Genomic DNA, 72,089 nt, shown 5'->3' on the forward strand with positions numbered 1-72,089 from the left:
GTTCCGTAAGAGGAAAGTATCACGCCCCGAACCTGGGGGGCGAGACCGGCACCCGGTGCCTCACGTAACTTAGCGTACCAACTTGCTACTAAGGGATTCTGAACATATAATATTATAATTTGGCCATGGGGCTACATTGCAAGATACTTTGCAAAGCAAAATATAAAACTAAACGGAAACTAGCACTGACTAAACATCAATATAAAGATAGGCTAACAAGGCCGTCATAATTAGTAGAACTGGCAAACCAACAAAATATACATACCAGGCCTACAAGCCTAATATACTGCACTAGCTGACAGGATATGTCTATAAGCCTCTACTGATGGATGTATTGTGATCGGAACAGGGCCTCGACCTACCCATAACATATATACATACAGAAGATGTACACAAAACCCTAGACCCGGCAACTCCGAAGGACGTGGAGCTTACCGATCAGGCTGAACTCGGGAAACACCTAATGAGGAGGTCTACCTGTTTATCTATCTGAACTTGCACGAATTAAATAAAGCGTCCCAGAAAAGGGACGTCAGTACGAAATAATGTACCGAGTATGTAATGCAATAACATAACTGAAAGTTGAAACTGAACTGATAATATAATAACTAAAAGTAAATGGGAGTCAAAGATGATCTATAGATATACTTACCAGTTGATACTGACTCAACTCCTTCAATATAGTAAGTAAAATAAATGTTTGGCCCTATAAGGCTCGGTACGTGTAACTGCTCGGGCTGTAGTAGGCTCGCTCATAGGCGCTCGGCCATACTAGGCTCTATATCTCGGCCATCCTGGGCTCGCTCATAGGCTCTCGGCCATAGTAGGCTCGGTATATAACTTACCATCTTATCAAAGGTTGGCCAATATGGGCATTCCCATCAATTATAGCTCGATGGTGATATATATATATATAGACCCTCTTCTCTCTATATAGGAAGAAAATAATACTTAACTGAATATAAATTCCCGATAAGAGAGAATACTGTAACTTCTGAGACTAGGATAATGTGAATAAATTCATGAATATGAACTTCTTTTTATGTCTCGTTGTCAAACATATGTAGTTACGAGATCATGCCAAAATGAAGGAAAGGTTTAGCCTTAATATACCTTATCACAATATTTCCAATCACTAAGTGGAACTCGCCTTTTCGCACTTTAATCTACAACAACGGTAATAATACTATCATTAAGTTATGAAAGGTACAACTATCGCAGAACGAACGACAAGCTTATTTTGTATTAAAACGGGCAGTATCTCCCCTATAATCCTTACTTCCTCCAAATTCAAGATAACACAAACAACACAAGAATACAACAATAACAACATATATACAATATACCACAAAATACTACAAAATATCCCAACACACCCCAATTTCTTCATACACAAAACGACAATCGTAGTAGTGTCAAACTACCAGAAAATGTTACTACGAACGACTAGCCCACCACCCTACATTTATATGGTGTTTCTCCACACCCTTACTCCCACAAAACTCCACAAAACAGTAGTAAAACACGCAGCCCAAAAGCAACACAAAACAGTCCACAAAACAGTCCGCTACAAGTGAATAACTCGAACTCACGTCCTCTGATCACCGTCCCGTGAGTTCTTACAAATATAGAACGACTTACTATGAATCTACAGTCGAAAAAATGTACGAAATAGAGAATAAAACTTACCTTATTTGTTGGATAACTCAGCTCCTATCTTGGTTCTTCAAACTCTAGGCTTTTCCTCCAATTAGAACTTGAAAGGGAGAGAAAATCAATTAGGGTTTGTGGGCAATTTTTGGGAGGAATTTTGCAGAGCTTATATTTGGTTATTATGAACTAAACAGGACTTTAAAATGTCTCTTTGGATGACCCGAACTGACCCATTTTTGGACTCTCATTTAAGCAAGTAGGTGACAGTTTGCGCAGTCTCGCAAAAACGCCTCTATCTCTCTACTATGATATCGTATTGACAAACGGTTTAATGAGTTAGAAAACAGACTCATAGATCTTCAATTAGATGTGTGTAACACCCCATAAATCTAAGTATATTGGGAGAAAATCGCAGTTACATTTGACCCAAAGTTTTAGTAAAACTTATGAACATAACTTGCTTTCATCGACTTTTATTCCGCCACTCGCTTGACTTCAAAACATAACACACATCTATCATACGACTAACATAACTCATAACATAACCTCCTTATCACGTTAAGCACCCTAGTCTCACCCTAAAAGTACATGTTATAACATTCCCAACTTGTCGACTTTTGATGAAACATTAGTTTCTTCAATTCCTTTAGCTTCTGAACCTTCCAACCCTCTTTGTACTTGTTGTTCATGATCTTCAATATTTGTAACCTCCGAGGTAACATGATTAACTTACTTTATATATTTTCAAAGATGATCTCATTTTAGGTCCTACATTAGTTTGCCTACGACGCACTTTTTACGAAAATATAGGGTGTAACATCATCCCCCTAGGAAACTTTGTCCTCGAATGTTTACTCTTAGATACTTTGGAAAAAAATTGCTAGAGTCTCCTCCGTACACTAGACTAAAACCAACTTGTATGCAGCCAGAAAATATACTATGTATGCCACTTATGGGCAATGTCTATAAATAGCAACACTTTGCCTCACACAACCATAAATCATAAATACTGAAAGTCAAGAAATAAGAGCTTACGTGATGACCTACTAGCTTCAATAGAGTTGTGATGTAGCATCCAATCTCTAGCCATATCTTCAGTTTGATATAGGTGTGGTTATTTAAACTTCATTTCTTTCTCCGCTTCCCACGTCATCTCTTCCACATTCTTTCTTCTCCATAAAACCTTCACGGAGGTTACCTCCTTATTTCATAGCTTGCGGATTTGTTGGTCTAGGATGGAAACTGGAATTTCCTCATATGACAAGTCCTCTATAATCTGTACATCATCTGTGGGCACCACTTTGGTAGGATCGCCAATGCACTTGCGTAGCATGGATACGTGAAAAACCGGATGGACTGACTCCAATTCTGAGGGCAATTCTAACTCATAAGCTACTTGGCCCACTATCCGAATGATCCTATAAGGCCTAATATACCGTGAGCGAAGCTTGCCTTTATTGCCAAACCTGATCACGCCCTTCATATGTGATACCTTTAAGAATATCCAGTCATTAACCCCAAACTCTAAGTCTCGTCGCCGCACGTAAGAATATAACTTCTGACGATTCTGAGTTGTCAACAGTCGCTCCCGGATAAGCTTTACTTTCTATACGGCCTGCTGAACTAGGTCTGGCCCATGTAACCCAGATTATCCATCATCAAACCACCATATAGGAGATCTGCACTTATGCCCATACAAAGCCTCGTACGGAGCCATCTGGATAATGGAATGGTAACTGTTATTATATGCAAACTCGATAAGAGGTAGATATTCATCCCAACTTCTTTTAAAATCTAACACACATGCTCGTAACATATCCTCGAGCGCCTGAATTATGTGATCGGCTAGTCCATCAATCTGTGGATGAAAAGTTTTGATGAGATTCACCCGAGTCCCTAGATCTCTCTAAAATGACCTCCAAAAATATGCTGTAAACTGGGCCCGATAGTCAGATATAATAGATACTGGTACTCTGTGTAGCCGCACTATCTCCTTAATATATAACTTTGCATAATCTTCTGCTGTATATATAGATCTGACCGGTAGGAAATGAGCTAATTTCGTGAGCCTATCGACTATCACCCATATAGAATCGAACTTACGATGAGAACGAGGCAAACCAGTGACAAAGTCCATGTTTATCGCCTCCCATTTCCAAGTCGGGATCTCTATAGTCTACATTAGCCCTCCGAGCTTATAATGCTCTACCTAAACCTGCTGGCAACTAGGACACTGGGAGACAAACCCAGCAATGTTCTTCTTCATATCGTTCCACTAGTACACATCCTTAATGTCATGATACATCTTCGTCGACCCAGGATGAATGGAGTACCACGAATAATGTGCTTCTAACATAATCATGCCTCGTAGCCCTGCTATATCTGGAACACACAGATGACCCCTATATCTGAGAACCCTATCTCCCTTGAGCTCTAACAACGGCTTCTTATGCTGTGGAACTCGCCCTCTCAACTCGACCAACTCTGGCTCCGCGTACTGCCTTTCATTGACTTCAGCTATGAAAGATGATTTTGCAGTGTTTTGGAGTATAACTCCACCATCGTCAGAATCTACTAACCGAATCCCCAAACAAGTAAATAGATGAATCTCTCTAGTTAATTGTCTTTTATAGGCCTCTACATGTGCTAAGCTACCCATAGATCGGTGACTTAAGGCATCTGCTACAATATTAGCTTTCCATGGATGGTAGAGAATGTTAACATTGTAATGTTTCAATAACTCAAGCCATCGCCTCTGTCGTAAATTCAACTCTTTTTGATTGAAGATATATTGCAATTTGCAGGCTTTTATGATCTGTAAATACATCAACATGAACACCATATAAATAATATCACCATAACTTAAGTGCATGGACAACCGCAGCTAACTCGAGGTCGTGGGTTGGAAAATTCCTCTCGTGCTTCCTTAACTGCCTTGAAGCATACACAATTACCTTCCTATGTTGCAAGAATCCATCCACTGAAACTTAGTTGATTTCTGCGTTAACTTCGTCAATGGTGCTGAAAGGGAAGAAAAACCCTCTACGAACCTCCGATAGTATCCTGCTAAGCCTAGAAAGCTACGAACCTCTGTCGGAGTGGTAGGTCTAGGCCAAGATTTCACGGCCTCAATCTTCTGAGTGTCCACCTTTATCCCTTCATCTGATACAATATGCCCCAAGAATGCTATAGACTTCAACCAGAACTCACATTTAGAAAACTTAGCATACAACTTACGATCACGGAGGGTTTGGAGTACCGCTCGCAGGTGGTCCGCATGCTCATCCTCTGAACGGGAATAAACCAGAATATCATCAATAAATATTATCACGAACAGATCTAAAAATGGTCGGAATAGGCTATTCATCAAGTCCATAAATACGGCGGGCGCATTCGTCAACCCAAAGGACATGACAAGGAACTCAAAGTGGCCATATCGGGCCCTGAAGGCTGTGTTTGGAATATCTTTCTCCCGAACTCTGACCTGGTGGTATCCCCACCTTAAATCTATCTTTAAAAAGCATCTAGCCCCCTGCAACTGATCAAACAAGTCATCGATCCTTGGAAGTGGATACTTATTCTTAATAGTTACCTTGTTCAGTTGCCTATAATTGATACACATCCTCAGTGAGCCTCTTTCTTCCGCACAAACAGTACCGGTGCACTCCAAGGTGAGCTACTGGGCTTGATGAAACCTTTCTCTAGCAAATCTTTTAATTGCTCCTTCAACTCCTTCAATTCGGCAGGTGCCATTCTATATGGAGGGATGGATACTGGTTGAGTTCCTGGAAGCAAATCGATGCTAAAATCAATCTCTCGCTCTGGAGGAATACCTGGAAGCCATCTGGAAACACATTTGCATACTCTTTAACTACGGGAATAGACTGAAGTGTTGGTATCTCAAATGATAAATGCATCTCTAACTCGCACAATATGATAAATACACCCTTTTGCGATTATTTTCCTCACCTTCAGATAGGAAATAAACCTACCTCTGGGTATCGCTGTATTACCTACACATTCAAGGACTGGCTCATCCAGAAAATTAAATCTGGTTGTCTTTGCTCGGCAATCAATTGTGGCATAGCAAGATGCCAACCAGCCCATGCCCATGATAGCATCAAAATCCACCATCTCTAGCTCAACTAGGTCAGCTGAGGTGTGATGACTACAAACTATCACCGTATAACCTCGGTAAACCCATCTAGCAATAATTGGTTCTTCGACAGGTGTAGATACCGCAAAAAGGATCACTTAGTATTTCGGGCACTATACCAAACTTCCCCGCGACAAATGGGGTAATATAGGATAAAGTAGATCCTCGGTCAATCAAGTCATAAGCATCGTGAGAACAAATGGTCAATATACCTATCACAACGTCTGGTGAAGACTCTTGGTCATGTCGACCCGCTAAAGCATAGATACGGTTCTGATTACCACCTGAACTGGAACCTCTACCTCGACCTCGACCTCTACTAACCGAAGACTAAGACTCGTGCCCTGAAGGATGTGCAGACATAGATATCATGTTGCTGAACTCGTTGGTTGTGCCATACCCCCAGAATCTCTATTTGGGCAATATCACATCATATGCCCCGGACGCCCATATGTATAACAAGTATCAGAACCTTCTCGGTATTGGCCCAAGTGTCCTCTACCACAGATGTCACACCGCGATGAAAATGACCATGTCTGCCTTGAACCTTGTTGTCGCTGCAAACCCGATGCCCGTGAGCTCTCACCTGGTCCTAACTGAGTATTACATTCATACCTGTAACCCTGTAACTGAGGTGGCTGAGGCCTAGTGTCTGTCTGAAGTACTGGGACCTATAACTACCCTGAGACTACTCCTGAGACCTGGGAAATCTCATCCTCTTACTCTGTCCTTGCTCAGTCCTCTCTGTACCCTACTGCCGACGCCTACCCCTTTCTATATTCTAAGCGAATGCCTGAATCCGGGAGATGTACATACTATCCTGCAATGTAGCGATGGCATATTCCTCGGTCAACTCTGGGGCCAACCCTGCTATAAACCTGTGGATCATGTCCCGCGTAGTAGCAACTATGGATGGTGCATATCTGGCTAATGAGTCAAAACAAAGACTATACTCTCGAACACTCATATTGCCCTGCTTGAGGGCTAGAAACTGATCGACCCGAGCCTGTCGGATCTCCCGCGGTAAGTACTGGTCAAAGAAGGCATCCGAAAAATTCTCCCAACTAGCTGGAGGTGCATCACGTGCCTTGGACATCTACTATCCCTCATACCAAAGGATGGCTATATCTCGGAGTCCAAAAGCTGCTAGCTCAACTGCCTCTTTCTCTGTGGCATGCATAACCCGAAAGATCCTGTGAAGCTAATCTATGAAATCCTACTAGTCCCCCCTTTGATCTATCCCCGAGAACTCTTGGAGACTCAAAGCAATAAACTCTCGGACCCTTGAACTCCCAGACCCCTCAGAAGATCCTCCACTAGCTGATGCCCTAGCTTGTTGCTGGGTAGCTACCAATTGTGTCAACAAATGCACCGCACTCCTCAAGTCCTGATCTGGTGAAAGTGGAGGGGGAACTGGATGTGCGGTATCCCTAGGAATCTCCTCAGGTGGTGGAGGAGCCGGTAATGGCTGAGTAAGGGTCTCGCCTTTGGCCTCAGACTGGGACCCATCTACTGGGGGTACCCTGCTGGTCCCCTCACCTGCTGCTGTATCTCTCCTCTGGCTAGCCGTAGTCTTCCTAGTCACCGTCATCTGTGTATGCAAACACCAACACATAAGTTTAATTCAAATTTCCTATAACTCAGTTCTATAGCACGATTTAGATTTCAAAGAAGGGTAACCAACTCCTAAATGCCCTGTAGTTCCCTGCTTATATAATGTGGTGCACAACACATCTATAAACAAGACCCTACTAGACACGGCTTGTAGACTCCCTAGGACAGAACTGCTCTAATACCAAGTTTGTCATGCCCCAAACCTGGGGGCGAGACCGTCACCCGGTGCCTCACCTAACATAGCGTACCAACTTGCGACTAAGGGATTCTGAACATATAATGTCATAATTTGACCATGGATCCACATTGCAAGACACTTTGCGAAACAAAATATAAAACTGAATGGAAACTAGCGCTGACTAAACATCAATATAAAGCTCTATAAACGTGTGTTGCACGTTAATAGTGACACATGATGGTTTAAATATTTATTTATATGGAAGAAGGAAAGAAATTAATTAATGAGAAAAATATTATTACATTAACATAATATGTGAATTCAAAATGAAAAGATGTCATCAAAACTTACACAAATGATCAATTTAATCATATTGATTAGATAATAATTATAACTTAAATGTATCTAATGTGATGATATCTTACCAAATACTTCTTTGTAGACGATATTTTTTTGTGTATGTTTCCTTCTAATGCTTTGGTTGTTCTACTATAACCAGAACTCTTGTTGTCGATATTGATATCCCTCTTGAAAGTGCAACATATAGTTATTTGTGCAAGAAAATATATTATTATAAATATAGTCAAATATTTAGGATGTATGTCCTTGTGCTTTATTTATTATAATTATGAAACATAAACATACTGAAAAATATTTTTATACAAATTTAAAAGGATATTCTTTAGTTTCGAAAAATAAAAGTTAATTTTAGGGATAAACACATACTTAGAAGCACATTGATCAGTATCATAATTTCTACATGTATATGACATTATTGTCAAAATTTCTATATACTATATGTGTACTATAACATATGTTATTCGGCGGATTTAAGTTTTTCAGCAGCATGACGTGCATATTTTTCTTCAAAATTAACATATATGCAATGGAAGATCAATTTTACCTTAGTATATTATATATATGGTGACACTAACATACGTAAGAAATAATGAACTTGACAACAAACCTGGATGGTAGAAGGCCATTTGATATTAAAGTATTTGAGTATTCCTTTTGGTAGTAATTGTTGGTATCATCCTCTGCTGAATCAAAACTGAAAAATATTTTGTTTTTACCATAAAACTTAAAATTGCATTTAATCTAATTATGATAATATTTTTTCTTATTAAATGCACTAATATTACCATTGTGGTTGATAACCAAGTATTCTAGAAGAACCAAATCATCTTTTTCGTTTTCGTCCGGAAGCAAGAAGTCGCTGAATGTTAGATCTATTCTTACTTTTATATTTCTTGTCATTTGAAATTTTTTTATTTGAGGCTATAAGTATAATCTTGGCAAGCTAGCTTATATGGTCTTTGCTTTTGTCGATTTTGGAACTACTGATAGTACTTGACAGAAACCACCTCACAAACTATTACTTTTCTACCAAACGGTTCATTGATGTCCAATATATCTCTAGAACTCTAGGTAATTGTTTCGATTCTTTGACGCTTAGCCATACATGCTTCATCCCATAATATTAATTTGGCTTTCCTTATAAATTTAGCACTATTGCTCTGCTTTGATATGTTTGTGATGGCTATTTTAATCTTTTGAAGAGGTATATGAAATCTAAAGTGAGTTGTAAGACCTCATAATAAAATTATTGTGGGTACACCACTTATTATTATTACTAACAATATCATGCCTCTTGATCTGACATTTATAAGTAATGACATAGGAATATTATTTCGATTCCGTCAGAGACATCTACAAAGGATAATCCCGCTATACCATAGTCAACTCTTTATAATATAGTCTTGAAAGCTTGTTCTTGTTCAGAATTTAACTTTGATTGTGCTTCCTTAGACACTTGTATGGCCTTCTTAATACTATGGTATAGCGGGATTATCAAAATTTAACTTTGATTGTGCTTCCTTAGACACTTGTATGGCCTTCTTAATACTATATTAATCTTTTTTACTTTGTGATCTAATTTCTTTTAATCTCTACCGCTCCTTTAATAGAATACATTTATGTACCTTAAGATTTTCTTTTAACTTGAAAAATAAGTTTACTCACAATGAATTTAAAAAATAATTGAACTGGATTATATTGCTAATAATTAATTGAAAGATTTGATTATTTGGTCTTAATATAAAAAATAATTTATTTTCTGTTCATTCAAATTCTTAAGATTATTCCACCTCTTTTTTTGAATATTTAATCGTAATTATAATTTTATCCACCATAAATGTTATTTACAAAGAGTAAAAGACCGATCTGGCATTCCACTTTTAGATATTTATATTTGCAAAAGTATCAATGGTATTGACTCTTACCAACCTTTTTCTTTTTCTTTCTCATACATTTATATTCTTAAAAAATTCTTAGTTGTTCTTTAATAATTGGAAAATAATAATTACTTTATGAATTTTCTCATTAAATTTGTTATCTTCTAAAAATTGTATCACAAAAAGAATTCTTTTGCATCTTGTTCGTGAAACTAATATTTAGGAGGAAATTAAAAAAATACGATCAAGACAAAAGTAATGTTTATCTAGCACAATAAATTTTGAAGGATAAATTTAATTCGCATAAGATTATACAGTGATATCTTATTACTTTACTTTATATAAGTGGCTTACTTTGAAAAACGGAATGAATTCTTATAAATTTGTGATCTTTGGTTCTAGAGTTGCTGTAGAAATACACATGTAGTCTCCAGCTCTCCTACACGGCAACAAAGAAGGGTTTTGGCGTTAAATTAGTAAAGTATTCCCTTTTTTCTCAGTGATTTTATTGACTTCATAGTTAATTATAATTTTATCCTAAATAAGGTTATTAAAGTGCTCAATATTTTAAGATTATTTTGGTAAACCGATATTGTATTTATACTTTTATAATAATATAGATTAAGCCGAAGAAATACTGAACCGTACCGAATAAATTTACTTATGAAATATTTGTATATTAAGTTTAAAAATAATAAAAGCATTAAATTTATCCTTGTCCTTGGAATTATGAAAAAAGGATCCTCCTAAATTGGGGGGGCCTTTGGCCTTAGAATTATGAACACGGTTACAAGCCAACAAGTAATTAAACTCAAAATCCTAATTTTAAACCTATTATGTTACTCCTACTGAAACTTAATTATTTCCAACATATTTACTAGCAAGCTAAGACACAAAGTATTCTAGCGATTATGAGTAACAAACTACAATGTATTGAATATGTTTCCTTCTGTATGATTTAGATTTATCTTTTTTGAATATTTAATCTTCTATAGACCTTATTCTTGAGTTCCAACTTGGTTAATATCTTTCCACTTGTGTGATTTATATTTTCTTTATCATTGCTTAGTTTCTTTTATGCTGCTATAGAATAGTTGATGGTCTCGCTATCTTTTATGTTTTCTTAGTTCATCACACTTTAAATAGTAAAAATATCTAGAGAGTTTTGCTAAGTCCTATAAAAGTATGTATGTTATTGCATTCTACTTCTACTAATGACTTTTATATGACATTTAAAAAATACCGAAAATTAACCAAACCGTACCGATACCGAAGAGAAACTGACATGATTGAGACGGTTTTGAAAAGTCTAATTTTGGTTATACATAATAGAATAACCGAAAAATTAGTATGGTATAAATTTTATAAAATAACGGACCGAACCGAACCATTGACACCCCTTCAAGTACTCCAAGATGTTTTCTTCTTTTGTTTGGGTTTCGTTCCTCGATGAGAAATGAATGTAATGTATGTAATGACCCTGCCAGTCGTTTTGAATATTTTTGCCTCATTCCCCAATTTACTGTCTCCCCTATATTATATTGTGATTATGTGACTTGCTGGGGTAGTTAGTTTTGGTTTCGGGTGAGTTTTTGGAGTGAAATGGGACACTTAGTCACATAGTTAGAAGTTTAAGTTGAAAGAATTGATCGGAGTTTGACTTTTATGTAGACGAGTCTGGAATGGCGTTTTGACGGTTCCAATAGCTCCGTATGGTAATTTTGGACTTAGGAGCGTATCCGGATATTAATTTGGAGGTCCGTAGGTCGTTTCGACGTGAATTGGCAAAAGTTGAAAAGTTGAAGGTTTGGAAGATTGAGAAGTTTGACTGAGAGTTGACTTTATTGATATCGGGTCCGGATTTCGGTTCTAGAAGTTGGAATAGGTCTGTTGTGTCAATTATGTGTGCAAAATTTGAGGTCAATTGGAGTTGGTTTGGTATATTTCTGCATTAGTTTTAGAAGTTACAAGTTCATAAGTTTATTAGGCTTGAATCGATGTGTAATTCGTAGTTTTAGTGCTATTTGATGAGATTTGAGGTTTCGAGCGAGTTCGTATCATGTTTTAGGACTTGTTGGTATGTTCGGACGGGGTCATGGGGGCCCCGGGCATGTTTCGGACTGAGTTCGGACTTTTTGTTCTTGAAATAGAACTGCTAGTTTTTCCTATTTTGGTTTCCTTCTATACGTTCGAGAAGATACTCCCGTGGTTGCGTAGAGTCCTTAGGGACTGATGGAATTTCACTCTTCGCGTTCATGAAGTAAGGGGTGTGATCGCGAAGGTTGAGGAGCTTGTGCATCGCGAACGCGTGAGTTGAACCGCATTTGCGTACAAGGAAGGAGAGGCTGGGGTTGAGGCACGCGATGTACTTCGCAATCGCGTGGCCTAGGACGCGATCGCGTAAGTTGAGGAAGCTAGTCATAGCGTTCGCGACGGGCTTCACGCGATCGCGAAGTAGGTTTTATGAGTTGGGGAAGGTTTGTTCTCCGTGATTGTGAAAGAGATTTTGTGAGTTGGGGAAGGTTTGTTCTCCGCGATCGTGAAAGGCAATGACTAGGCAGCAGTACTTAATTTCAAAAACGTGTGTTTTATTTCATTCTTCATCTTTTGACTTGACTAAAAGAACTCGGTTTGTGGCGATTTTGAGAGGGATTCTCAAGGAATAGATCGGGTAAGTGATTCTAACTCGGATTTGGCTATTATACATCAACCCATCATTGTTTCTACCATTTAATTAGTATTTTGTGTTAGAAAAGTTGGGAAAAATTATGAAAACTTCATAGACCGTATTTTGAGGATTTGAAAGGCGATTTGAGGTCGAATTTGAATAATTTTAGTATGTTTGGACTCTTTATTGAATGTGTCACGCCCCCAAACTGGGGTGGGACGTGATTGGCACTCAACCCTTACCACTCGTTGAGTGAACCCTATACTATTTGTATCAAACTTTAAGTTCAATAGCAAAGAAACTAACATGCTTAAATATTAATTCTAATCAAATTACAGTTCTTAAGTTGACTGATAAAATATAATAAATAAAGGATAAATCTCAAAATATTTTAATATTGACCCACTAACAAGTCATGAGCCTCTAGAATCGGAAAAAAATAAAATTTAAGATACATAGCCAATGGGGGCATCCCCCGAAAATAAAATAAACGTAAAAAAAAAAGTTATAAATAATAGTCCGAAAAGGGTCCGCTACCGCTGGGATGAATCAACGGAGTCTGTAAACTGAATCTAGAATATCTCCTTTAGCCACATGCCTCGTTACCTGCATCCTCAATACCTGTCATACGACGTAGCAGGCCCAAACGTGCTAAGTACCACCAAAGGATACCTAGTAAGTCACATAGGCTACCTCCTAAAAAGGCGCAGCGAGACCTTCTGGAAATTATAAGAAAGAAAATGGATATATACGGAAAATCATATAAATCATATAAAATTTTATAACCACGCAATAAGCTGGAAACTGAAACTGTAAGCTAAACTGTAAGCTGAAACTGAAACTTAACGTAGAAATTGAGCTCATAACTGATATCTCAAATAGAAACTGAGTTATATATATACATATTTTAAGACGTAACTTTGCAAAGTTAATTGTTACGCATAATGGCCATGAGTACGTGAGCACCTGGGAAGACGTACGGGGGATGTCGGCCTATCTCTCCAACAAACAGTTGGCATGTGTGAGCGTGGGGTAGGTAACCCTGACATCATGGCACTCACGCTGGGGGAGGTTGGCCACTTCTCCCTCTTGAATGTGAATATCACAAATAAAGGCACATAACAACTGGTAATACACATAAGCATGTATTCATGTCACATATATGGTCGTACTGAATAAGAATAAAGTGAATTGAGTATTAGATCATGAGAAGACATGACTTAGCTTTATCTAGCATATGGAGCACAGGGGTTTTAATGGAATTCCCTACTAGGAAAGTAAACTTTAACTCACCTCAAATACAAGCTCAACTTTGCCTCCACGTATCTTCCAGGCAATGCCAAGTCACCAATTTCTCTAACTACATGACAATTGGGTTCAACTTAAATTAATTCATGTAAAAAAAATACAACTATATACACAGTTCTCTTATTCTAGGAAAATCCCACTTAGGTTCTAAAACATTAATTAGTCCGTAATAACTCAATAAATCAATTTGTAACGTTTAATCCCACAACTCATTAAAACAAGCTATAACTACAAAGTTGTCTATTTCTTTTTCTTCCAAACTTCATCACTGCCCAGCAATGGGTAATCATGATTCCAATAATAAATTCATAATAAATACATCCAAGGCTCTTACTATATTGTAATAACATTATTGAATAAAGCCTAAGCATTTAAAATCCTTTTATTTATTAATTCTTTTAAAAAAATTCAAATATCAAAATCCTACCCATATCTCAATTGATACTAGATAAATAATTTTTACCAGAGAAGAGTATATGGGTACCTCCGAATAAGAGTGAATCTGCCACTTTTGATTATAAAATTCTCGTGAAATCAAACTCTCAAGATAACCCAAGAAGTTGCAGACTTGCGGTGAGCAAGCTTGAGAAAACAGAAACTTTGTTTTCTTTCTTTCTTGAAAGTAGCCAACGAAAGAGGCATACAATTGCCACTGATTTAGTGGACTTATTTTTCTTAAAATTTTCACTAGTGGGCACGTGGGACATAACCAATATAAATATTTTATATTATTTAAGAAAAATAATATAAATCAGTGGCCACTAGTGATGTAAAATTATTTTGGCGGGTACATCATTATAAGCACAAATATCACATAACTTGACAATATAAATATTTTAAAGCTTAAAATGAATTATGTACCTGAAATCTCGAACAAATAAGGATATCTTTTCTTCATGGCTTCCTCGGGATCCCACGTAGCTTCCTCAACTGAGTGGTTTCTCCATATTACTTTCACTGAAGCAACGTCTTTGGTTCGAAGTCTACGAACCTGCCTGTCTATTATAGCTACAGGGACCTCCTCATATGTCAGAGTATCATTAATCTCTATATCATGTCTATCAAGTACATGACTCAGGTTGTCAAAATACTATTTCAGCATGGACACATGAAAAATCGGATGCACAGAAAATAACTCTGGAGATAAAGCTAGTTGATACGCCACAAGTCCAATCCTTTTAAGAATTGGATAAGGCCCTATATATCCTGAGCTAAGCTTCCCTTTTATACCAAACCTCATGATACCCTTCATTGGAGACACCTTTAAAAATACATAGTCACTCTCTTTGAACTCAAGATCGCGGTGTCTTATATCTAAGTATGACTTTTGTCGGGTTTGAGCTATTTTAAGTCGTTCCTGAATAAGTTTCACCTTTTTCAAGGCATCATGTACTATGTTTGGCCCAATAAGCTTCGTTTCACCTAACTCAAACCACTCTATAGGCGAACGACATCGCCTCCCATATAGGGCCACAAATGGGGCCATCTGAATGCTCGCTTGATAACTGTTATTATATGCGAACTCAATCAAAGGTAGATGATCATCCGAGTTTCCTTTAAAATCAAGAACACATGCTCGTAACATATCTTCCAAGGTTTGAATTGTCCTCTCGTCATGCCCGTCCGTTTGAGGGTGAAAAGTTGTACTTAGATTAACTCGGGTACTGAGACCTTCCTGAAAACTCTGCCAGAACTGGGCAGTAAACTGTGCACCCCTGTCAGAAATAATAGACATGGGAGAACCATGCAACCGAACAATCTCCTTTATGTATAATATTGCATACTGGGGTGCTGTGTAGGTTGTTTTGACTGGCAAAGAGTGAGCTGACTTAGTGAGTCAGTCTACTATGACCCAAATGGAGTCATGTTTCTTAAAATTTCGCGGAAAGCCCACCACAAAATCCATATTTATTCTTTCCCATTTCCATTCTAGTATTTCAATGACTTGAGCTAAGCCACCTGGCCTCTGGTGTTCAGCTTTTACTTGCTGACAGAAAAGGCACCGTGATACATAATCTGCAATATCTCGCTTCATATTATTCCACCAATAAACATCCCTCAAATAATGATACATTTTGGAAGAACCTGGATGTATTGAATATCTGGAGCTATGAGCTTCTACCATAATTGCCCTTCGAAGATCTTCTACATTAGGCACGCATAAACGGCTATTAAGTCTCATCATACCATTCTCATCAAGTGCAAAATTCTCAATCTTGCCACTAAGGACACCTTCCTTGAGCTTAAGCAATCTAGGGTCATCAAATTGTTTGGCTTTAACTTGCTCTACTAGAGTAGACTTAGTACTCATACTTGCTATCAACCTTCCATCATATTTCTCATCGAGACGAACCCCTTGGCTAGCTATTTGTTGGGCTTTCTTAACTATTGGACGTTTGACCACACACAACCTAGTCAAACTCCCCATGGATCTTCTGCTCAGAGCATTAGCAACCATATTCGCTTTGCCGGGATGGTAAAGGATATTGCAATCATAATCCTTAAGTAATTCCAACCATCTGCGTTGTCTCAGGTTCAACTCTGTCTGCTTGAATATATACTGTAAACTTTTATGATCTGTATAAATGTCATATTGCTCTCCATAAAGGTAGTAACACCATATTTTTAGAGAAAAAATAACTTCCGCTAGCTCAAGATCGTGGGTAGGATAATTTCTCTAATGATTCTTTAACCGCCTAGAAGCATAAGCAATTACCTTGTCATTCTGCATAAGAACACATCCTAGTCCTACTTTGGAAGCATCACAATAGATCATACATTTACCTATATGGGTAGGTAGACTCAGGATTGGGGCTATAGTCAACATGTTCTTAAGTTCTTGAAAACTCTTCTCACAAGCTTCAGACCATTAAAACTTCACATTTTTCTAAGTTAACTTTGTCAATGGGGAATCTCATGAAGAGAACCCTTCTACAACACCGCAGTAGTAACCTGCCAACCCTAGAAAACTATGAATCTCTGTAGGGGTTGTCGGCCAAGGCCAACTCTTAACTGCTTCTATTTTCTATTGGTCTACTCTAATGCCTTATTTCGAGACCACGTGTCCCAAAAATGTAACTGTATTAAGTCAAAATTCACATTTGGAAAATTTGGCATAATAAAGCTGACGGTCCTTGAGTATTTGAAGAAATGTTCTCAAGTAATTCTCATGCTCGGTCTCACAACGGGAATATACCAAAATATCATCGATAAATACTATGACAAAGGTATCTAAGAAAGTCTTGAAAACTTTGTTCATTAAGTCCATAAAAGTTGCTGGTACATTGGTCAACCCAAAGGACATCACTAAAAATTCATTATGACCGTACCGACTCCTGAAAGATGTTTTCGGGATGTCTGCTTCTCTGATTTTTAATTGATGGTATCCCAATCTCAAATCTATTTTTGAGCAATACTTGGCACCCTGCAACTGATCAAATAAGTCATCTATCCTGGGCAGTGGATATTTATTTTTGATAGTAACCTTATTCAACATGCGGTAATCTATACACATCCGTAGAGAACCATCTTTTTTTTTTCACGAACAACACTAGATCACCCCAGGGTGAAATAATAGGTAGAATAAAACCCTTATCTAAGAGGTCTTGTAACTGCTTCTTGAGTTCATTTAGCTCAGATTGAGCCATTCTGTAAGGAGGAATCGAGATTGGTTGAGTTCCTGGCAATGTGTCTATGCCAAACTCAATCTCCCTATCTGGTGGTATCCTTGGGAGATCATCCGGGAACACGTCCAAAAACTCTTTCACAATCTGTACTGATTCAAGCATTGGGGAGTCAGCTTTCATATCTCGCACATGTGCTAGATACGCCAAACACTCGATGCTCACTAGCTTTCTAGCTTTCTAGCCTTAAGGTAAGATATAAACTTACCTACAGGCGTACCCACTTCACCTCTAATTATAACTGGATCTTCCCCAATAAATGAGAATTTAACTGTCTTCGCGTGGCAATCAACTGTAGCATGACAAAAAGATAACCAGTCCATGCCAGCTATGATGTCAAAGTCTACCATATCTAACATGTTCAAATCGACTAATGTTTCTCGGCCCTGAACTGTGATGATGTAGTTTCTGAATATATACTCAACTTTAACAGATTCCCGTATAGGTGTGGAAATCTCAAACGGAACCCCTAATTTTTCTGGTGCTTTTCCAAACTCTACATAAAAATAAGGAGCCACATAGGAGAAAGTTGAACCATGATCAACTAATACATAAGCAAGGCGACCACAAACCGAGAGAATACATGTAATAACTCTGTTAGACACCTTAGCATTCTGCCTGTCTAGAACTGCATAGAATCTGGCTGGTCTGCCACCTCCCTAAGCTCCACCTCTATTGGCACCACGCCCGGTCTGAGTATTAGATGCCCGAACTGGAGGAGGTGCAACTATAGAATTACCTATGGATGTTGCTTATTTGGTTGGAGTTTTCCCCGGAGCTTGTCTAGGCAGTGGACAGTCTCTCTTAATATGACCCAGATCATGGCAGTGAAAACAACCTTTCTGACCCAGAAGGCATTTCCCTGGATGTCTTTTGCTGCACAAAGGACATATAGGATAGGAGAACCGAGGTTGGCCCTGACTAGTTAAACTTTTCCCCTGAGGGGCCTGGACTTTACTCTGTTGGCCATGTCTGAGTGGAGCTGGATAAGGAGATGAGTGGGTCGTTGATTGAATGTGAGCTGAATGATTCATGTTCTTACCCCCAACTGAAAATTCACTATAAATACCTATTGTTCTAGCCTTCTTGCTGTTATCTCTAGCTTCCCTGGCGATTTTATCAAAAGCCTCCTTACGCCTAGCAATATTGACAACCTGAAGATAAATATTGTCATCCTGATGTGAAGTCATATCTTTTGCCATATATGGATTCAAGCCTTCAATGAACCTTCTAACTTTTTCTCTCTCTGTCTGTATCAAATTAGGTGCATGCTCTGCCAATTTTGTAAATTTCGTATCATATTCAGTCATTGCATGGTACCCTATTTAAGATGTTTGAACTGACGTCAGAGCTCATCCATCCGACTGCTAGGCAAAAACTTGGCCCTGAAAGCTTCTTTGAAATGGGGCCAAGTAAATGGCGGTAATGTAGAATCCCTGGCCTTCTTGTAACCTCTCCACCATTGTCCCACTATGCCCTTCAATCGAAACCTAATTAACTCTGCGGCTTGTGTTTCAAGACAACCCAAAGAAACAAACATTTTCTCTATCTCTTCCGAAAATAACATTGGTTCATTTGGTTTATCGGTACCATTATAAGTAGGAAGGTTTAATCTCAGAAAGGCATGTGGATCAATTTTTTCTGTTGGTAACTGCACTATCTAGGCAATATTTGCAGGGACAACTGGTGGTGGTACCTCGATTGGAGCTTGAAAACCATCTCTTATAACCTCTTTATCTGAATCATGAGGGTCCTGAGAAGGAGCATGAACAGGTGTAGCCCGACCACCAGTCGGAGGGGCTAGGGACTCCAGAAAGTCCAAAATTCTATCAATCTGATTATCCTGCTGATGTGGTGGTACCCGATCATTAACAACCTACTGAGGTGGAGCTTGTGCTTGTCTTGTGGCCCTACCACCAACTTGATTACCTCTGGCATTTTCACCTCTACCCCTAGAATTTTGACATATACCTCTACCTCTGCCACATCCTCTAACTGCAACTGGTGCTATTAGTGCAGCTTGCACCTCTAGTGCTATTTCTTGATGATTAGCAGTTAGTATCTCAACATTGTTAGCAACAGAGGATAAAGTTGATCTTGTTCTAACCATCTTGTTTGTGCTGAAACGAGAGATAAATGGGTGTAAGAATTTTGAAACGTATAACTCTAACGCACGATATAAGAATCAAAGGAGAGAAAAACAAATTCCTAACATGTCCTGCAGCCTCCCAAATATGAGTATGGTGCACAACATACGCATATTTGAGACTCTGCTAGACACGGCTCATGATTCCCTAGAACTCCGTAAACCTAGTTGCTCTGATATCAACTTGTCACGTCCCCAAACTGGGGTGGGACGTGATTGGCACTCAAACCTTACCACTCATTGAGTGAACCCTGTACTATTTATATCAAACTTCAAATTCAATAGCAAAGAAACTAACATGCTTAAATATTAATTCTAATCAAATTGCAGTTCTTAAGCTGACTGATAAAATATAAGAAATAAAGGATAAATCCCAAAATATTTTAATATTGACCCACTAACAAGTCATGAGCCTATAGAATAAAAAAAACAAAATTTAAAATACATGGCCTATGGGGGCATCCCCCGAAAATAAAATAAACATTAAAAAAGTTATAAATAATAGTCTGAAAAGGGCCCACTACCGCTGGAGTGAATCAACGGAGTCTGTAAACTGAATCTAGAATATCTCTTCTAGCCACATGCCTCGTTACATGCGTCCTTAATACCTGCCACACGATGTAACAGGCCCAAACGTGCTAAGTACCACCAAAGGATACCTAGTAAGTCTCATAGGCTACCTCCTAAAAAGGCAAAGCGAGACCTTCTGGAAATTATAAGAAAGAAAAGGGATATACGGAAAATCATATAAATCATATAAAATTTTACAACCTGGCAATAAGCTGGAAACTGAAACTGTAAGTTAAACTGTAAGCTGAAACTGAAACTTAACGTAGAAATTGAGCCCATAACTGATATCTGAAATAGAAATTGAGTTATATATATTTTAAGACGTAGCTTTGCAAATTTAATTGTTACGCATAATAGCCATGGGGGAGTGTCGACGTATCTCCCCAACAAACAGTTGGCACCTGCGAGCGTGGGGTAGGTAACCCTGACATCATGGCACTCACGATGGAGTAGGTTGGCCACTTCTCCCTACTGAATATGAATATCACAAATAAAGGTACATAACAACTGGTAATACACATAAGCATGTATTCATTTCACATATAAGGTCGTACTAAATAAGAATAAAGTGAATTGAGTATTAGATCACGAGAAGACATGACTTAGCTTTATCTAGCATATGGAGCACAAGGGCTTTAATAGAATTCCCTACTAGGAAAGTAAACCTCAAGTCACCTCAATTACAAGCTCAACTTTGCCTCCACATATCTTTCAGGCAATCCCAAGTCACCAATTTCTCTAACTACATGACAATTGAGTTCAACTTAAATTAATTCATGTCCAAAGAATACAACTATATACACAGTTCTCTTGTTCTAGGAAAATCCCACTTAGGTTTTAAAACACTAACTAGTGTGTAATAACTCAATAAATCGATATGTAACGTTTAATCCCACAACTCATTAAAACAAGCTATAACTACGAAGTTTTCTATTTTTTTCCTTCCAAACTTCATCATTGCCCAACAATGGGTAATCATGATTCCAATAATAAATTCATAGTAAATACATCCAAGGCTCTTACTATATTGTAAGAACATTATTGAATAAATCCCAAGCATTTAAAAAAAAATATTTATTTTTATAAAAAAAAAAATTCAAATCTCAAAATCCTACCCATATCTCAATTGATAGTAGATAAACAGTTTTTACCAGAGAAGAGTTTATGGGTACCTCTGAATGAGAGTCAATCTGCCACTTTTGATTACAAAATTCTCGTGAAATCAAACTCTCAAGATAACCCAAGCAGTTGCAGACTTGCGGTGAGCAAGCTTGAGAAAACAGAAACTTTGTTTTCTTTCTTTCTTGAAAGTAGCCAACGAAAGAGGCATACAATTGCCACTAATTTAGTGGACTTATTTTTGCTAAAGTTTTCACTAGTGGGCACGTGGGACATAGCTAAATAATTGCTCAACTTTTTCTTTCTTTCTAGTTGTTTACTTGGCTTCTCTCACCATATTTTGAACTAATATATAGGCTACTTATCCTTTATTACACTAGCTAATAAGAAATTATTCAATACACTTGGATACTAGTAAATTTCATCAACTTTGTTTTCCAACTAAAAGTCAGGTAACTTAGTTTATTCTTAAGTATCCGTCCTACCATATTAGTTCATATCCTATACGCATATTATTCCAAATATTTCGCTTAAACCGTGCAAGTCCTTATACCCTTCGAGCACTTTAATTACGTTATGAACTTCAAGATTATTAAAATTTTAAGCTAGAAATTTATGGGGCTTTACAGAATGGGTGTTCGAATTTTGTAAGTTTGGTCATGTTCCGAGATGCGGGCCCAGAGTTGACTTTTTGTTTTCTTTAAATATTACAACTTTATTGTCTGAAATAGTTTCTTTTGGTTTGTATTTATGGTATAAACTTATTCTGGCTAGATTCAAGCCGTTTGAAGTTGGATATTTGCGAAAAGGGCTTACTAGCGGATTGAGTTAGCGTGTTTTGAGGTAAGTGTCTTGCTTAACTTTGTGTGGGAGAATTACTCCTTAGGATTGGTGTTGTTTTATGTTATTTGTGGTACGTGAAGGATGTATACGCAAGATAACGAGTGGGTACATGGGCTAAATATGGTAATCGATAGGTTAAAGTTATGTAGATTCTTTTAATGCCTTTAATTGAATTGTCATAACATGTTATTTTCATCATCGTTAATCTATCCTTACGTGATTTACTTGACATTGTTAATACATATCTCATCTCTTACTTGTTATTTACCTTACATGCTTAGTTGAAGTTATTATTCTCTCATTTCCTTATTAATTATTTAACTGTTGAGTTACCTTACTTAAAGTTGTTATTTCTTGGAATATATTATTGTTGTATTATGGTGTTTGAAGTTATAAGGGCCGTGATTCACATTGAGGCAAAGTTGTAAATGATTGAAATACCATTCTTGTTGAGATATTCACTTTCGGTTATTATTGTTGAGACTCTTATACATATTGTGGTTGAGCCATGGGCTATTTATTGTAGAAACATTATTGTTGTTGACTTCTTTGGCAAGTTGTGGTTTTGGGCACTTGAGGTGCGATTTGTGATATTGATACGCATGCAGTGATATAAGGATTGGGGTTGATACGCATACGGTGAGATAAGGTGGGCTTGATACGCGTGTTTCTAGTAGGGGAGCTACTTGAAGCCACGCGGTGTGATAAGGTGGGCTAAAACGCGGGTAGCTATTTCGGGAAAATAATTTTCAAAACTAAATGCAAGGCTCCCGCGGTAGTATAAGGACATATTGTGATTTGATTTGTGAAATAAGACTACGAGGCGGTATCTCAGTAGTGATTCTTGTTGTTACCTTTCATTAACATCACTTGTGTTTTGTTTGCATCGTTTCTTTGGTATTCTTTTTATGTGTTTCTCCCGTGATGTCTTTATTTCCTTAATTGCAGTGTAGCTATTCTTGTTGTATCTTTTCATTTTATCATTTCCTTGTTTCCATTATTATATTGTACCATACATGTTCAATTTCTTTATTTATTCCAATAGGTATCTTAACCTGACCTTGTCACTACTCTATCGAGGTTAGGCTTGATACTTAGTAGGTACCGTTGTGGTGTACTCATACTATATTTATGCACATATTTTTATGCAAATCCAGGTATTTCATACCAGCCCAGGCAACCGTGAGTTGAGCTTTGGATCGGAGACTTCAAGGTATACTTGTCGGCATTCGCAGGCCTCAGAGTCACCCTCTATCTTGTCTCTTTCCTTCTGTTTACTCTTTACTTAGACAAATGATGTATTAGGGATTGGTTCGGTATATTCATGTAGTGCTTATGACTCGATCTCACCAGATTTTGGGAGTTATGGTCAGTTGTGTTATGGAATTATTTATGATAGTCTGTTGATTTAAATTGAATATCCTTTATTATTTCTGTTATTCCTTCATGTATGTTAGGCTTACCTAGTCTTAGAGACTAGGTGCCATCACGATATCTTACGGAGGGAGATTGGGTTCATGACAAGTTGGTATCAGAGCTCTAGGTTCATAGGTATTACTAGTCATAAGCAAGTTTAGTAGAGTCTCGCGGATCGGTAAGGAGACATCTGTACTTATCTTCGAGAGGCCATGGAACTGTTAGGAAACTTCACTTCTTTGATTCCTCATCATGCAAATTTGTTGACTTCTAAATTCTGAATCTTTTTCTTTCTATTCTCTCACAGATGGTGAGGACACACACCGCTGGATCCGACGATCAGACACTTTCTCCCCCTGCTAGATCCGCGAGAGGCACGAGGTGTAGCCAGAGCACTTGTCCGAGCTGCGATAGAGGAGACACTAGTAGCTCCAGTTGGGGGGCAGGCACCTGAGGTGCCTGTTGCTGCACTTCAGGAGACCCTCGCCCAGTTCTTGAGCATGTTTGGTACTCTTGCTCAGACGGGGTTGATTCCACTTGCACCAGCCATATCTCAGGCTAGGGGAGGAGCACAGACTCCCGCGGCTCGTACCCTAGAGCAGCGGGTCCATATTGACCAGGTCCCAGAGGTTATACCAGTGCAGTCGGTTGTCCCAATTTTTCCTGAGGTTAGGGAAACAGCATCTGAGGAGGAGGAGCTGAGACTCGAGAGGTACAAGAAGTACCACCCTCCTACTTTCAGTGCCCTAGCTACAGAGGATGCATAGGGTTTTCTAGAGAAGTGTCACTGTATTCTCCGTACCACGGGTATTGTGGAGATGAGCGGGGTTGCTTTTACTACATTCCAGCTGTCGAGACCAGCGTATCAGTATTGGCGGGCTTATGAGGAGGGTAGCCCAGCCAAGGCAGCTTCACTCACATGGGCTCAATTTTCAGAGATGTTCATGAGAGAGTTTGTTCCTTAGAGCCTTCGGGATGCATGGCGCGCAGAGTTGGAGCAGCTGCGCCAGGGTAATATGATCGTGTCAGAGTATGCTATCAGATTCAGTGAGTTTTCCAGACATGCACCTGCCTTAGCTTCCATAGTCAGAGAGCAAGTCCGTCGATTTATCGAGGGACTCAACTATGTTATTAGATTCAGCATGGCTCAAGAGTTGGAGACAGATACCCCATATCAGCAGGTGGTAGAGATCGCACGGAGATTGGAGGGTATGCGGGGCCAGGAGAGAGAGGACAGGGAGGCCAAGAGGCCTCGAGATTCTAGCAGATATAGTGGTGCCCTTGCCCCAGTTGCAGCCTGTCATGGTGAAGGGTATGTGAGCCGTCCAGTTCATTCAACACTTCTAGCCTCTAATGGTGCTCCGGCTACTCCTAGGTCTCAGGTTGCCCATTATGCACCGCCACTGTCTAATGCACCTCCTGCACGGGGTGCTTTCAGCGGTCAGTCCAGCCGACCAGGCTCGAGTCAGTTACAGCAGCCGCATCCTCCCAGAGTTTTCTTTGAGTGTGGTGATACTCGTCATAGGGTGAGGGACTGCCCCAAACTCGAGAGGGGTGTATCTCCATAAACTACTGAGGCTCCACGTATTCCACAGGGTCCCCAGACTTCTCAGATCGCGGTTACTGCACCAGTTGTCGCACCACCTGCACAGCCAGCTAGGGGTGGAGGTCAGGCGGGTAGGGGTCGCCCTAAAGGGGGAGGCCAAGCAAGATGTTATACTTTTCCGGGTAGGACGGAGGCGGTTCCATCAGACGCAGTTATCACAGGTATTGTTACGGTTTTTCATAGAGATGCATCAGTCTTATTTGATCAATGCTCCACTTATTCATATGTATCATCTTACTTTGCTCCGTATTTGGGTATATCTCGTGATTCTTTGAGTTCTCCTATTTATGTGTCCACGCATGTGTTGTTGACCGTGTGTATCAGTCGTGTTTAGTTGTTATTGGCGGTTTTGAGACCAGAGTTGATCTATTGTTGTTCAGTATGGTAGACTTTGATGTTATTTTGGGCATGGACTGGTTGTCGCTCTATCATGCTATTCTTGATTGTCACGCCAAGACGGTGACGTTAGCTATGCTAATTTTACCGCGGTTGGAGTGGAGGGGTACTTTGGATTATGTTCCTAGTAGGGTTGTGTCCTTCCTTAAAGCACAACGGATGGTTGGGAAGGGGTGTGATGCATATCTAGCCTTTGTGAGAGATGTCAGAGTCAGTTCCGGTAGTGAGAGACTATCCATATGTATTTTCGGTAGATCTCTCGGATATGCCGCACGATAGGGATATCGATTTTGGTATTGACTTGTTGTCGGACACTCAACCCATTTCTATTCCACCATATCGTATGGCCCCGGTGGAGTTGAAGGAGTTAAAGGAGCAGTTGCAAGAGTTGCTTGATAAGGGTTTCATTTGGACTAGTGTGTCACCTTGGGGTGCTCCAGTTCTGTTGGTGTTGCCTACTGGTTCGGGGTCTTACACCGTGTACTGTGATGCGTCACGTATTGGCCTTGGCGCAGTATTGATGCAAGACGGTACGGTGATTGCCTACATGTCTAGGCAACTGAAGGTTTATGAGAAGAATTATCATGTCCATGACTTGGAATTAGCAGTGATTCATGCCTTGAAGATTTGGCGGCACTATTTGTATGGTGTCCCTTGTGAGGTCTATACCGACCACCGGAGTCTACAACATCTGTTCAAATAGAAGGATCTTAAATTGCAGCAACGGAGATGATTAGAATTGCTTAAGGACTATGATATCACTATTCTATATCATCCCGAGAAGACCAATGTGGTGGCCGATGTCTTGAGTCAAAAGGCAGGAGCTTGGGTAGTTTAGCATATCTACCGACAACAGAGAGGCTATTAGCATTGGATGTTCAGGACTTGGCCAACCAGTTTGTTAGATTGGATGTTTCGGAGCCGAGTCGGGTTCTGGCTTACGTGGTTTCTCGGTCTTCTTTAAATGATGGCATCAGAGAGCGCCAGTATGATGACCCCCATTTGTTTGTCTTTAAGGACACGGTACAGCACGGCGATGCCAAGGAGGTGTCTATTGGAGATGATGGTATGTTGCGGATACAAGGCCAATTATGTGTGCCTAATGTTGATGGGTTTCGTGAGTTGATTCTTCAGGAGGCCCACAGTTCGCTATACTCCATTCATCCGGGTGCCGCTAAGATGTATTAGGATTTGAGTTGCTACAAAAACAGTCAATTAACTCAATTCAACAAGGAGTTCTCCGCCATTGACCAAAATACAGATAATACACTAACACATGGAGGTTTCCAAACGTGATAACTGTTTGAACAAATATATTAAAAAGATAGCATTGCCTAACGACTAGCTATGTGCAACTGGCGTAAACATCAGAAATTGTTGCCTTCAAAGTTCACTGAAGAAAGAAAAAAATGTCTCTAACGGGGGAAAAAATTACAGAACAAGTTACACAAGATAATACTTTAAACAAAACCATTCTTGAGCTGCAGCACGAGACAAGCAATTATCAAATACATATATGAATTACACGCTGCTGCATTCCCGCTCATCTTCAATGATTCGACAAACTGAAACCAACGAACAAACACTAAGAAAAAATTAGAATACAATTACAACAAATGACCATGGTTGTGGGCCACGTATCCAGTTTTGGATTTGGGGTCTAATCCCACCTTAATGAATCAGGAATAGCGATTAATGTGCCCTTTAACATCCTTGTATTGCAGCAGCTGCTAATCTCTGCCATCTTAATTCTCGTTGCTCTTCAAGTTCAGTGGCTCGAGCTGCTTTCTCAGAATACTGTCTTTGGCACTCATCGAACAAATCAGCATCCATTTCCATGAATATTTTGCGAACATTTACAGTCAGCCCATGGATAGCTTGATTCCAGTGATTATCTATGTTCTTTTGCAGAGCATCAAAAATGATTGGCAATACAACGTTGCGGTTCTGGGCAATCAATCCCACGACATGCTCATTGTTCCATAAAAATAGGGCTCGCTCTGCAACCTGAAATATAAATTTGCTTCAAAAATATCACAAGGATGTTCTAATTGTCATTTCATTATCCTAAGAATTATTCTCACAAATTTCAATATAAAGCTAGTATAAAGTCTAACTTAAAACTAGAACATTTCTTAATAGAAGGCTGCTGCAAATATACAAAGAGGAAAAGTACAAAATACTGGAAAAAACAGTCAGCTTCATAAAATGTAAAAGACAAAGGTTGGAATCCAAAGAAAGTTCTGGAATTTTTTCTATAAACCTCAATCTTCGTGCTTTAAAAAAAGGATAGCCCGGTGTACAAGGCACTCATTCACGCAGGGTCCAGGAAAGGGCCGCACCCAAGAGGTGTGATGTAGACAGCCTAGCCTAATGCCCTAATGCAAGCATTAGTGGATGCTTCCACGGCTCAAACCCGTGACTAATAGGTCACACAAGGACAACTTTACCTTTATCCAATCTTCATGCTTTCTGTCATGATATTTCCATGTTGCTAGAAGTTTTTCCTTTTAAAGAAAGGGAGGATGAGAAGGTAGGAAATTTTGGTGTATATTGCTAGTTGTAGCTGGAACATGAGAGGATTGGGTCCACATGTTTCAGAAATGTAGAAAGAGAAAGAAGAAAGATTTTAGGTAATGATAAGGATTTTTAAATGCTGGCGTTTCGACTTGGAAGTATGAAATAACACAAAACTCAGCCACGACAAACACCTCCTGAGTGCCTAATCATCACCATGTTTATTCCAAGTCATCATTATATCAATGCCTAAGTCAATGCCATGACAGTACCGAGTCAGTGCACCGTCAAAGTGCATTTTGTAATGCACAATCAGGCAAGAAAAAGATAATACAATTAGTTTCTCTATTTCTTCCTTTCCCCTCAAAAATTTTTAAAACTACCGAAGAATCCCCTAAAGCGATTAGACATCGATTTAGCTACTCCCCTCCCTCAAGGTGCAGGTACTTCCTCCTATGAGCACTCTGTCTATTACTTTCTTGACAACATCCTATGGTTCAATGTAAATAGAAAAAAACTGGCCAGTCGGTCTGCATCAAACAACTAATTTCTTCACCATAACAAAGAAAGAAAAATGTTATCTGTTATCTCCCAGTAAACAAAACTTTTATGAAAAAATACTCTAGTAAGGGTATGCTTCTCCTCAACCTCCTCCTTTTCTTAGCTAGAGCTTTAAAGTTTTGAAACAAGTAGTCACATTAAAATTTTGCAGGTTCACACTCTCTCATGCCTAAAAACTCTTCTTTTGAATTAAAGTTATTCACCTCCTATATTTTTGTACGCCATCTTGATAGCACAGCTGAACAACACAAAGTGGAGAGTCTAGTAACATATAAGATAATATTACAAGAAAGAACATTACAAGTTTGGTTATAAGGCCAAGATGATCGGCTAGGTGATCGGACACCTCTGAGAGAAGGTAGCCTCTGTCTCGACAAATAAATTAGACAGGAATAAAAATGTTAATCTGACCACTAAAAGTGCAAGGACACAATGATTCGTGTATAGCTATCTTAAATAATGATTTTGTTTCAAAGCATTTGTGACACCCTCCTAAGAGTGTCTCATAATTTTAGAGAGTCAAATTTTGCTTACATACATCCATTAGTAATTGTTTCATATGTACCGAACAGCACTGACGCCAAGGATATGACGACACTCATTCCATAGAAGAAGCAAGAATAATGGCTGATAAGACTAAGCATTTTGTCCGCATTTCTAATGTTCATGTGACAGGTCTAAATTGGACAGTATTATGAAGGATAGAAATGCTTTATAGAAAAGTTGTAGCACAGGGATCTATAAGAAGCCAAACACAATTTCCACGTGAAGTTAGCTTCAGACTTGCAAAAGAAAATAGTGGAAAGCAACTCCATATTGTTATGACAAAATTAGTACTTATCAAAAAAGGAAAGATATTATGATAAAAAGGGACTGGACAAAGAGAATGAAGTGCAACTGTTGACAAAGAAATCGGATAAGAATCTACATCAACTTGATAGGTCAATTGCCCTTTAGCTGAATGAAAAAATGAGGATAAAAAGCTAGCAATTATGGGAAATATAGCGAACAGCAAGCTAATAAAAACAAGAAAAGAAAATTCATCTTTTCACATGGAAGATAAGGGATCTTCCAAAGAGGTCCAAAACACATCCTCAAACATAACAATTATTCAACTATCCACTCTCAGGCCTGCATAAAGTGCCTTCAGAGAAACACCCAATACATAGATTAATTAACTGCATATGACAAATCAGAAGGAACTTATACATTTGTGCCCAGAATTTGGCAACTAACTTCAAAAGTTAGTTACTTAGGCTTAAACTAAATAATTACAACACATTGGCAGATTGGAGAAATGCCAAATGTTCTCATCTAACCCCAAGCATAAAATAAAGCTTAGCTTTTATTTATTGTTAAATTTATTAGCATCAAACCACCACCTTAACTTTTTGATAGTAAGTTTATAGATCAAGTATGAGCAATTTAGAACGAAGTTCCTTTTTTGGGGAGTGTAATAGTCACATTAACAACCCATATAGGAAAGTAAGGTAGTTGATCTGAAAAAGCTACGGACATTATTACAAGAAGGAACAATACAAGTTTGCTTATAAAGCCAAGATAACCGGCTAGGTGATGGGACCTCTGGAAGAAGGTAGCCTCTTGCTTGACAATAAAGTAGACAACAGGACAAAGACGTTAAATGGACTACTAATTTCATTACGAGCACACAATGATTCGCGTGAAGTTATCTTCGATACTGAGTTTTGATAAAGCATTTGTGACATACTCCTTAAAATGGTTTCATAATTTTAAAAGGATGTAAATTTTGCTTCTATTACATCCATTAGTGATTCTTTCCTATGTACTGATCAGCATTGACGCTAGCTATCTTAGATACTGGATTTTTTATAAAACATTTGTGACATACTCCTTAAAATGGTCTCAAAATTATAAAGAGGTTAAATTTTGCTTCTACTACATCCATTAGTGATTGTTTCAAAAGTTATGAAAAAAGTAGTACTTATTAAAAAAAGATATTTATGATAAAAACAGACTGGACAGGGACAGTAAAGTGCAACTATTAACAAATAAATTTGATAAAAACCTCCATTAACTTGATATGCCAATTGTCCTTTACTGAATGAAAAAATGAGAATAAAAAGCTAGCAATTATGGGGAATCGCCAATAAGAAGCTAAACATATAAGAAAAGAAATTCATGTTTTTCGCATGGAAGATAAGAGAGTTTGCGAAGAGGTAAAAAGCACATCCTCAAATCCAAAAAGTTTTCAATGATCCTCTCTCAGACCTACATAAAGTAACTTCAGAGAAACACCCAATACATAGATTAATTAATGCATATGACGAATCAGAAAAAAATTTATGCTTTTGTGCCCAGAAGTTGGCGACCTACTTCAAAAGTTAGTTACTTTGGCTTAAACTAAAAAAATCATTGATGCATTGGGAAAATGCCAAATGTTCTCATCTAAGCACCATATACTTCATTTCCACTCATTAACACAGTTATACATGTGCACTCCATAATGATTCTCAAGAAACAAACAAACAAAAGTAAAGGAAGAAGATTATTGGACCTAACCAACCAAACAAGAGAAAACAGTCATATCAATTTTCTATTCTTCCCTCAATTCAACCAAATGGAAATCAAATTGACAATGCAAATAAAAAAATAAAGTAAAAAAAATCTGCCATAGAAATTACTAATGCATACTAAATCAATGAATAAAGGATGCAGGTAGGAGATAACAAGAAACACTATAAGTTCCCCTTAACCTGGAAGTGTGGGCTGTTAAGGCAACGAGCAATCTGTCTAAAAAGAGGAACCATGCAGCGCTGAAATTCTGCCGCCTGTGTGGTCTCCAACACCTCTTCTAGCTCTTGAAGAAAGAGTACTTCCTTTTGACAATTAGTGACAGGCCAGTACTTCAACAAACCCCTTATAACTGTATCAGCCAACTTGTAATCCTTTTCAACAAACTGAACAATACAGTAAGATAACTGCTGATGATACATTGCAACTGGTTTCGGCTTGTGTAGTGGTATGAGTGCCCGAACAAGGAATAACTTATGTTCCTCTTTCATGGGTAACGCGAAACCATTTATAATACTCCCTAGAATCTCCAATAACTCACCTATCCCACTATGCCTCTCAGTCTCATATATAAACCTATAAAAGATATTATTAATTCCTTTCCTTATGAATGGTCTATGCACCATAAACTTCCCATACACGCGATGTAGAATCGTCTTCAAATACTCTCTTTCTCTAGGGTCCTCAGAATCAAACAAATCCAGTAACTTCAGTACAAACGAATGATCAATAAAACGCTTAGCTACTTTCGTATCAGTATCTGATGAAACCACATACCTTAACAGCAATTCATAAACAAGCTGTAAATGAGGCCATGATGGCTCCAGATACGGCTCGTCTTCCTCCTGTTGTTCCACATTTTCGGATCCGGTATTCTCATGAGACGCAGGAGGTAAACAACGGAATATATTCACTGATATCATTTTTACCATTTCTTCTTGATTATTTTCACTGATTTTGCCAGCACCTGATTGAACGTAATCTACAAGCTCAACAAGTGCTTGTCTCTTAATCTCTTTCTCCCTCACATATTTCATCGTATCTGTAAAATCAAACTGAAAGCAACAAATCTGTAGTTTCTTAAAAAATAACACTTGCCGTTCGGATATCGGCACGTCACGGAACAAGGGAAGGTTCTCGATGCTTCCAGGTGCTGCTGGAACTGCTGATGACGCCATCACGGAAGGTGAGTTTGTTGTTACGATGCTGCCTCTCGAAGCGTGGTTTACGACCACATCGGACGTCGAAACATTGCCGGAATTCCTACCTCCCGGCAGAAGCGGAGGCGCGTGACCGTAATCTAATGATACTTCTGATTTCGGCACCTTTTTGTGCCCTCGCTTTATGATTTTATTCAACATTTTAACTTCTAATCAATACGAAAACCCTAGCTCTAACTTTTTACCGGAGATGAGGAATAGTACCGTCGGGAAATTCAATCAGCATGTAGAAGCTGCGATCCATGACCGCCGGAGGTCGGGAAAGTGATCGGACGGAATGGAATTTTCCGGCGATCGGTTGAGATAATGAGGGGAGAGATATAAATAGGGAAAATGTTAAAGATATTACAAAATTAAGTAGGAGAAGAGAGAGAAAGTGACGAATGTGGAGATAATTACAAATTGAAGGACGCTAATGAAAATGATTGATTGTAAATGCGCTCTTTTGACATTTTATATATCTTCTTCTTATCCTATTGTTTTTTCTATTTACAAATATTTTCCTCTAATAAAAAAACATTTCACTTCCTATAATTACCAAATAAGAGTTGACAATGGTAGAAAAAACCAATTAAATATTCCATTTTGATATTAAAAAAATACGAAGTATTAGTTGTACAGGTCTAAATCTGTCTCAATGGGATCTAGAATGGAGATTATGGAAAGTGACGTGGTCGGAGTCGATTAGTAGACGGCGGGACTCGCAGCCATGCGGTCAATAACGGCCAAGGTCAAGTATCAAGGGCGGTACTAACGGCTAGTTTTTGTAATAGGATATTTAAGAAAATATTCCACTGAATATTTTATGTACTGGTGTTTTTAGGGTTAACTAGGGATATGTCCCATATAAATAGAAAAAGAGATAAAGGAAAAGGGACATGTAATATTTTCTGATAAGAGCACTTTTTGAGAAGAAGACTCTCTAGAAAAGGATACAAACACTACCTTTCTGATAAGATTCGACTATCCATTATTCCATATTTTTCCATCAGATCCGAGAATAGTTTCACTCATCACTGTCAGAAAGAAAAATCATCCACCTCATTCAATATTGGGTGAATCATTCTCTTTATTTACGCTAATATCATTTATTATTATTTATTACTTGATATTCTTCTATCATTATTCCTCTTGAAATATTAAATGCCCACTGCATTTAATCCCCAACAAACATTATCCTGCGTTATTTGTGTTAGCTAGTTAAAAATCCAGGGATATTATTATCAACTAGGCTTAATCCCTCAATACATAAAATTAATTAGTTTAACCGAAGATTTATACTTTTTGGGTCAAATAATTTGGCGTCGTCTGTGGGAATTTCCTAGTTAAATTTTTAGTTTCTTCTACATCTATAAGTAACACAGTTTACAAAAAAAAAAAAAAAGAGCAAAACTCTTTTTTTCTTGTACACACGGATCTGACATGGCAGGTAATTGAGAAGAAAGAATGAAGGCAGTGGCCGATCTCACCACCAACCTCTTGAACACCATTAATAAGGTTTCTGAAACAAAAGACGAGAATATAACGTCCAGCGCCTCCCCCAAGCGAGGTGGGTCGCCCCTCCCTCACGGCAGTATCACAACATCCCGCGGTAAAGGAGCTTCCACGTACACGACGGAAGAGGCGCTACCAGCAGTGAAAAAAGTACTTGAGGCTTGGCTAACAAACACGCTAACAAGCATCCTCGATAAGCCTGCCCAAGAGGCAGCTAGAGAAAATGCAAGTCTAGCATTACACCGACAACAACCGAGCAGCACGACCCTCTCCCTCCAGTAACATGTATCACTCATCATTGTTAATAATGCAGGTGACGACACCCTCACAGCCATTCTGAGGAAGATGGAAGAAATGGAAAATGAGAATAAAATGCTTCGGGACCAAATGAGAGAGCACCAAGAAAGAGTTGACAAAATACCGAGTGCCCCAAAACTCTTGCCAAAAATAGATGCTAGTCGGTTCGTTGAGCAACCCTACAGTGATGAAGCTGCCCCACATGCCATACCCAAGACCTTCAAGATGCCGCCTTATATGAAAATATATGATAGTATGATCGACCCCGAAGATCATGTGACTCACTATGTCACTGCGCTAAAAGACAATGATCTCGCCAAGGAACAAATATCCTCCATCTTGTTGAAAACAATTCGGCGAGACCCTCACCGGAGGAGCATTAACTTGCTATTCACAACTGCTCGTGCTGTCACGACCCAAAATCTCACCTATCGTGATGACGCCTATCTCAATACTAGGCAAACCGATAATCTTAATAAACCACCATATCTTTTAAGTTTGAAAATATAGTATTTAAATGCAATAGAAGAAGTCTCACAAATACATATATAAGCACCCCCAAAACCCGGTGTCAATGAGTACATGAGCATCTAATATGAATACAAAGTTTGAATGATAAAACAATGTCTGAAAGTATAGAACAGTACAATAACTAAAGGAAAGAGAGACAAGGTTAGCGGATACCGAGCAACTACCTTGACAGTCTCCAACAGATAAATCCTCAAATCTGGCAACTGTCGTATCTGGAAGTACCTGTATCTACACACGATGTGTAGAGTGTAGTATGAGTACAACCAACTCAATAAGTAACAAAACTAACCTCTGGGCTGAAAGTAGTGACGAGCTCCGCAAATACAGTCTAGTATAAATAATAACAATACATAAATGTAGGCATGCTTTCAAGTTCAACAGTTGCTTTCAGTATAAATAAAACCGATCAATTCTGAACAATACGAGGAATATGACATCTTTGTATTTACATGCCAATGTACATACTGTATGTGATGCACCTTAATGAAAACTCCATGTACTCACAATCTAAAATACTCAATCACTCAGTACTGTATATGACCAATCTAGCCTAGGGAAGATCCATCCCAAAATATATATGTATATCCATCAACTCACAGTCAGTCACTTAGTATTGTATAAAGCCAATCCAGACCAGGGGAAGATCCATCCCCAAATATCAATGATTCAGACAAGATCCATGTCTAAGAAAAATCTATCCCTCAATATAAATGCTTCGGGCAAAATCCATGCCCAGGGAAGATCCATCCCTCAATATATATATATATATATATATATATATATATATATATATATATATATATATATATGGCAAGATCCATGCCCAAGAAAGATCCATCCCAGATATATATATACTACGCTAACTGTGGGGGTGCAGACTCCAGAGGGGCTCCTTTAGCCCAAGCGCTATAATAGCCAGCTCCAGGCAAAAATAAATAAACATAACTATCATTCAGAATCTCCTGTCTTTCGGGATCTCAATAACATGAAAAAACAACCCGACATGATGATATGAAGTATCAATGAATGACAATAGAGACTAAGATATGATATGCACGTGATAGATGTGACTGAGTACAAAATTGTAAATTTAAACAAATAGTTCAACAACAATACGACCCATGTGGGTCCCAAAATATATCGGCGCATAGCCAAATCATGATCTTTAACATGAGTCTCAGCTCAATTTCTCTAACACGTGGAGGATGTGCGGATAATGACATTTATTTAATTATGCAACTCCACGGAATCAACTAAGTCACAATTCCTATGATGCATGCTCACACGTCCGTCACCTAGCATGTGCGTCATCTCCAAATAATTCATACAACATGTAATTCAGGGATTCATACCCTCATAACCAAGTTTATAAATGTTACTTACCTCAAACCGTGTAATTCTTTATTTCGCTATCCCCTTGCCACGAGAATTGATTTCTGAAAGCCTAGTATCTAGCCACAATTAATTTAATTCAGTCAATACCAATTATTGTAATTAATTCCATAAGGAAATACTAATTTTCTAATAAAAATTCAAAATTAACTCAAAAATTGCATGTGAGGCTCACGTCTCGAAACCCGACAAAAGTTATAAAATATGAACGTCCATCCAACCACGAGTCCAACCATATAAATTTCACCAAATACCGACATCAACTCGACCCTCAAATCTTTAATTAAAGTCTTTGAAGATTTCTACCATTTTCAACCCAATCTTTACCCATTTGAACTCAAAAATCTTCCCACAAACCTTATTGGTATAAGCATATATAAATAATACTCTTACACCCAAGAATCATACCCCTAATCAACCATTTTCTACCCAAATCCGAAATTGAAAAATAAGGGTATGAAACCTTACCTCTTAGATGAAGAACTTGAGAGATTTCTTGTTGGATTTCAAGGCTTGAGCAAGATTTGATGAACAAGACACTTGAGCTTCTTCCTCTCTCTAGAACACTCTCACTTCTCTCTAAATATATTAGGTTTTAGCTCAAAAATGACTTAACCCCTATCCCTACCCAACCTTGGGGATAATAAATGAGCTCCTACGTGCGCGGTCGAGCACCTGGGCAAGTGGTCGTGCATCCGGCCGCGCACTTGAGGCAGAAAGTCTCAAATATGCGCGGTCGCGCATCTGGGCTAACATATGACACTGTTCCAGTAAAATGGCCATAACTTTCTGTATACATATCCAAATGACGAATTGTTTGATACGTTGGAAACTAAACTCAAAGGGCTTTAATTTGATAGGTTATACACCATATAACTCTTCATATCTTGAGAGTTATTATCGTTTGAAGTTAGATCTTGTGCAAACTTATTTGAAACTTTATCCTATCATATAATTTTCAACTTGACTTAGCCTTAGGGCTCTTCTTAGACCCTAAACCATTCTTAATGCACCTCATACATATACTATCATGATTAATTGATATCATTCAAATTACCAGTCTTGTTCATACCCGAATTGATATAATTAGTACCCGCCAATCTTCTTAATAGTCTTAAAACACTTAGAAATATTGTGGGGTGTTACACGCGCGTTCCATCGAAACATTCGAAGAGATGGCCAATAAGTTCATAACGGCCCATGTTGGGGCCAAAAAGGCCGAGGCAAGAGTAAACGATATATTTACCATCAAACAACCGCCCAGAGAGGGATTGAGGGACTTCCTTGCTCGATTCAACCGAATAAGGATGACCTTACCAAATGTATCGGAAGGAATGGCTGTAGCAGCTTTCCAAAACGGGTTGAACAGGAATGGCTCAAGGGCGACCAGAAAATTATTAAGTTGGCTTATGAAATATCCTCCAACAACTTGGGATGAAATACACAACGCCTACTGTGCCGAGGTCTGTGCAGACGAAGATGACCTGAACGGGCCAACTCATCGGTCGACCTCGGTACAGGCCGAATCCAGGAAGGATCGAAGAAATGATGCTAGGAGAGATCTTGCAGCTCTACGACCCAATCGAGAAAGGTATCAGCCATATATCAGAAGCGCCATCATGCCCCCCTCCCGCCACGAAGAGGGCCCATCTAGACCAAGGACACGGACTCATCAGAACGAGAGAGGTATGCCCTATTTATTATCCGCTCACAATTGTTTTGTGTCACCCTCAGAAATAGTCTACGCATTGGAGAAGCTCGGACCAAAAGTAAAGTGGCCACAAAAGATGAGGTCAGACCTAAGCACCAGAAAGTCAAACACCATCTGCAAGTTCCACCAAGAGCGAGGTCACAAAACTGAGGATTGCACCGCCCTAAGGCAGGAGGTCGTAAACATGCTTCACCAAGGACATCTCAAAGAATTGTTATGCGACCGAGGAAGGACCAACTTTGCCCGAGGACGCGAACAACACCAGGGACTGCCGAAACCCCCTCACCGACTCGCACCATTCAAATGATCATCGGGGCCGGCGGTGATTCTTCGATCAATAGCGTAAAGTTCACTACAACCCACAAGCTCAAACGGTCGATCACTCACGAACGGTATGACTAACTCGAAGAAAGTATCATCTTCGATAAGTTAGATACCCACGGTTTGGTTTTCCCTCACTATGATGCCTTTGTTATCACTTTACGAATATTAGATACAGATGTAAGACACATTATGATGGACGATGGGAGCGACACGTGCATTGTCCACCCTCAAGTACTTGCATAAATGAAACTCGAGGATAAGATAGTGTCGCACTGCATCACGCTAGCAGTGTTTTAACAATGCAGTTAAACGAACATATGGAGAAATCACACTCCCCGTCCTGGCCGGCGGCGTCACTCTGGAAACCACATTCCACATCATGGACCAGGATACGACGTACAACGCCATAATAGGCCGACCTGGATACACGCCATGAGGTCGATCCCCTCCAGCTTGTACCAAGCTATCAAATTTCTAACCCCATGGGGAATATTCAGCATACGAGGAGAATAACGCACATCTAGAGAATGTTGCTACATCGCCGATGAGTAGGTCGAGTAGTACCATTTCATACGGGGTGGAAACGTGGCCTTTCGTGAGCCGCAACTTAGGGTCACGTCATTTCAGAGTGACATCATGTCATCATACGTCATTATTACACATTTTCTCGATACCTTGCATCATTTTCCGTGCCTCTGCCGCTTCGATTCCTGAGCTAGGTAACGACGATTTGCTTTTTCGATATTGATGCCTGAACTCTTATAAATAGGGATACAAAATCCTTTGCCTTACTCTTTGCAATCTAAATATTGGACCTTTATACCTTTTTCTTCCTTCTACATTCAGAATCCTTGCTTTTTTTATCTTACTTCCATATTCTTGCTTTCACTAATTCTGGTGGCTTCTGCTACTCTTGACTCTTCTGCGTTACACCTCCTTTATTCATAAACAAAGATGGTTAACGTGTCTTCCAGTTCTAGGGGTACCTGACCTTGTTCCCTTGGTAGTGCGCATGCCTCCCCATGGCAATGGGGTTACCAATATTGCGGAGGATGAAAGCTTTCCTATGGTGGAGAAAATAATTTCTCGTAACGAGAAGGCTAGATCTGACTTTTCAAAATCGCCTGAGGACGACCCCGAGGCCACATAATCGGTGATGGATGCGGTTGCCCTTGCTAATTTCAGGGCGAAGTTCAAAATTCCGACCCACATCGATCTGGTCCCTACTGGTCGTGATGTGGTGCAGATTCATCGCCCCGGATAATGCGCATTCTACCCGTATCCGTTCTATGTGGGCTACTCATTTCCCCTTCTCCCATTGGCGGAGGAATTTTTCCGTTACTACGGCGTCTGCCCGGCCCAATTTTCACATTACATCTACAAACTCATCTGTATGTTGACGAAGTACACTGAATTAGCTGGCCACGAGATCTCTCTTCGCCACCTGATGCACCTCTTCGCGCCCAGTTTCTATAGGGGGACGATGTTGTATCTTCGTCACCGAGGAAGTAAGAGTTTGGTAGTGAAGATGGACGATAAAGCAAATTGTCGATTTTGGCTTAGATACTTCTACGTCAAGACCGAGGACGTGCTGATAAATGCGAATGGATTTCCTGAGGCATGGAATTATGCCCGTAAGTATTTTACTAAGTGCTCATTTTGCTCGTTTTGATCGTAGCCTAATCGTTATGTCTTTTCCTCGTTCAGCCGAGACCGAGCCACCTCCTATGGTTACGGATATTCATGATTGGGTTAGCCAGGTCTTGCCTCACACAGTGGGGATTCGTGAGTGGCCGGCCTTTTTCAAGAAGTTCGGGACCAAGCTTTCAGCGACCGGTGAGTTTGTCTGTCCGTATTCATATATATAGTGACCTTTTACATATGCCGTGCTGACCTTGTGGTCGCATATTTGTTACGACTTTAAGACTTGAAGTTCTAATCTATTTTGCAGCCGAGGGTCTTCGAGGAGGCAAAAATCTCCTGCTCCGGCATTCCGTAAGATGAACACTACAACGAGGTCTTCCTCTGCTGTGACTGTGGCCAAGCTTGCCCGACCATCCACTTCTATTCGGCCTTCGGATTCGGCTAGATCGGCTCGATCGTCGACAAATTCAATACCAGAGACTCCGGCCTCTCCCTTGCTTCATTTAATAGATGAAGAGTCTTCACTAAGCGAGGATGATATGGTCCCTCGTAAAAGGAGGTCAGTGGACGTCGGCGATGGGACAATCTGAGCCGTAGATTCTACAAGGAACGAGCGCGAACTGGCCTCCGTTGTGCCTAAAGATGGTGTAAATTTTCCGTTTGAGGTCCTGCCATCAGTAGAAGTCGCAAAAGAGCGTGCCCCTTCCTAATGCCAACATCGGAACTGGTGGAGTGTCCGTGGAGGTTCTGGGTACTATACGGCGATATGTGCCATCATCCTCGTGGTCAGTTGATGTTCCCACCTCGTTTACCGATTAGAGAGGTAAGGGGGTTGCTGAGGATGGTTACGAGACAGGCTCTGATATGGACCCTGAGTAGGTTTGGATGATGGGAGAAGAACTCACCCGACTCGAGATGAGATTGGAGGAAACCACGCGGACCATTGCGATCCCTCTGGACCAGGATCTGCTAGTTGATACGGAGGACGTGGTCCCTTCTCTTGGTCCCATCTGTTCCGACGTGGAGTGTAAGACCCTCGAGAAACTAAAGGATTCCACATTGTCGAAGAGCATAGTCTGCATTGCTCTTAGGGTAAGTTGGGTATTTCATTTGTATGTTCGTTCATGTAGAATCCGATTGTATTCTTACTCGCTTTGGTTTTATTTTCAGACCATGATCTTGGAGATCGAATGATCCCGCCGAGAGGAGAGGCGGAAGGCCATTTTCCAAAAAATAGAACGGAAATATCGCGAGTATCGTGATAAGCACCGCGAGCTTTGCAGGCGGCTTGGTGGGAGTAGCAACTTCCGGGCTCTCCGAGACGAGCTAAAGGAGAAGGATGGCGAATTGGTGAAGGTCATCGAAAAATATAGTGAGCTCTAGGGGCGTTGAAGGACAAAGAAGAGGAGCTCGAGGTGAGCAAGGGAGTTGAGTCCCAATGCGCCGACCTTTAAGCCCAAGTGAGCTCGCTGCAGGCCGAGCTCGAAGAAAGTTTAATCAAGGCGGATGCTCTGGGTGGTGAGCTCACCGAGAGGATAGCGGACTTAGAGAAGTCAGAATTGGATCGGTTGGCGGCTTTGAGGCATGTAGAGGCATCGGCGGTCGTAATCCGTATTCTTCGTTCAGAGCAGGCGAGTGATTTGGAGATGGCGAGGCTCAGAGAGGAGCGACTCGATGAGCGTATAGGGGAGTTGAAGAAATAAAATGCGTGCCTTAATGAACGAGTTATCGCCCTCGAAGCCGAGAAGTCCCAGTTATTGGCTCAGCCGTCCTCTTCTCGCACTTTTGCCTTTCCTGATATTCTGCGGGATATGTATGAGATTTGGATCCATGTTGAGGTCCAACGAGATATATTTAGGGACTTGATGGCGGCGGGGAAAGTTTCTGAGGCCGACTTCGAAGATGCTCGTGCTGAGGCATGCTCAGTTCGGGCTGCTTGTGGCTATGATCCCGCTACGCCGGAGGCTGGTGATGGTGAGGAGGACATAAGCGTGGATGAGATTGAACAAGATGCCTGGTATGAGGATGAGTATTCTAAAGGCGATGGCGGCGGCACTGGCGGAAAGGTGGATAGAGATGACCTAGGCGGTCAGATAGATGACGTTGCTGGGTTTGGTGGCGAGTAGTTATTTTTCTTTCTTTTTGCTTGTAAGTTGTGTACATATTTTTGTGGGCATCTGTTCTAGCCTTTGTAAAGTGTATATTTTATGAAATGCCATTTTCTCTGTTTGTACCTGACTCTTTTCCTTCTGTTCGGGCTTGTATGCCTCTTTCTTTTGTTTTGCCATTTGGTCGATTTAGTCGTAAGAACTTGGTTTATGTGTGTTGAACGAGGTCTAAATAGAACTAAGTTTCGGTAGCTGACGGGGGCCTGTAGGTGTTAATTCGAACGAGGTCGAATGTAACCTATACTTAGTTAATTCGAAACGAGGTCGAATGTAACCTATACTTAGTTAATTCGAAACGAGGTCGAATGTAACTTAGTTAATCCGAACGAGGTCGAATGTAACCTATACTTAGTTAATTCAAAACGAGATCGAATGTAACTTAGTTAATCCGAACGAGGTCGAATGTAACCTATACTTAGTTAATTCGAACAAGGTCGAGTGTGAGTTAATTCGAGTGAGATCGAATGTAACTTTTATTTAATTGTGGCCGGGGGCCGAGCGGGTGTTGATTCGAACGAGGTCGAATGTAACATGTTCTTAGTTAATTTGAGGAAGGTCGAATGTGAGTTAATTCGAGCAAGGTCGAATGTAACTTACTTAATTGTGGCCGGGGGGTAGAGTGGGTGTTGATTCGAACGAGGTCGAATGCACCCCGTACATAATTGATTCAAGCAATGTCGAATGTGAGTTAATTCGAGCAAGGTCGAATGTAACTTACTTAATTGTGGCCGGGGGCCGAGTAGATATTGAGGCAATGTTGCTCTGGAAAAAGTATGGGCGAACTTCATACATTTGTGTTTTGCTCATATACATGGAGAAATTTACATGTTTTCCGGACTGACATTCTAGTCCGAGTCTATCTAGTCCCTTCATTGGGCGACCTGGAGACGTGTCGAGAGGTTGGGCAATGAACTAACCGTCCGGTACCTTCTTCCGTTCGCATTTCAACTTTAAGTGTCCTCCTTGTCGCCTCGTTAAAAACCTCCTTGAGAAAACCCAACTAGGACAAAACTTAAGTGAGGGAAAAAAGAGTACGACTTGCAGAACGCTTTTTCTTAAAAGTTGAAGTACTTGAGGAGTGTGATGTTCCAGTTATTTGGCAGTAGTTTTCCTTCCATTGTTTCTAGTTGGAAAGACCCTTTTGTTTGCTGTTGCCGTGATTTTGTATGGATCGTCCCAATATGTTCCCTGTTTGCCTTCCCGCGGGTCTTTGCTTGCTTTTGTTTTGGCTTTGAGCACGTAGTACCCGACTTTGAGTGGTCTCATCTTGGCCTTTTTGTTATAATAACGTTCTGCCTGTTATTTTTGGGCGATCATCCTTATGTAGGCCATATCTCTCCGTTCTTCGGCTTCGTCGAGCTCTTGCCTTCGACTTTCATCGTTCCTTGACCCGCTCTCATGGGAATATATCAAACTGGGCTATCCGACTTCAACTGGTATTACCGCATCAGTCCCATAGACTAGTGAGTAGGGTATCTCTCATGTGCTCGTCTTTGGCGTTGTACGGCAGGCCCAAAGCACTTATGGTAATAACTCCGGCCATAGTCCCTTGGCGTCCTCAAGATTTTTCTTCATAATGTTCAGTATTGATTTATTGGAGGATTCCGCTTGCTCGTTGCCCGCAAGGTGGTACGGTGTTGAGAGTATTCTTTTGATATGCCACTTCTCAAAAACTTCGACGACTTATTTTCCAGTAAATTGGGGTCCGTTGTCGCAACTGATCTATTTGGGGAGGCTGAAGCGACACATGATGTTTTTCCATATGAAGGCGATCACTTCCTGTTCGCGTATCTGGGTGAATGCTCCTGCTTTTACCCATTTATAAAAATAGTCAGTTAAAACCAAAAGAAATCGTACGTTACCTCGCCTCGCAGGGAGGGGGCCGACGATGTCCATTCCCCACTTGATGAACGGCCAAGGGGAAGTGACCGAGTGGAGGTGTTCACCCGCTTGATGGATCATTGGGTCGTATGTTTGGCATTGCTCGTATTTTTCACGAAGTCTACAGCCTCTTTTTTCATAGTGGGCCAGTAGTAACCTGCCTATATGAGACATCTGACCGGAGCTCAACTGCCGGAATGAGCTTCGATGTGGCCTTCGTGGACTTTTTCTAGGACACGCCACGTTTGATTCGGGCCTAATCATTTTGCCAGGGGGCTGCCATAGGTCCTCTTGTATAGGTCATAATGAATGATGATGTACTTGGATGCTTGCATCCAAAGCTTCTTGGCTTCCTTTTTATCATCTGGAGTACTCTATCTTGCAAGTATGTAACAATACGGTTGCGCCAGTCCCAAGTTAGATTTATTGTCCTTACCTCGATTTGATCTATTGATGAGTGGAGGAGGGTGACCACGTTTCTTTCTCCAGTTATGCTTTTAGTGGTTGCTGCTAATTTGGTGAGGCTGTCTGCTTTGATGTTTTGTGCTCGAGGAATCTGGTCGAGCTGGCATTCGTTGAACTCGGGCAGTAGTTTGCAGATCTCGGCCTGGTATTTTTGTAACCTTTGCTCTTTGATCTGGAAAGTCCCTACGACTTGGTTGATGACGATTTGAGAGTTGCAGCGTAGTATGACCCGTCTCGCCCCGTACTTGAGTGCTAACCTTAATCCTGCAATCACAGCCTTATACTCGGCTGTGTTGTTAGTCATATTCGGGCACCTTATGGACTGGTGAATTACTTCGCCTGCTGGGACTTCGAGTACAAGTCACAGTCCGGGCCCTAACACATTAGAAATGCCGTCGGTGTACAAAATCCATAGATCTTGTGTTTTTGGAGAAGCGTAGGTCGCTTCTTTTTCGACTTTGGGCATTATTTTTGCGCTGACGTCGGCGACGAAGTCGGCGAGGACTTGCAATTTTATCGCCGTTCGCGATTGATATGTCATATCATGCTCGCTTAATTCTATGGCCCATTTGGCTAACCTGCCCGATAGCTCGGGCTTATGCAAAAAACTTCTCAAGGGGAAAGTTGTGACTATTGAGATAGGGTGGCACTGGAAGTAGGGTCTAAGCTTTCGTGAAGCTACGACCAAGGCCAGGGCCAATTTTTCGAGATGAGGTTACCTCATCTTGGTGTCTACTAAGGTTTTACTAATGTAATAGATGGGAGATTGTGTACCTTTATCTTCTCGGACCAGGACCGCACTCAGCGCCACTTCAGATACAACAAGGTAGATGAAGAGGCGCTCCCCTGGCTCTGCTTTGGAAAGCAATAACGGTGATGACAGATAAACCTTTAACTCCTTTAGGGCTTGGGCGCACTCGGAGGTCCACTGGAGGCCGTTGTCATTTCTGAGTATGCCGAAAAACTTGTGGCATATGTCGGATGATCGCGAAATAAATCTTGACAGGGCAGCGATACGGCCAGTCAGCCTCTGAACCTGTGTTTTGGTGGTTAAGTGCTCTGGTATTCCTTCTATGGCTTTGATTTGGTCGGGGTTGACCTCGATACCTCACTACGATACTAGGAAACCCAAGAATTTTCCTGAGGTCACGCCGAATGCACACTTTTCAGGATTTCATTTCATTCTGTATCGCCTGAGTATATCGAAGTCTTCTTTCAAGTGGTTGATGTGATATTCTTTCCTTTTGGACTTGACAAACATATCGTCTATGTAGACTTCCATAGTCTTGCCGAGTTGATCTTTGAACATTTTGGTCACCAACCTTTGGTATGTCTTCCTTGCGTTTTTCAGTCCGAAAGGCATAACTTTGTAGGAGTACGTCCCTTGATGGGTGATGAAGGTGGTCTTCTCCTGATCCTCCTCTTCCATGAGGATCTGATTGTAGCCTGAGTAGGCGTCTAAGAAGCTTAGCAATTCATACACGGCTGTTGCATCAATGAGTTGGTCGATATGAGGTAACATGAATGAATCTTTGGGGCATGCTTTATTTAAATCTGTAAAGTCTACACACATTCACCACTTCCCCTTTTTCTTTTTCACTATGACCACATTGGCGACCCATTGGGGGTATTTGGACTCCCTGATGGATCTATTTTCCAGTAATTTTTCAACCTCTTCGCGGACTGCATCATTTATTGTGGAATTGAACTTCCGCCTAACCTGTCTCACCGGGGGGTGGAATGGGTCGACGTTCAACTTGTGTGTGGCGATCTCCTTCGGTATACCTGGCATATCTGCATGGGAAAAAGCAAACAAGTCTGCATTAGCAGTTAAGAATTGACGGAATTTACCTAGTTCTTAAAGCTTGCAACCGATGTAGGCTTTCTTGCTATGGTCTTTATCATCAAGTTGAATGGGGTCGAGGTCTTCTATGGTTGATCCCGCGGCCTCTACTGTTTTTGGGTCTTTGATGACGTCCTCTCTTTCGTCACAGCTCGACCTCGACCCTGTTAATTGTTATGCCTTTTTTGCTTTGCCCTTCATTTGTTAGATGCTCGTACAAACTAAAGAAAAATAATATATTTTTCATAAAAAGGCATGAACATTGTCCCACTTGATTTGCTCCATTCTTGAAGCGAATGTGGTAGCGGTGCATAATAAGTCTAAATGAAGACAAGTGGTTGAACAATGAACATTGGCATTCCAAAGATCAAAATAATAATAATCGTCACTATGATTATAAAAGGATAACAATAAGGGTTCTCAAAATAGTCTTTCAAAATGTGAAGGCAATGTTTACCATCAAATTGGTATGAAAAATAATAAAGCACGCCGCTGATTATTATCCATTCCTTGAAGAGAATGTGACTTGTGATAAGCATTGAGAATGCAGACTCATTCCTAAAGGTAAATGTGACAATATGTGATAAAAGTAATGAATAATGATATGCAGTGCATGATTAGATGAATACCACACAACTCACCTCTAAGGGAGGTTTGAGTAAAATAAAGAGAATAAATATTATTGTATAGTTACATGAATATTTCATTGGTCGCGTACATGTGATACGCCAAAAAACAATTTGGTGTGCCTTATAAAAGGCTATTAAAGGAAAAATTAAAGCAAGAAATTATTTTGCTTATGATGATTTTGACCATGACAATTTATTATGGTATAATTTTCTCCGTGAAGGAGACATTTACCATATGAATGGTGTGACAAAAGATCTTGTAGTACAAAAGTTGTTAAGAGCTCCGGAAAAATTAATTTGTTACTACCCGGATGAATAAAATTATTCACGACATTGATATTGTAAAGTCTCAAAAGAATCTTTTTGAGTTTCAAATGTATAAGTCAAAGTGGTTGGCATATTGAGACTATAAATGAAAGAAATATTGAATATCTTCATATTTCTATAATCATAACGGGTAAATATGAAAGGTTACCCGATTTTCTTTTTATTTGTACTACACAAATATAAGCATGATGATGGAATCATATGTAACAAGTAAACTAGAGATTTACTGAAACAAATATTAGTTGGCATGACCGGTTGACCATCCCGGTTCAATTATGATGTGAAAAATTAATTGAGAATTACATTGGCATATATTGAAGAAATAGAAAATTCTTCAAGAATTATCTTGTGCTACTTATTCTCATGATATACCAGTTAAGGTTGAGATTGAATCCCTTGATTTCTGGAACAAATAAAAGGTGATAAATATATGGGTCCAGTCACATTCCATGTAGACCGTTTACTATTATATAATTTTAATAGATGCATCTATTCTATGATCACATGTGCATTTGTTATCTACTTACAGTATGGCTTTTGCAAGATTGACTGCTCAGATTATTAGAGCATAGTTCCAGAATATAAATTATGATGATTTATCTTGATAATACTGGTTTAAGTCTAAGTTGGTTAAGCAGAAATTGTATGCCTCCAATTATATCTAAACCATAGGTTATGAGAACAAAACTTCCAAAATAAAATTTGGTATGTGATGTATTATTTAATATACAACATCACTTGTACACATCTAGCCAAATTATGATAAGTTCTCTCTATCACAATCGGTTCAGGGTCAGGAACCAAATAATTTTTATCTAGAAATATGAATGTGCTATATGATTTAATTATTCCACCACAATGCACAAAGATGTATCCCTAAATAAGGCTAGGGATATGTGTTGGTGATCCCAACAATAGGGGAAATATGGGCAGCTAAAAAAGTAATGCATGTAATGAATTATTATGAGTACATTTAGATCCTCGTACGAGAAAATGTGAACTTGAAGTTCAAGTGATAATTCATTTGCAAAATATTGTCAGGCGTATTTGCTGACCCAAAGCTAAATGTCATATTTAGCTGCTAATGCTCCAAATAAAATAAAGTTCATAATGAATAGGGTCCATGGCATGCATAAAGCATAATAGACTAATCGGTTCCAAAGATAAAACTCCTTGAAGAAGGAGAGGAGCAAATGTTCAAGATGGTCATAATAAGGAGGAAAGTGCTCTATAAGAGCACCACGACATAACACTTCATAAGCCTCATGGGAGAGGCTCAGGTACCTGAAAACAACGAGATAAAGAGATCTCAATAAGTTATGTCTTTATTGGGTAATAATAGAACCGATATAAAATGATCGTCGACGATATAATTAATATAATGTAGCGCTTAATATTATTAATATTGACGAGAATCTTGAGCTCAAATCTATCATGAAATTTGGACAGATAAATGATTGGCCAAATGAAAAATACGCAATGAAAATTGATTTCACCTGAAAAATATGAAGTTGGATGGATAGTCCCAACACCTAGAAGTATAAAGCCAGTGGAGGTATAAATATGTTCTTGTGTGAAAAAAAAGTTCAAGTCGATAGACATAAAGACGACTTGTGATTTCTAAATATCCTGGCATTGATTATATAGAGACATGTTCTCCTGTGGTGGATGTCGTTATTTTAGATTTTAATCTGGCAATACAAGAAAAATGTGATATGCGTATAATGAAAATCATTGAAAGATTTAAATTGTTCTGAAGCATATTAAGGTTTACAAGAAATTTATTAAATAAAGCTTCAAAAATCTTTATACGGATTGAAACAATCAGGGCGCATGTGGTATAATCGCTTGAGTGAATACCTGTTGAAAGAAGGGTACAAGAATGATTCAATTTGTCCTTGTGTCTTTATAAAAAGATCTAGATCTAAATTTGTTATAATCACCATGTACGTTGATGATGTAAATATCATTGGAACTCCTAGGGAGCTTCCTAAAGAAGTAGACTATTTAAAGAAAGAATTTGAAATGAAAGATCTTGGAAAGACAAAATTTTGTCTTGGTCTACAAATTGAGTATATGAAAGATGAAATTTTTGTCCATCAATCAACATAGACTAAAAAGATTTTAAAGCGATTCTATATGGATAAAGCACATCCATTAAGTACCCCGTGGTTGTGAGATCACTCGATATAAATAAAGATCCATTCCGACCTCATGAAAATAATGAATAGCTTCTTGGTCCCGAAGTACCATATCTTAGTGCAATTGGTGCACTAATGTATCTTTCTAACATTACAAGGTCTGACATAACTTTTTCAGTTAATGTCTTAACAAAATATAGCTCTGCTCCTACAAGGAGACATTAGAATGGAATCAAACACATATTGCGGTATTTAAAAGGGACTACCGATATAAGATTATTTTATGGCAATGATTGCAGTCCCGATCTTGTTGGTTATGCCGATAATGGGTATTTATCTGACCCACATAAGGTTCGATCTCAAACAAGCTATGTGTTTACATATGGAGGCACTGTCATAACTTGGTGATCGACTAAGCAATCAATCATGACTACTTCATCTAATCATGCTGAGATAATTGCTATTTGTGAAGCAAGTCAAGAATGTATATGGTTGAGGTCTATAATACACCTTATTCGAGACAAATATGGTTTGATGTGTGATAAACTACCCACAATTTTGTATGAAGATAATGCAGCATGCATAGCCCAATTGAAGGGAGGATTCATAAAAGGGGATAGGACAAAGCACATTTCACCAAAGTTATTTTTCACACATGATCTTCAAAAGAATGGTGATATCAATGTGCAACAGATCCGTTCAAGTGATAATATGGCTGATTTGTTCACCAAATCTCTACCGACGTCAACCTTCAAGAAACTAGTGTAAAAGATTGGGATGCGAAGGCTCAAGGATGTGAATTGATTCTCTCATCAGGGGGAGTTAATATGTGTTGTACTCTTTTTCCCTTACAAGGTTTTGTCCCACTGGGTTTTCCTTGCAAGGTTTTTAACGATGCAACCAAAAGGTGTATTTCTAAATATGTGTACTCTTTTTTCTGTTTTTTCCTAATAAGGTTTTAACGAGGCACATTATCTATGGACATCCAAGGGTGTCACGACCCAAACTAACCTCTGTCGTGATGGCGCCTATCGTGGTACTAGGCAAGCCGACTCATTCTAAAACAAATCGATATTTTTTATTTCAAGGAGTATTCCAAGGCTATTTAGTTTAAAGACCTTCGTAAAGGAGTTCAAATCAAACAAAAGTGCGGAAAAAAAAACTCCGACATCAGGGTGTCACTAGTCATGAGCATCTACTATAATCTGTCTAACAATATCAAGGCTAACTCAGCCTAGAAAATAGCTAAATACAATTAAGGAAGATAAGAGGAGAAAAATAGGGGTTGCGATCGCAAACAACTACCTTGCTATCTCCGAGAAAATCTGCAACCAGAATAATCAACAACCGCTACCGTGTCTAGCTACACCTGGATCTGTACACAAGGTGCAAGGAGTAACGTGGGTACGCCAACTCAGTAAGTAACAACAATAAATAAAGACTGAGCAGTAGTGACGAGCAATAAAGCATATAACGTTCATATCATGAAATCTCAGTAAAATACCTCATGCTTTTAAAATTAGGATTTGAATCAAAATATCTCGTTTAAACCCAGTTCTAGTTAAAAATCATTTAAGGATATTTTTCAATAGTTTTCAAACAGAGGAAAAATACAAAGGTGAGCAAAACTGATAAAATCATAATAAGCCCCTCGGGCAAAGCATCACTCATATACAGCCCCTCAGGCAAATCTTACAATCACTCTTGCCACTCGGGCATACCTCACAATCATTATATCATCAATATGGTATAGTGGGACTCAAACCCCATGTCTTACCAATATAAAAGCATGTTAGACCATAATGAATTGGGACTCAGACCCCATTCTTATCATCATGGAGCATTAGGACTTGATCCTTGTGATGACCCAAAAGGTCATCTTATGTTTTAGAACTCGAATATGCACTCTTGAGCCTTAAAAATTTTATTTTTACCCTTCTCGATTTGCGTGCATAGTCCAGGTATATTTTCGGAAAGCTTTTATGTTGAAAATTGATGAAAATAAGAATTTATGCCTTAAAAGTAAATTTTAGTTGACTTCGGTCAATATTTTTGGTAAACAGGCCCTAATCTATATTTTGACGGTCCCGGTGGGTCTGTATTGAATTATAGGACCTGGCGTATGCCCGAAATCGAATTCGTAGGTCCCTAGCTCGAGGAATGAATATTTGATGAAAATTAAAAGTCTAAAAATTAATTATTTCTAAGAATTGATTGATGTTTGGCATTGTAAGTACCAGGTCCGTATTTTGGTTCCGAAACCCGGTATAGGTCCAATATAATATTTATGACTGATATGTGAAATTTGGTGAGAAACAGAGTTGATTTGAAGTGATTCGGACGTCCAGTTGAGAAGATAGAAATTTTAAAAGTATTCTTGAGAATTTCATTTGATTTGGTGATAAATTCATAGTTCTAGGTGTTATTTTGGCGATTTGATCGCGCAAACAAGTCCGTATAATATTTTTAGACTTGTGTGCATATTTGGTTTGGAGTCCCGAGAGCTCGGGTGAGTTTCGGATAGGCCACGGGATGTTTTGGACTTTGAAAAATCTGGTTTTCTGCAGATTCTGGTGTCTGGCATATCCCTCTTCTCGTTTGCGAAGGTCCTCTCGCAAACGCGAAGAGTAAAATGATGAGGCCAGAATTTCTTCTTCGCGAACGCAAAGCGATGGGGGCATTACCCTTCGCGAACGCGACAAGCCCATCGCGAACGCGTAGTGTTAGGCACTGGGGGGGAGGGGGTCAGCCTTTTCTTCATCGCGAACGCGAGCAATGTCTCGCGAACGCTATGGAATTTAGCATGGAGTGGTATTATGGAAAGTGATATGGCCGAAATTGACTAGTAGACAACGGGGTTCGCATCCAGGCAATCAATAACGGCCAAGGTCAAGTATCAAGGACGGTTCTAACAGCTAGTTTTTGTAATAGAATATTTAAGGGAATATTTCACTAAATATTTTATGTACTAATACTTTTAGGGTTGACTGGGGATATATCCCATATAAATAAAAAAAAGATATAAGGGAAAAAGGGCATGTAATATTTTCTGATAAGAGCACTTTTTGAGAAGAAGACTCTCTCTAGAAAAAGATATAAACACTACCTTTCTGATAAGATTCGACCATCCATTATTCCATACTTTTCCATCAGATCCGAGAGTAGTTTCAATATTCTAGAATTTGTATATCACTCGTCACTGTCAGAAAGAAGAATCATCCACCTCATTCAATATTGGGTGAATCATTCTCCTTATTTACTTTAGTACCATTTATTGTTATTTATTGCTTGATATTCTTCCTTCATTACTCCTCTTGAAATATTAAATGCACGCTGCATTTAATCCCCCATCAACACTATCCTGAGTTATTTGTATTAGCTAGTTATAAATCCAGGGATATTATTATCAACTAGGCTTAATCCCTCATTACATAAAATTAATTAGTTTAACCGAAGATTTACACTTTTTGGTCAAACAATTTGGCGTCGTCTCTGGGGATTTCCTAGTTAAAATTTTAGTTTCTTCTAGATCTATAACTAGCACAGTTTACAAAAAAAAGTAGCAAAACTCCTTTTTCCTTGTACACACGGATCTGACATGGCAGGTAATGGAGAAGAAAGGATGAATTACAAGAAAATACACGTAACTTCACACCATAATAAAAAATAGCCCATGTTTTTAAGTTTTACCCGACCTAGCCCATATTGTATCATATTTTGAAAGCACTAGCACATTTAAAATATGTGTTCTTACAATCATTGCTTCTAAAAGCTATGAAGTTAAATCTGTGTTCTCACAATCATTGCTTCTAAAAGCTATGGAGTTAAATTTATATAGGTTCTTACAATCTATGCTTCTAAAAGCGATTTCAAATGATATCCAGAGCATCTCGGAAAAGGGGTCTTTATTTTTATTCTTATATTAGTGCTAATGAAGATTTTGCCAAATTATAGCCTGTTTGTCCAAGCTTCTTTTTAACAAAATTTATTTTTTTAACCAAAAGAGTTTTTTTCCCAAAGTTAAAGTGTTTGGCCAAGCTTTTAGAAGGAACAAAAGTGCTTTTGAATAGAAGCAAAAGTAAATTTTAAGAAATAGAAAAAATAGCTTCTTCCAAAAGTATTTTTGAGAAATATACACTTAGAAATATTTTTTAAAAGTTTGGCCAAATACTAATTGATGTCCTAAAGTACTTTTTAAATTAATTAACTAATCGCAAACTGTTTCTCGCCAAAAATATATTTTTTAAAAATATTTTTTAAAATAAATTAATTTTAAAAGTTTGGTCAAAATAAGCTATTAGGCTATTTGAATATTGAGTACTAGAGATTAGATATGGTCAAAGCCATATTAGAAACCATTGTCACTTCAAAACAGTGCAAGCATGACTTTTGACTGACTAAAATATTGTTTGTCATCAGTTCTTAAACATTACTTTAATAGGTCAAGCCAATTCAAACTACAATATTTCCCCAATCATATCAAGTTTTGCCTATTCAAATTTCAAGTGTCTCTTTTTTTTTTTTGGGTACGTTTCTTCCTTTTTCTTTTGGAACAGAAGATATTTATCCTTCCCCCACCTTGAATTCTAACTCCAATTAATTTGTAAATAGGACCATCTTTGCCTTTTGTTTATAAAATTAATATTAAGTATTTTCTTTTTGTGGGGTTTATACACTTTGATGTAACTTGGACCCACTATTTGGATAAGATTATGATAGTGCTACTGTGCTGGTTAGATTTTGACATATTCTCTTTTTTTGTAGAGACTCATTCCGTTTCTATTTAATCTATTTTCCTACTTTATTAGTCCTGTTAGGTTTGCCTTTGTTAATCTCATGATTATGACCATCCTTTTTTCTTTTTTCTTTTTTCTTTTTTCTTTTTTCTTATCATCACTGGGATTGAAAAATTAACCACATTTTTGTTTTATTTTTTTATATTTTATTTCTTATTGAACTTATTTTTCGCTTAAATACAATTATCTCTCACTGATAGGTATTGTATTCAACGGTAGCTTAATCATTTGTATGTATTAATTATGTTTACTACAAATTTCTCATTATTTGTACTTCTAGTATCCAGCAATATAGGACATGGATTATAACTGTTTAATTAGAAGTGAGATTTCTGTTCCTATGAAGTATTTGAAATCGCCTACTCTATGCCTTCATAAGATTTCTTTACTCCTGATTACGTTTTTCTAATTACAGAGAAGGGGAGAACAAGCTTTTAATCTTCATTTAAATCTAAGGCAAAAGTATTCCAGAAAATAGCATAAAATCAGGTCAATGAAGAAGCTAATTAGTTACCGCCCACCAGACAAGTTGTTGCCAGATTTGGACTTGTTATCTAATAATCCGATATAAAATGTGATATTATCTTAGCATGTGTTTCGCTGAAGATTTTTATTCGAATATGTATGTAATACCATGATTTTTTATACCAACAACAACAACCCAGTGAAATTACACAAGTGGAGTTTGGGAAGGGTAAAGTGTATGTAGACCTTACCCCTACCTCCAAGGGGGGTAGAAGTTGTTTCCGATAGACACTCGGCTCAAGCAGACGAAAAAGACAATATATCAGTACCAATAACGGAAAGCATAGAAATAATACCAAAAAATTGATATTATTTTTATATCACATTCAGACATGAGATGAAATTAAATGGAGTAACACTAGTTAATGATGATTTATTAGCCGACCATAACTTATTTGGTACTGAAAAAGTAGTTGTTTTATATCATATTCAGCGTGGGATAACAATCTCGGGGTTAGCTAATCTAGGGATAAACCAACCAAATGACAAATATGTCTTTCTCCAAACCTCTTTCTCTCAAAGTCCTTTAAGAAGGCCAATAAAAGTTTATCCAAACTTATCCCGTAAAAAACCATACGTATATGTTGTATTATACCATGTGTATCTCATTTTTAATCCAAATAGATCAGACATATATTAGAAAAAATATATAACCAGTAAAGAATTCAATTATTGTTTAATCTCCAATTATAATCCCCTAAGCCAATGGTCTATTGAAAACAACTTCTCTACCTTTTCAGGGTAGGGGTAATATCTATGTAGACACTACCCTCCTCATACCCCAATTGTGGAATTCCACAGGGTGTTGTTATTGTTGTTGCTCCAATTATAATCCCCACATATAATCCCAATACAACTTTTTCGACCCCCAAGAGAAATGCGTATAAAATGAAGGCACGTCAATAATTGGAATGGATTTATGTTTCTCAATCATTCATATCCACAATATCCACAATATGAGAAAGCAACCTTTGTTTTCAACAACAACAAATCCAGTATGTTCCAACATGTGGGGTCTGGGGAGAGTAGTCTGTACGCAGACCTTACTCCTACCTAATGCAGGTAGAGAGACTGTTTCCAATATACCTTCGGCTTGGAAAGGGTGAGAAGAAGAAGAAGAAAAAGAAGAAAAGCAAAAAAGGAAGAGAAGAAAAAGAGGGAGATAATGGATAAGTAGTACCAAATAATAGCAACAGAAAATACAATGCCCGAGGTGAACAAAATCACATAACGCAATAAAAATTTAAGAATATGAAGGGACGGACATTCGTGCTACTAAGACTATCGGTGAACAACTAAATAATTACCCACTAACCTTCTACCCTAATCCTCGACCTCCACACCCTCCTATCAAGGGTCATGTCCTCAGTAAGCTGAAGCAACGCCATGTCCTGTCTAATCACCTCTCCCCAATACTTCTTAGGCCTATCTCGACCTCTTCTCAAACTCGTCATGGCCAACCTCTCACACCTCCTAACAGGAGCATCAATGCGTCTTCTCTTAATATGTCTGAACCATCTCAGTCTCGACTCCCGCATCTTGTCCTCCACGGAGGCTACTCCCACTCTGTCCCGGATAACTTCATTCTTAATCTTATCTCTCCTGATACACCCACACATCCATCTCAACATCCTCATCTCTGCTACTTTCATCTTCTGCACGTGAGAGTTCTTGACTGGCCAACACTCAACCCCATACAGCATAGTCGGTCGAACCACCACTCTATAAAACTTTTCCTTAAGTCTTGGCGGCACATTCTTATCACATAAAACACCGAAAGCGAGCCTCCATTTCATCCATCCCGCTCCGATGCGATGTGCGACATCTTCGCCAATCTCTTCGTTACCTTGGATAATAGACCCAAGATACTTAAAACTAGCTCTCTTGGGGATAATTTGAGCACCAAGCTTTACCTCTACGTCTGCTTCATGGGTCCAATCACTAAATTTGCACTCCAAGTATTTTGTTTTGGTTCTGCTTAACTTGAAATCTTTAGACTCCAAGGTCCGTCTCCAAACCTCCAACCTCGCGTTAATTCTGTTTCGCGTCTCGTCAATCAACACTATATAATCGGCAGATAGCATGCACCAAAGCACCTCCCCTTGGATGTGTCCCATCGCCAAGGCAAATAAAAACGGGCTAAGAGCCGATCCCTGGTGCAACCCCATCACGACAGGGAAATGCTCTGAATCACCACCCACAGTCATCACCCGAGTCTTAGCACCATCATACATATCCTTAATCACTCTAATGTACGCTATCGGAACACCGCTAGCCTCCAAACACCTCCACAGAACCTCCCTCGGGACTTTATCGTACGCTTTCTCAAGGCCAATAAACAACATATGCAAGTCCTTCTTCCTCTCCCTCTCCCTGTACTGCTCCACTAATCTCCGGTAAGTGAAAAGTTTGACTCTTGTTCTTGGAAGCATAGTTTTTGAAACAGAGAAGAGTGGTCTTCAAATTCATGGACTACTATACTTTTGAACATTTGAACTGGGTCATGAAGGTTTTCCTCTGAACATATCGTCTTATAAGAACTGCCAGATTGTTATCCAAAGATCTAAACAAGGGGGTATAATTTAACCCATTTCATCGAACACGTACAAATACCTTCACTTCATTGACACAAAAAACAAATCAACATCTCGACACGATACATCCACACATATCATCTAAATCCAGGAGTTAGTTATCGGATACCTGAGCAACTGCATCTAGTAGAGCTGACTTAACACCAAACAAATTTCTTTCTAGTCTAGGACTTATAGCTTTGAAAATTAAATTAATCCTGCAGCTCCTCCTGATATGTTGATTTGTGATCATAAATGTCTACGCGGAATCTTGGATGAGAACTCTTGAATTACCGTCTTTTGAATATTTGTATTGTGTAATGAAAGTTTTCTTCTGCACATACCATAGCAAGCTGCAGCATGTCAACTTCGAGGAAATAAAATATTCGACAGATATTTGCAATCATATGTTGCTGCCTGCTTTGTCCATCAACGTCAAGTAACTGCATCTTATGGACACAGCATAGTTCAAGTTCTCTGCTTCAGAGTAACTTCATTGATCTGCACACGAGTTTTGGGTCGATAGTGGTCATCTGCATCTACTTCTTCGATTTCCTGAATAGCCATAACCAACCATCAGCGTTAAGGTGAGGAGAGAAAAGAACAGAGAAGACTAAAATTCTCATCGCTAGGCTTGCCAATGGGATTTTGGCCAGTTTCCCCATGACTTATCATTTATTGATGAACCATAATGAAATAATTTTCCAAATACACTGCCAGTATGGACTTGAATTTCCACTAAATATAAAATGGTATGGGAAAGCGTTGAAATATCAAATCCCTAACTTTGTCCTTTATCCTCTTTATGCAAAAACTAATCGGAAAAGGGAAAGGATCTATACCTGCACAACATCTTCTCCCTTGATGACACGTCCAAAGACATTAATCTTGTCATTTAGATCTGGGATTGGTGCTGTCGTAATAAATAGATCAAATCCTCCACCTTCATGTTTTACCTTGGAAGTACCAAGCATAAATGCTTCGTGATTAAGACTGAACATTAAGATGGCTAATTTAGCGACGACAGTGAGGCAAGGGGATCTCAAGGCAACTGTAAAAGACAAAATAACAGCAAATAATGTGCAAGGAAGACCTTTTGTCGAGTTGGCTGTAATGTTTTCCCCTCGAAGTCCATTCTTCTGTAGCTTCAGGTCTTTCAACTTTACTACCATGGATGACAAAGTTCTTGATTACACGAGTAAATTGCACCCCTTTAAAGTGGCCCTTCCGACTGCAAAACACATTTTAGGAAGTTAATACTTTATCATGCTTGTTGCAATAGGTTCCCCAAACTTTGCAAGTGACGAGCAGAGGAATAAAGATACTCTGTTTACAGTATAACCAACATGCACCTGAGGTTCTTTTCTATAACACAAAGAACTTTATGATAGACATCCAAAACCAATTTGTTCCGCAGATGACACAATTATCCCTATTATGCATTCATCTCTGGTAATGACAAAATCATCTTTAAGTATGAAATATCCATGTGAATCATTAGCAAATAAGACCAGCATGCCAAGATTTTCATCATTCTGGTTCAAGCCATCTACATGAGGCAGGGTTTTATTTTACACATATTGATTATGAAGAAACTGAATATACATTGTGGAGTCCTTAAATATTCTGATTTTAGGATAAAAAAGAAGATGAATTCCTAAAGAGGAATCTATGACAAGCTGTCCATATCAAATATTAGATAACCCATGTATCTGCAAATTGTCCTCAATGTTCAGAATACAACAACAACAAACCCAGTGTAATCCCACAAGTGGGGTCTGGGCAAGGTAGTGTGTACGCAGACCTTACCCCTCCCTACCTTACAAAGGTAGAGAGGTTGTTTTCGGTAGACCCTCAGCTCAAGGAACAGTGAAACTAAAGCAACAAACAATAGCAACAACAAGATAGCATGGTAATGAAAGCGAATCACACAGCATGTACGAATACAAGCAAGAATAAGAAAAAGCAACAATAAAACTAGTAATACACGCAAGACTAGGAGAGACGCATGACTATCTGTCAACCTTCCACCCTAATACTCTTCCTCCACACCTTTCTATCAACGGCCATGTCCTCGGTAAGCTGAAGCAATGACATGTCCTACCTAATCACCTCACCCCAGTACTTCTTAAGCCTACCCCTGCCCTTCCTCAGACCTGCCATGGTCAACCTCTCACACCTCCTATCCGGAGCAGCTATGTCTCGCCTCTTCACATGCCCGAACCATCTCAGTTCGATTCTCGCAACTTGTCCTCCACAGGGGACACTCCCACCATGTCCCTAATCACTTCATTCTTAATCTTGCATTTCCTGATATGCCCACACATCTATCTCAACATTCTCATTTCAGCTACATTCATTTTCTGGACATAAGACTTCTTCACGGGCCAACACTCAGCCCCATACAACATAGTCGGTCTAACCACCACTCTGTAGAACTTGCCTTTAAGTCTAGGTGGCACATTTTTATCACACAAAACACCAGATACAAGCCTCAATTTCATCCACCCCGCTCCAATACAGTGAGTAACATCCTTGTCAATCTCTCGGTTGCCTTGTATTACAGACCCGAGGTATTTGAAACTATCTCTCTTAAGAATGGCTTGTGTATCAATCTTCACTTCCACTTCTGCTTCGTGCGTCCCATCACTAAACTTACACTCCAAGTATTCTGTTTTCGACCTACTCAACTTGAAATCTTTAGACTCCAGCGTCTGTCTCCACACCTCCAACCTAGCTTTCACCCCACATCGTGTCTCATCGATCAATACTATGTCATCTGCAAATAGCATACACCATGGCACTTCCCCTTGTATGCGTCGTGTCAGCACATCCATCGCCAGGGCAAACAAAAACGGGCTAAGGGTTGATCCCTGATGCAACCCCATCTTCACTAGGAAGTGATCTGAGTCTCCTCCCACAGTCCTCACCTTAGTTTTAAAACCATCGTACATGTCCTTAATCGCCCTAATGTACGCTACCGGAACACCGCTAACTTCCAAACATCTCCATAGAACCTCCCTCGAGACTTTATCGTAGGCTTTCTCTAGGTCAATGAACACCATATGCAAGTCATTTTTCCTCCCCTTATACTGCTCCACCAATCTCCTTGAATGGCTTCCGTAGTCAATCGTCCTGGCATAAATCCGAACTGGTTCTCAGAAAAAGACACGTATCTCCTCACCCCCTCTCCACCACCATCTCCCAAGCTTTCATAGTGTGACTCAACAGCTTGATACCCCTATAGTTGTTACAATTCTGGATATCACATTTGTTTTTATACAACAGAATCATCAAACTCCACCGCCAATCATCGAGCATCTTCTTCGTCCTGAAATCGACATTGAACAAACCAGTAAGCCACTCCAAGCCTACTCGACCCGCGTCCTTCCAAAATTCCACCGGGATCTCGTCAGGCCCAGTTGCCTTACCCCTGTTCATCCTCCGCAATGCCCCCTCAACCTCTTCAATCTTAATACGCCTACAAAACCCAAAATCTCGCAGCCTCTCCGAGTTCTCCAACTCGCCAAGCACGATGTTCCTGTCCCCTTCCTCGTTCAAGAGTTTATGGAAGTATGTTTGTCATCTACGCCTAATACATGACTCTTCCACCAATACATTGTCATCATCGTCTTTGATGCACCTCACTTGGTCCAGATCCCTAGCCTTTCTCTCTCTAACGTTGGCTAACTTGTACAGCTTCCTGTCGCCTCCTTTGCCCCCAAGTTCCTCATACATGCGACTAAAAGATGCAATCTTAGCGGCCGTGACCGCTAATTTCGCCTTGCCTTTTTATAACACTCTCTATTCACCCTCTTCTCCTCTTTGTCTATGCTCTCCACTAGCTTCAGATATGCCGCTTTCTTCGCCTCCACTTTACCGTGGACCTCCCCATTCCACCACCAATCCCTTTTGCGGCCTCCCGAGTAACCCTTTGTGACCCCTAACACCTCTCTGGCAGCCTCCCTAATGCAGTTCGTTGTCGAGGTCCATGGTAAATTACATATCAGTCCAAACGGAATGGAAAGCAGAAAACTTTGGGGTTCCAGAGATAAGCACATAGACTGCGTATGGGTGAAGTGGTGGAGATTCATGAAAATAACATTAATGACATTTCCTCAGCTTGAAATTATGATTCGCCACAACCACAAATCGTCAAATTTCCAACCCCTCGACCCCTCCTTGAAGGAGAAAAGAAAAAGATTACGATTGTGAGAACAGAAATCCATCATTCCTATGCTCTTATAATCGTCATGGGAAGGAATGAAGAAGACTAGAGATCCAACCAAACATTGGTGATGAATCCCTCTCCGTCGTTTCTCTTTTCCCCTCTCAAAATCAGGGAGAAAAGAGAAATAACAGAAAATGTGGATTTAACATGTCAAAAAGCTTTTTATCCCAACTCTCTATTTTCCAAAATTGAAACTTAGGTAAGTGTTTCTTAAAATTATGTCAAAGAAAACATCTTCTTGCCCCTTATTATTTCCATTGCAGGTTGCTTTCAACGTTTTCTAGGATCACATATAAGCACCATCCCAAAATTTCTCCTTCTAGAAGTATGTGTACAAGTTACCAGCTGCTGCATGTGAGGTAGGGAAGAGATGAATGCTTCGACTTATCTACTTATTAGAGAAGGTTGCTTGTTAGGTCTATGAGAACTAGGAGTAATTTAATTGGCATCTATGTAAAAGAACAAGCCAAAAACAAAAAAGGAGAGAAAGAATGAGAAGTTATACCACTTACGCACCTGAAGTCAATGAATTCATCAACAATGTCAGGAGAACCATCCTTGTAAAGTTCCACGGTTATCAGGCCTTTCGAGGTGCTTATAAGCTACCAGAGACATAACAAGTTAACAAAGTCTAGACAAGATAAGGATTACTAAAAAAATCATTGAAATATGCATTATATCCAGTAAAAAACATAGAGGAAAACTCCATATTTGAAAGAGAAGCAGCGGTATCCTATATGCTCTATTGTAAGGAAGATAGGTAAAGATAAATTTACCCTTGAAGATAGGCAAAGACATAATATTTTTTCTTTATCAAAATTTTTTCCCTTGAATGGAAATAACAAGCTAATATTGAATTATATCACCAATAGACTTGAAGAGCAAGCTAGTAGGAGGACAACAGAAGGAAAGTTGAAGAGCATGAGAAGAGGGTGGAACTGGCTGCCTGTCGCACTTACATTCTCAAAGCAGGTGTCCAGTAAATAAATGCTAGCTGACTAGCTAAGTGAGATAGAAACAGTCATGAAAACCAGCTCCGTGAGAAAGCAGGAAAGAGGATTTTCTGAACTTACAGCGTATTTAGGAATATCAGATTTATTCCGCTCAATAGCCTGCAGCAAAGAAAAGGTGAAGATGTACATCAGTGCAAAGGAATATATAGAAAGGCAAATGCAGTTTGTAGGATTTAAATACGAAGTTTGCACCCAAGGGTGTGGCCTAGCAGTAAATAAAGTGAGTCAAAATCATGGAGTGCAAGGTTCAAATACTAGCAGAGACAAAAAAGCAAAGTGATTTCTTCCCATCTGCCTAAACCTTGATGTGCAAAATTACCTTGCGTATGTACTAGTAGAAGGTAACATGTACTCGGTGGAAGAATTGAGGTGCGACCAAACAAATCCATACACCACCATTATAAGAAAATGATGTATCGTAATCGAGACCAGAAAAAAAAATGCATAAATTGGTCACGGAGCTCAAGAAAGAATATTTGCAACTCCCAACCAAAATAAAAAAAGGGCAGCCCAGTACACAAAGCATCCCGTATTCACGCAGCGTCCGAGGAAGATCCATACCCCTAGGGGTGTGATGTAGACAGACTACACTAATGCAAGCATTAGCAGCCTCTTCCACGGCTCGAACCCGCGACCTATAGGTCACACGGAAACAATTTTATCGTTGCTCCAAGGCTCCCTTTCAACCATAATAAGAGTTGTATTCATACCTTGCTGGTAGATAGATCATCCTGTGTCTGAACAATTGATCTAGCCAGAAAATAAGAAAGTCCAAGTATGAGGAAAAAACATCTATCCAAATGCATCTTGTCATAAAATATTCAACAAACGTACAAGTGAGGCAATGTTGATGAAACAAATATTCATCCCATATCATACTTTTTCAGCAATCATACATTATTTGAAGTTCTTCACACCAAATAATTACGATGTTTCCACATATTATGAAGGATGCAATGCTTGGATCAACGATAATAAGGGGCTCAAGATGAGCGCTTTCTGTTGAGATAAATTAATTAATAAATAAGAGTATCCTCTCTCTATGGATAAGACTTTAAATGAGGTTGTCACTCAATTTAACATGATAGAAGCGCAGGCAAAGGTCCTGAGTTCAAACCTCGATCGCCACCATTATCTAAACAAGTATTTCTATGTGCTTAACCCAAGACCAAAATAATCCGTTTTTTCCTCTAAAAATATGAACTGCCCTTAGATAACCGACGTCTAAATCTTTTTGAATACTCTCTTTCAGAATTACAGTCATAGAAGCACCATCATCCGAGCTAATCTCTGGCTGCTGTTACAACCTTAGTACAACATCATCCTGCCATCAGCTGCACATTTATTTCTCTATTACACTGTCATTTACCCTATGCTAAGTAGCATTAGCACTAACACTAGTTTTGTGTCAGACGTGGACAAGCAAATTAAAAAAAGGTTAGCAAGTTGCAGAAAATATGATATAAGTTATATTCTTATGCCCATAATTATTTTTCTATATAGGCATAATTTAACCCAAAAAAGGAAAGCTAGTAAACAAAAAGGCACAAATAACATACTCCATTTGAAAACTTCCCCGCTATCATAAAAACTCGAGTCATTTAATATCAAGTAATGATTAGGACAAGATCCAAAGTAGCATTTCCTTCGTTACTGTTTATGTTGACTGGACATGAAATTTAAGAAACAAAGGAAAACTTCTAATAGATATAAAGAGTAACAAATTTTCCCTTACAAGTTACAACTAATAAGTATATGAGAGATGGTAAGAGTTCCACATCTCTCTCTCTCTCTCTCTCCCCTAACAAAAATCAACTTCTATATCAATATGGGCCCCCACAAATCATGTTAGTAAAGGTAAAGTAGTATGTTAAGATTAAATAATTTCCAAGTACATAAAAATGTCAATCTTTTCACGGACAAAGTAAAAAAGAAAATTGTGTCACATAAAGTTAGACTTGAGGAGTCAATATACTTTTGAAAAAGAAAAGACGCAATACTAGAAGTCTCTTAGTATCAAATAATGTGAAAGAGTCGCAAAGACTCTATATTATAAACATCATTATTGTCCTTCATTTCTGGCACTCCATCAATATGGTTCCCCACAAAAGCAAACAAGTATCTTAAATGGATATATCAGAACTCAAGAAGCTCATGAAACGGATATGATTAGGCTACTTTTGGACACATATAGAAGTGGTATACAACAAGTTCGGGTATTAATTTTCTGTACAATGCAAATATGGAACCAGAAATTAGGGCATTCCACACCTTAGCCTTTACATTCAACTACTAGCTACGGCCATGTCATATGCAAACACTTTGTCACCTCACTTTTCTTCCAAATCATCAATCAAAATAGTATGAATCGGGACCATTACCAACAATGCCAAGTTAAGAATCTTGACAACTGCCAAAGAGCAGTGGCGGATCCAAAGTCAAAATATAAATAATTAGATACATCGAAAAGTCAAGGGGAGAGCAAAATAGTGTAATTTTCCGGCGAAGGGGTGTCGCTTGACACCCTTGCTTCAATGTGGCTCCGCCACTGCCAAAGAGAGCTTTACTCTCTGAAGCAAAGAGCATTGCATGAGTTCAAAACTATTAGAAAAATAGCCACTTTCTGTGTTAATCCCAGAATGTACTTTTCGTCTCTATACTTATGCTATACGTCCAAATTTTATCTAAGTAACTATACTTTTCTACGTCTGAACAGAAAACTTAGATCCTACAAGCAGCTAGGAACAATTATCCAAGAAAAGATTTTGACTAACCTTCGAAACCAGTATCTATACGTAGAATATAGGGAAAACACCATCACAGCAACAATTAGGATGTATACTATAATTGTAGTAACACTGACGCCACTCGGCCCCTTCTTCTTTTTGCTTTGCAATAGAAGAGCTTGAGGTTTTATCCTCGCCATTAAACTCTCAAGTATTAATCTCTGAAATTATCATAACAATTAATCATAATTCAAGTCAAAAGTATCATCCCACCTTTTAAAGTAAAAAACAAAAGAACAACCAGAATTCGGATTCGGCAACAAAATCGTACTTTAGATATGAATTAGACGGTATAATTAGGCCCAAATAGAAATGAACATTACTTCATACACCTTTTTAAAATCGATCTGATGCTTCAGCTCAAGACTTGAAATTACAAAATTTTCAGACAGTAAGATAAATCTCTTCATAGTTAGAACAATTAAAATAATATACCTGAATCGTCTGCACTAGATTGAATTGCCTGCGCTGAATTGATTGCTTTTCTTTGTTTCGGTATTCTGCGTGGGATTAGGTGAAAGACGGAAGTTGGTATATTTTAAAAGCCATTCTTTTATAAAGTATGCATTTCAATCCCCCAAAGTTTAATAAATTACAAGTTAGTACTATTTGAAGTCGATCGAGTTCTACGTTGGGACATTTACGGTGCGGTCAGTAGGGCTGTTCATAAAAATCCGAAAAATTGAACCAAACCGAAAATCAAATTAAATCGACCAAAAAAATCGATATTTTTTAGGTTTGGTTTGGTTTTGGTTTTAAATTTTAAAAACCGATCAAATTTGGTTTGGTTTTGGTTTTAATAAGAAAAAAACCGAACCAAACCAACTATAAAAGTAGCTATTTAAATTTATTATTATACCTATATATATGTATATTTTTATATAAAATTTCTAAAATTTTATGGTACATATTAGTCATTTGTATTTTTAGTCTAGTTCTTTGCTATTATAATAATCTAATTCTTTGCCTTCTAGTTTGATTGGTAGTTTTCTTTTATTAAGTACAAGAATTTATTTCATGTTAAAAATAATCGATTTTTAATTGAGTACTTAAGTTATTCATCACTATTTGAGTCAATTATCATCAATATATCTTGGTCAATGATAGATTTCTCAAAGAGCAATTGATTTGATAGCGTTACGTTGAAAATGTACTCGCCGGAATATGCGTTTGGTAGTGTATGTCTCATATTTAAGAAAAAAACCGACAAAAAACCGAAAAAACCGAAAAACCGACAAAAACCGAATCGATAAAAAACCGACTTAATTGGTTTGGTTTGGTTTGGTTTGGTTCCAATATTTGAAAAACTGACTTACTTGGTTTGGTTTCTTTTTAGGGAAAAACCGACCCAAACCGAACCATGAACGCCCCTAGTGGTCAGGGACAAAAAAGAAATTAGACTATAAATGTTCATTTTGAAAAATATTACGCTTCATTCTATTTGGGAAAAATTATTATTAGTAGAAAATACATAGCAGGTACATACTTTGTAGAGCTTCAGATATATAATTCATAGTTTTGTATACCTTTTACTGGTATACAACAATTTTCGGATTTTGTATACTCAAAAAGTATAAAGGTACATAACTTTTACAATGATTTTTTCAGGAGCGACATTTGTAAATGAATATTGTAGAAATGATACCAGGTAGCCGTTTTAAAGGGCAATTATTTAGGAATTAATCAATGTGTCCATAATGTAAGTTTTCAATTCAATTTTTTAGGACACAAATATCCTGAATTTAGTGTAAATTTTCATAATAAAATAGGTACCGACTAATATCTAAATAGCAGTCCTATTAAAGGCTGCATTTCCCCAAGAATACCGACAGATAATATTTTTAGGCCACATGAATATTCGTGATTATACACTTTAAGCAGGGATATTTATCTAGTTATACTATAATAGAAACTTATTTACCAGTTTTCTTTAAGTTCCTTAAAAAGTACATTTTATATCTATATTTATTACTTATATACAAAACCTTATAAAGAGGGTATCCGTTAAAATTAGGATGTAACTAATATATCCCCTCCCATACCAAGTTGCCCCCTCCCCCCTCCCCTTCTTACTCTCAAATATATCAATTATATACAAAGCCCCCTAAAAACACGTTTTTATCCCATTTTCAAAAAAGTTTCAAAATATTCCTTTTTCTTTCATACAAATCAACCCAAATCTTTCCATCTTCACACAAATTCATCAATATTATCTCTAAAATTACAGCAGCAAAGAGTTCTCCATTGACAACCATTAAAAAGTTTCGAAGCTTTGAATTCAATATTCGAGTTTTACGAATTTGTGATTTATTTGGATTGAATGTTCTTGTAAATGATTGAGAGTACATCTTGGGGTTTATATTTCAATTTTGAGGGAGATTGGTCAAATTTAAAGTTGATTTTGGGTAAAATTTCAGATTGAAACTCGATGAATAAGAAGTTTTAGAATTATATCACGATTATATGACAATTGTATTATAATTGTATCAATATTCGAGTTTTACAAATTTGTGGTTTGTTTGGATTAGGTGTTCTTCCAAACAATTGAGAATATACTTTGGAGTTTATATCTCAATTTTGAGGGAGATTGGTTAAGTTCAGAGTTGGTTTTAGGTAAAATTTCAGATTAAAACTCGATAAAGAAGGAGTTTCGGAATTGTCACGCCCCGAACCTGGGGGGCTAGACCGGCACTGGTGCCTCACCTAACCTTGCGTACCAACTTGCGACTAAGGAACTCTGAACATATAACGTCATACTTTGTCCAAGGGGGCACATTGCAAGACAATTTGCGAAGCAAAATATAAAACTGAACGGAAACTAACGCTGACTAAACAACAAGGCCTACAAGCCCAACATACTGCACTAACTGACAGGATATGTCTACAAGCCTCTACTGATGGATGTATTGTGATCGGAACAGGGCCCCGACCTACCTATAACATATATACATATATACATAAGATGTACACAAAACTCTAGACCCGATAACTCCGAAGAACATGGAGCTTACCGATCAGGATGAACTCGGGCAATACCTACTGAGGAGGTCTACTCGTCTGTCTGTATGAACCTGCACGCATGAAATACAACGCACCCAAAAAGGGACGTCAGTACAAAATAATGTACCGAGTATGTAAGGCAATAAAATAACTGAAAGCTGAAGCTGAACTGATAATATGATAACTGAAAATAACTGGGAGTCAAAGATGATCTGGAGATATACTTACCTGCTGATACTGACTCAACTCTCTCGATATAGTAAGTAAAATAAATGCCCGGCCCTATAAGGCTCGGAACGTGTAACTGCTCCGCCGTAGTAGGCTCGCTCATAGGCGCCCGGCCATACTAGGCTCTGTATCTCGGCCATTCTGGGCTCGCTTATAGGTGCTCGGCCGCAGTAGGCTCGGTATATAACTTACCATCTGATCAGAGGTTGCCCAATAGGGGCCTACCCAATCGATTATAGCTCGATGGTGGTGAAAATACTGTAATACTATATATATATATATATATATATATATATATATATATATATATATATATATATATATATATATATACCCTCTGCTCTCTTGACTGAATAAAGATAAAACTAAACTGAATATGAAGTCCCGATAAGGGAGAATATTGTAACTTATGAGACTAGGATAGTGGATATAAATTCGGGAGTATGAACTTCTCTTTATGCCTTGTTATCAAACATATGTAATTACGAGATCATGCCAAAATGAAGGAAGGGCTTAGCCTTAATATACCTTATCACAATCTTTCCAATCACCAAGTTGAACTCACATTTTCGCACCTTAATCTACAATAACGATAATAATACTATCATTAAGTCACGAAAGGTACAACTATCGCACAACGAATGACAAACTTATTTTGTATTAAAACGGTAGCATCTCCCCTATAATCCCTACTTCCTCCAAATTCAAGATAAAACCAACAACACAAGAACAAAACAATAACAACATATATACATTATTTTCTAGCCTTATATATACCATCAAATACTACAAAATAGTCCAACACACTCCAATCTCTTCATACACAAAACGAGCATCGTAGTAGTGTCAAACGGCCCGAAAATGTTACGACGAGCGACCAGCCCACCACCCTATATTTATATGTTGTTTCTACACCCTCTTCCTCCTCCAAAACCCCACAAAACAGTAGTAAAACACTCAGACCAACAGCAACACAAAACAGTCTACAAAACAGTCCGCTACAAGTGAATAACTCGAACTCACAGCTTCCGATCACCGTCCCGTGAGTTCTTACAAGTATAGAACGACTTACCATGAATTTACAGCAGAAAAAATGGATGAAATAGATAAGTAAACTCACCTTATTTGTTGGATAACTCAGCTCCTATCTTGGTTCTTCAAACTCTAGGTTTTACCTCCAATTAGAACTTGAAAGGGAGAGAAAATCAATTAGGGTTTGTGGAAATGTTTTGGGAGGTTTTTTGCAGAGCTTATGTCTGATTATTATGACCTATTTTTAGTCTAATATATGAAGAAAATAGGCCTTTAAAAGGCCTCTTTGGACGACCCGAAATGGCCCATTTTTGGGCTCTCATTTAAGCAAGTAGGTGACACACCTACTTGTCACCCAGCAACCTGCGCAGTCTCGCAAAAATGACCATATCTCTCTACTCTGATATTGTATTGAGAAACGGTTTAATGAGTTAGAAAGTAAACTCATAGATCTTCAATTTTATGGGTGCAACACCCCGTAACTCTAAGTATATTGGGATAAAATCACAGTTACATTTGACTAAATTTTTCAGTAAAACTTATGAATGTAACTTGTGATGAATTTCATCAACTTTTGTTTCACAAATCGCTTGACTTCAAAACATAACACACGACTGTTATACGACTAATATAAATTATAAAATAATCTCCTTATCATGTTAAGCACCCTAGTCTCACCCCAAAAGTACATGTTATAACATTCCCAACTTGTCGACTTTCGACGAAACATTGTTTTCTTCAATTCCTTTAGCTTCTGAACCTTCCAACCCTCTTTGTACTTGTTGTTCATGATCTTCAATATTTGTAACATCCGAGGTAACATAATTAACTTACTTTATATACTTTCAAATATTATCTCATTTTGGTCCTACATTAGTTTGCTTACGACGCACTTTTGCATACGAAAATATAGGGTGTAACATCATTCCTCCATTGGGAACATTCGTCCTCGAATGTTTACTCTTAGAGACTTTGGAAAAAAAATTCAGAGTCTCCTTCGTACACTAGACTAAAACCAACCTGCACACAGCCAGAAAACATACTATGCATGCCACACATGGCCAATGTTTATAAAATGACTCAGATGGGGCATACAAACAAAATAAGAATTTTCTAGCATAGAATATTTTAGTATAAAATAATTATGAATGTGCTGTGACAGAAAAGGCAAAACTTTATAGTATAAGATAATCATTTTAAACTAATGTGGAATTAATATTTTTTTATTTATCGAAACTCATTTGGATTATGGATCAAATCACATTAAAGGATAAATAGATCTAAAATGGGTATGACCCATATTAGCTTATGTGACATTTATGTTTGAATTTTATGATAAAATTTAATGCCATGTCATATTTACCCTTCCATATGCTGAGTAAGGACACACATGTTGTGATCCTTGTTTGTGGATAGCCTAACCGCTAACGCCTTACCAATTTAGCCCAAGTTGTCGATTGATGTCAATGTCCCGATTGATGTTGTTGTTGTAAACAGAATCAAGAAATCTAAGTTGAAAATCGCTTGCAGTATGGTATAGTCCCCCCCCTCCCCGGTGGCTTAAACACATTGCTAAAGCAAGATTTAGTTGGCTTAATTTTCTTCTTGATCTTTTTGTAGTTCACTAGTGTCTAGTTGTGGCTGATTTTGTTATGCTAGTCGGATAGAAGATAGAGTTTCAGTTACTACTTTCACTCGTGGAGGATCATGTAATATTTGTTGCTATATTTCCATAAGTTTAACTCTTCTTTGAAAACAAGAATTAAAGGGGCGAAGAGCAAAATTACTACTACTACAACCGCACTTCCTGCATATTCAAGCCCAGTGAAACTCAGCTTATTTTGAACAATATTTATATTATAACCATGATAAAACCAGCAAGACCAAGTGAAATAAACAAAAGTTTGCAGAAAATTTTGAGCTCATTGGATTGTGAATCTACTTTTATAATCCGAACCGTTGGGAGAAAGAAGCAAGAAACAACTGAAGGAAGCCAACCAATTAGCAAAATAAGAGAGTACTTCACATTGTTACCATAAAAAGCATGGTACAATTGTGTGAAAATTGCACCACTTAAACCAACAATCCTTTCAACAGTCCAAGAACAATTCCTCTGCTTTCAGGGAAATTCTTGACACAAGTGACTAATGCACCAGTATTTGCAAATGTTTGAGAACTTGCTCCAATACATATTTCAGTTAACTTTGCCATTACCACTGAAAACTTGGGTCTCGGACTAGTTAGTTTTCTAAACAAAACAATGTGAAGTGAGTGGAAAAAAAGGACTGTGCTCTCTACTGCTGAAAACACTTACTACTACCATACTAAGGTGAGTTCTTATATTTAGAGTTAGGAGCGAAACTAGGGGCACAAGGGGTTCATCCGAATCCCTAACTGTGTATAAGGTTATTTTTTATTAGATGTCTAATGCTCTTGGCTTTTTTGCTGTTTATTTTATTTTTTATTCTTGAATCCTCATTCTGAATCTACCACTAATTGGATTAGTCAAAAGTGAAAAGCTCAACAAAGCGCCAAATTTTTGAGGTTTCAGCGCGAAATCTAATTAAAATGTGAATTTTATCACAAAAAGAACTAGAATATGTATATGTATATA

General features: G+C 38.7%; 2 protein-coding genes across 3 annotated transcripts; both read right to left on the minus strand.

Annotated features, from left to right (window-relative positions):
• Positions 1-26,988: 26,988 nt before the first annotated feature.
• LOC107788674 (serine/threonine protein phosphatase 2A 57 kDa regulatory subunit B' beta isoform-like) lies at positions 26,989-32,783 on the minus strand. Of its 2 annotated transcripts, XM_016610374.2 has the most exons (3): positions 31,407-32,783; positions 27,264-27,600; positions 26,989-27,158 (listed from the first exon to the last, which is right to left on the minus strand). In XM_016610374.2, the coding sequence occupies exons 1-2, from the start codon at positions 32,583-32,585 to the stop codon at positions 27,298-27,300; spliced, it is 1,482 nt and encodes a 493-aa protein (XP_016465860.1). In that variant the 5' UTR covers positions 32,586-32,783; the 3' UTR covers positions 26,989-27,158; positions 27,264-27,297. The 2 variants fall into 2 exon arrangements, with proteins under 2 accessions (XP_016465860.1, XP_016465859.1); XM_016610373.2 differs by having other exon boundaries at positions 26,989-27,600.
• A 24,433-nt stretch (positions 32,784-57,216) lies between these two features.
• Positions 57,217-65,755, minus strand: LOC107802555 (peptidyl-prolyl cis-trans isomerase CYP21-4). The gene is made up of 8 exons (XM_016626071.2): positions 65,651-65,755; positions 65,204-65,376; positions 63,140-63,179; positions 62,490-62,528; positions 61,933-62,018; positions 58,279-58,416; positions 58,028-58,178; positions 57,217-57,740 (listed from the first exon to the last, which is right to left on the minus strand). The coding sequence occupies exons 2-8, from the start codon at positions 65,353-65,355 to the stop codon at positions 57,654-57,656; spliced, it is 693 nt and encodes a 230-aa protein (XP_016481557.1). The 5' UTR covers positions 65,356-65,376; positions 65,651-65,755; the 3' UTR covers positions 57,217-57,653.
• Positions 65,756-72,089: the final 6,334 nt, after the last annotated feature.

Source organism: Nicotiana tabacum, chromosome 24 (genome assembly GCF_000715075.1).
Source record: "Nicotiana tabacum cultivar K326 chromosome 24, ASM71507v2, whole genome shotgun sequence".
NCBI lineage: Eukaryota > Viridiplantae > Streptophyta > Magnoliopsida > Solanales > Solanaceae > Nicotiana > Nicotiana tabacum.

Bases quoted from the DNA above. Each gene is read 5' to 3' on its own strand.
- LOC107788674 (XM_016610374.2), bottom strand. From the start codon at position 32,585: ATGTTGAATAAAATCATAAAGCGAGGGCACAAAAAGGTGCCGAAATCA. The intron at 27,601-31,406 runs GTTAAGGGGAAC...TTTATATTTCAG, and splicing joins TTAACAGCCCACACTTCCAG to GTTGCAGAGCGAGCCCTATT.
- LOC107802555 (XM_016626071.2), bottom strand. From the start codon at position 65,355: ATGGCGAGGATAAAACCTCAAGCTCTTCTATTGCAAAGCAAAAAGAAG. The intron at 63,180-65,203 runs GTTAGTCAAAAT...TTTTCTGGCTAG, and splicing joins TATAGATACTGGTTTCGAAG to ATCAATTGTTCAGACACAGG. The intron at 62,019-62,489 runs GTAAGTTCAGAA...TGTCTCTGGTAG, and splicing joins CTGATATTCCTAAATACGCT to CTTATAAGCACCTCGAAAGG.